We start from the raw sequence: 72,089 nt of genomic DNA, 5'->3' as shown, positions 1-72,089 counted from the left end.
TGAAATTATGTTTTATTATGATAAGTAGTCTTTTATGCTATGTTATTTGATAGAAATTGCAGTTTTTAGAGATTATTTGATGCCGAAAAGATGTATATTTTTATGTACATCAACATGCAAATTGCAATCCACATCCATATATATGGCCTATTATACACAAGACATGTAGGGCTGACAATTATTGCAATCCACACCTCACAGTTATTAATCAGGCTCATTTTAAATTTACGTGTAGGGCTGACAATTTATACACAAGACATGAATATATGATACGTATCTACACAACTTTAACAGGTAATAGGTAAGGCTTAAACAGATTTCGTGTACTAAACAGGTAGACACGGATTTACCTATTAATTTTCATGTCTAAACAGGTAAAATACATGTTTACCTGTTAAGTACATGGTAAAATTTTATAAGTATATATATATATATATATATATAAGTTATCCTAAACCCTAAATTCCTAAAACATTCACACTCATGTTTATCAGCCGTCACCACTCACCACTCAAGAACATTCCCTCTCCGGATTTTGTTTCACTAAACAGGTTGTCAAATATGTGTTTCTAAACAGCTTTTATCGTGTGTTATAGTGTATAACAGGAAGTAACAGGTTCATGTCCGTGTTTGGGATACATGTACACGATAAGTTTTCGTTCCGTGTACAGGTATACACATTTCATGTATGTGTCTTATCGTGTTCATGTCTTATCGTGTACGGGTATACACGATATGCTAGCCCTATTTGTGTGTTTCCAGATATGCAAATCATAGCTGCTTAACCCATCCGAAACCGGTTATTAACTAGTATAGTAGAACGGTTTGTAAGCGGTATTCCTCATTAGATTAATTTCAATATGTTAATTAAGACATAGTTACGAAGTTAGTACCTGTTGTTTCCTTAAACTAACAAGATTAGGTACAGAGGTTTAGAAGTTACATATATGGGTACTAAGGTTTTAATCTTTGTAACAATGTTAGGTATTAACTTTAACTTTAGTTATAAGTTAACGGAATTTGCGTCAACTCGTTGTCGTAATGCTAGGGTTTACCAATGCCCAGGCTTCAACGCTCAGATTTTTACTAACACCCAATTTATACCTATCGAATAAACGTTGTTTAAATATTTTAATTTTTTTTGTACGTAATCTTTTTTTATGTTAATTGGACACATTTATAATTTTGGTTTTAATAAGGTACCTTTACTAGGGTAACCAATATCCACTTAATACACTTCAACTCATTGCTGTAACACAGTGCCCGGTTTTACCGGTTTCAAATGGTAAAATCCTGTTTTTGTGGGTTTAAGACGACTCTAGTATAAGGTGATACTCGTTACTTAAACCATTTACTTGTGTCGAGCTAAATATATTAATCTTAAATCTTATATATATATATATATAAAAACGAAACCTTTAAAATGTTTCTGGTTGCTTCCTACATTTTCTCAAGCCACTAGATTGTGTTATTTGTAAATGGAGGCTTCTCATGTATTTGAACCGAATTCACGGGTACGAGTCTCACCAAACTCATATATTCCTTAAACGAGTTATAACATCTCATTAATTAAAAATTAATATTATCAAATATTTGATATGAAAATATTATAAAATAGGGATATACTAAAAATTGATATCATATTTTTTTAAAAAAATATATTATTTATACTTTTTAGCTCAAAATTTTCAAATCTACATATTTCTTTAGCGTTTTTCTCCTTCAATTTTAAGACCATTTTAATGAAAAAAAATCACATCTCACTTTAATCAAAAGTAATATGTTATTTCTAATATTACTTACATTAGTATTTAAAATTACTATGTATTTTGATTATTGATTATTTATTAATTACTAAATTTTTATTTAATTTCCCCAGGTCTTCTTATGTCGTCGGATTACTTTATTTGTAAATGAAGTCTTCTCATGCATTTTACTCGAATTCACGGGTATTTGTCTCAACAAACCCAGATAGCCCTTAAATGGGTTATAATATCTCATTATATTAAAAATTAATCTCATCAAATATGTGATATGAAAATCCTATAAAATAGGGATATACTAAAAACTAATATCCGTTTTTTTTAAAGATTTTATTTATAATTAAGAAACAATTTTATAGTAAAAAAATAAGTGGGTCACGGGTCTCCCCAAACCAGTTAGTTTTTAAACCGGGTTCTAAATCTCATTTACTTGTGAATCTCTTTCGTTATCAAATTCTAAGTATATTAGTAGCTTACTTACGATAAATAAAATTAAAATCCATAAAAAGATAAATATTATAAACGAATAATGTAAAACAACCTCGTAATACGGGGTGATAGAAGCTAGTATACTATATAAGTTTAAAAATATAATAAACTATCAATTATAAAAATAAAAAGAATCATAATTAAACCATTATGCTTAAACAGCTAATCTTTTATTCTCCATATTTGCATCTTAAAAGGCTCGAATCTCCATCTCCGTCTTCGCTAGGTAACATTAATACAACACCTCTATCACCACACCGGTGGGACATCATAATTAAACGATGCTTTCTTGGTAGGTTTGCTCATTTATTTTAGTCTTTCAATTATTGAATAGGTCATTGGTGGGACATCATAATTAAACGATGCTTTCTTGGTAGGTTTGCTCATTTATTTTAGTCTTTCAATTATTGAATAGGTCATTTGGTTTTTCTGTTTTATGAACACGTGAATAAATTGGTCCAAACCTTTATCTTTTAACATTAAAATTCTTTTAATACATTGTTGTGCAGGACTTACTTTTCAAATTCTTCCAATCTAAGATGTTTAATAGTTTTGTCTAAGCCAATGACCCATCAAACATCATTTCTTTTTAAACGGCCAACAAACATAAAATGGTCAGATACTCGTACGTGGTGACACAATGGCAAAAGGTCATCGCCAGCTGATCCAACCCAGCCGTGCGGAATCCTTAAGCGCATCCAAGTTATCTCTAGCTCCAGAGAAAACTCACCCGCCCGAAGATCAACCGATAATAACAGTGGCGAATCTAGAAATTTTTCCGAGTAGGTTCACTGATTTTAGAAGCTCTAATTTTATTTATTCAGAGACAAAAATTTTCGGGTCGGGTTGATGGTTCGGTTCGGATAAGGTTCATTAGATAAAAAAAATACGATATAATAACAAAGAACAAACGTTTTAATACATTGTTGTGCAGGACTTGAATTCAAAACTTTTCAAATTCTTCCAATCTAAGATGTTTAATGGTTTTGTCTAAGCCAATGACCCATCAAACATCATTTCTTTTTGAACGGTCAACAAACATAAAATGGTCAGATACTCATACGTGGTGACACAATGGCAAAAGGTCATCGCCATCTAACCCAACCCAGCCGTGCGGAATCCTTAAGCGCATCCAAGTTATCTCTAGCTCCAGAGAAAACTCATCCGCCCGAAGATCAACCGATAATAACAGTGGCGGATCTAGAAATTTTTCCGAGTGGGTTCATTGATTTTAGAAGCTCTAATTTTATTCATTCAGAGACAAAAATTTTCGGGTCGGTTTGATGGTTCGGGTCGGATAAGGTTCATTAGATAAAAAAATACGATATAATAACAAAGAACTAACGTTGTCATCAACTAATTGTATAATTCAGTTCAGTAAATTTTAACATGATTAATCATACATTCTATTTACGTTGGGCTTAACCGTTTTGGAGGACTATAGCAAAATGCAAAATTTGGGGCTTTTATCGAAACTTCATTAGTTTAATTCTTCTGTTATTCGACTTGTTTATAAGACCTTAAATTTCTGACTAAAGCATTCAGTTTAGTTCCATAGAGATTAAGACAGGATCTCTAAAATCCTTTTATTAGAAAAGAACAAGTTAAGAAACATCACTAAAGAAAGTTTATGTTTAGTGTTAATGGTTCTTACATGCACATCACATCCAGCATGTCAAGTTAGTGGTTATCTGCCTAAACTTAGAAAAAAAAATCAAGCATTAGAGGGGACTCGAACTCGGGTTACCACTGTATGAAGGAGGATTCCTCACCACCAGACCAAGATTCAATATGTTTATGGGTTCACTCAATATTTTATGTATGGGTTCACTCTTATATTTTATTTAGACGTTATATTAAAAGTTCGAAACTCAATGAGTTCCCGTGAACCCGTATCTAACATGCTAGGTCCGCCCTGGATAATAATACCCATTATCTGAAAGTACACTTTATGGACCGTTAGATGAAAATTGTACTCGGAAGCTGACAGAACTGCAAGAGGCGATCTCGGGTCTGCAATCACGGAATAGGATCGAGGATCAATGGACCTGGACCAACGGAGAAGTTGAGTGTTTCAACGTCAAAGCTGTGAGACGACTTCTACAGAAAAAAAAAAGATTGGTTCAGTATTTGTGCCGAGACGGGTGAACTGGATTCCTTTGAATTGCGTGATTTTAGCTTGGAGGGCGGCCATGGGTCGGCTTCCGGTTAAACCCGAGTTGATCAAAAGACACATTCATGGTTCTACGCAATGTTCTTTATGCGAATGGGGCGAAGAGACGGTGAATCATCTTTTTTCGAGTTGTATCGTTGCACATGAGGTTTGGAATGCCATTGGTTTCTGGTGCGGGTTAAATCCTATTTTTGCCTTTGATGTTTGAGATCTTCTGGAAGCGAATAAAATGGTGATAGGTAACAAGTGGAGAAAAACATGGTTCATGGAATTATCCATATTGCTTGTTGGTGTATCTGGCGTGTGAGGAACGAAAAGATCTTCAGGGATACGAGGACACTGAGTAGAATTGTTATCTATAATATTATAAATATTCCTTTTTTTGTCAAAATAGAACAAAGTTTAAGGTATTATCCTAGAATGCATGATGTAAATCTCCTATGTACATATAATTTTCCGACAGTCCTCGCTTTGAGGCCTTAGTCAAGTTGGGGTGAATGAAGCTTAATTTTCGGAAAAAGAAAACAACATTTCAACAATTATTTTCCAATGAACACTATTTTTTTAGATTTTTTTTTCACCGACACTTATTTGCGAAACAAAAGTCAATTAAACAAATAGATTCCCGGTAGATTTGCACATTTTGTCTTTCAATCCATTGAGTTGATTATTTGTATTTCCAGCTCCTCTATTGGTGACTTCAGCATTGATTAGAAAACTTTTTTCCACTCCTACTTATATATAGCAAGTATCAACACAACACCCTCATAAATCACACACTTGAAATATTCAAATATTAAGCATACCTATGGCCTCCAAAACCACCACACCCAATCTCAGCCCCTCCAACTCCACGACCGCGTTGCAATCGTCACGGGCGGGGCGGGCGGTATCGGCAAAGGCATCGCCCTCCACCTCGCCTCCCTCGGCTCCAAGCTCGTCGTCAGCGACATCTCCAGCTCCAAAAAAACGGACCTAATCGTCTCCGAAATCAATTCCAAATTCGCACATGCATGCGCTATTTACGTGAAAGCGGATGTGTCCGATCCAATGCAAGTCAAATCCTTATTTGACGAAGCTGATTCCGCCTTCAATTCTTCGATACACATAGTTGTCAATGCCGCGGGAATCAAGGACTCATCCGACTCCTCAATCCCTAACTCATCAGTAGACTTATTCGATCGGACGATTGCGGTGAACACGAGAGGCTCGTATTTAGTATGTAAGGAGGCGGCGAATAGATTAAAACAAGGAGGTGGTGGGAGGATTGTTTGTGTGACTTCATCGTTGGTTGTGGCTTTGAGGCCTGGGTACGGGGCGTACGCAGCGTCGAAAGCTGCGGTTGAAGCGATGGTGAAGATTCTGGCGAAGGAGCTCAAGGGGACCAGGATTACTGCCAATTGTGTGGCGCCTGGGCCGATTGCGACGGAGTTGTTTTATGAAGGGAAGAGTGAGGAGATGGTGAAGATGGCGGCGGAGCGGAGTCCAATGGGGGGAGGTTGGGGCAGCCGGAGGATGTGGCTCAGGTGGTAGGGTTTTTGGTTAGTGACGCGGGTGAATGGATTAACGGTCAGGTCGTTCGGGTTAACGGTGGTTATATATGAACGTACTGTGATTAAATTATGCATGGGTTTAAACAAAAGCTGTTAGAATTTAATTAACTTTGAAAGGTGACGGTGGCCAATATTAGCTGGTGTGCGTTTGTATTAAATAAAAATGAAATTAACGTGTTAATTGTGAGAATTAAGTAGAGTAATTACATATACATGTATAGTAATTATTTAATTACATAATTAATATACTTGTATATATGTAATTACACTACTTGAATTTCACAATTAGCTCGTTAATGTAATTTGTACTTAAACTTTCTTCTAGTTGCTGTAATCTCAGTAATATATTCCATGCATGATTGATAACTTGTTTGTGCGTATGCCGTTTAACATTTTCTTGGTTTCTTGTTCACCAGTCACAATGTGCAATGGCATGCCATTCCAAAATAATAATAATAATAAATCAACCAGTGGCATAGTGGGGCAAACTTGTATATCGAGTTTGTCATGGCTAAGCTAAGCTAATCTAATTCAGGCTAAATTAAATAGTGAACTTCGGGCCTAGAGTCAATATGACTAGTGCGATTTAATTTGAACTAGCTTGGGTGGTGTTTATCATGACCTTCTTTGAGAATTTAAATACATCGGCCGAGCCAAAATAAAAAGGTTTGTAGGCATAATTTTTTATTCGCTAATATACATGGATAAAACTTTTACCTATCGATTTATTATAAGCAGAAACCATTCAAAGCATGTAATTATCTCATAAATCATTGCAAATAACCTTACTTTTAACACCAAAAAACATATATATGTAATATGTATAAAAAGTTTGTGCCCTTGAAACTTATGTGCCCCGGCCGATGGTGCGACTCACACACCCTCCAAGCCTCCCCTGGTGTTTATATATCTTAAGATCTTCATAGCCTCGTACCATCATACCATACCACTCGTTTGGTGGTGTTTCTGTATCCAAACTAGACGTGCACGTATCGGCCTGTCCTAATTTCGACTGTTTAATTTAAATCAAATTAATGTTGTCCAGCCTTGCGTGCAGCGAAGTGCTAACGTGATTCTTGCAATGTTCTACTTGAAAACTGGTTATGTACGTATTAGTATATGTATATGTTTCTAGTTTATTAAGATATATAAGTTGTTGCATGTTGATACAATTAAACTCGTTATTAGGATATATACCTTTGCTTTGAAACTAGTTGTTGCATGATATATAAGTTGTAGCATGGGGAGTGAGGATACAATTATAGGAGTAGTGTCAATTCATATAAACATGGCACATGCAGTAGTACCACATTAAATTTGGGTATGTAATATTTTAATACATAATGTACACGCCATTATAGCCCGATTGTGCTTACTGGTGCTACAAACAAGATTGGCCACACAATAATATGATATTTGGTTTCCAGAAATTGAATTATAATTAAGTGAATTTAATTGGCTTCATCTTGTCTCCATCACCAACTATTATTGTTGTAACAGATCAGGAAGGTGTCCTAGTGCCTTTATTTTTTAGGTACAATAACTTATTATATGGTCTCCTCTTGCTTAGCGTTTAGGCTTGTACATCTTGATTTTTTATTACTTGTTTGCCCTAGGTACATTATGAAAGGTAAAACACTTTTACATCATAAAGTTGAAACTACAACTTTTAATGCATGAGGGAAAACCTTAAAATACATGAATGTCATTGTATTACGTGAATGATCATGGGATCATTATTTTTCCATGTAGTAAATAATAAGCTCATATTACAGTTTTTATAGGTTTAACGAAATCGATTATGGTTATCTGATTATTTAAGAGTCAAAATAGTCGGATAATCACTTATTCGGTTTAATGGTATTGTTGTTAGGTTAAATTTTTTTTGGTGGGACTCAACAACTTATTATGACATTTAATATTCAAAAAGGATGCTGCTAAATGTATTTTTTTCCCATCCATTTTTACTAAACATACCTCATCCTTAAAGTTTTACATTAATACGATTTAGATCTTTTTGTAGTTTATTTTGTCATTTTGTTATCTTTTATTATCATTATTATTTTTATAAAAGCATCTTTTTTCTATTTTTATTTAACATTTTTTTTTCTATTTATCTTTTTATGTATATTTAAAGGCCTTTAATAAAAACATATTTTCTTACTTAGAAAAACGTTTATTTCTTATCAAAATAACGTTGTTTTTCTTGTTTTAAAAAATGTTTTATAATATAATTAAAACATTATATTTCATAAACTAACTAGCCAATATTTTATATGAAATAATTAAAACATGATTAATTTACAATTAATTAACACACGTACAATAATTTAAAATATTTATTGAAATATATATTTCATAAATAAATTAAGAAATGAATCATGAAAACACATAATCGGGTATACGGGGCCGATGAAACCATCAAACAAAACGTACACTAACTAACCAAATATTTAATACGAATTTAGATCATATTTACAGTCACGCGATAATAATATATATACATATACATATTTCATAAATAATTTAAGAAATAGCTAGGGCGGTGAAAACCATTTAAATTCATGCAAACATGTTATTCATGCATGCATACGTATGGCAGGCGAAACCACCACCATAACCCAATCTCGGCCCCTCCAACTCCTGACGGCGTTGGATCAGGTCAAGTCAGGTCGGGTCGAGTCGGGTTCAGTGATAATCATTGACGTTATAACTTAATTGGTTCCTCATCCGAAAGAATGTGATGTTTTCTGAATAATGTTGTACTACTTGACCTTGCTAATTAATCATGCATGGATCATGTATGTCAACTCATTTAAAACTTGCTAACTCTTGCTTTTAGTTTGGTAAGTCACAATGATATTTTGTGACAATTGATGCAATTACTCAAATCATTGACAACTATTAAAAGCGAATTTGCAATTCGCGGTTTTATTGTTTTAGGGTTAATTTGAGATCAACTTCCGATTTTCATAATGAATGCACAAAATTTCCAAGTATCTATTTTTTTTCGATTTTGAGTAGGGGTGGCAATCTTGACCAAAACCCTTTCAAATGGGTCAATTTGAGTTGTTATAAAAATTAAATGAGTTGATTTGGGTAAAAGGTTTAACTAAACGGGTCAATATGAGTCATTTTAAATTTCATCCTTTTATTTTTGGGTCAAAATGGGTTTACAAATTCAAAGAATTTGATCGATTTGGATTAGCGTCCTAAGGAAATTTGACACGTCTCGGATCGGAACGGGTTTTCATACAAGACAGGTTTCGACACGAAACGGGTTTCAGATTGGAACGTGTTCGGTTCATTTTCAAGCCAACACGAGTTTTCACCCGTGACTGGTTGGGTTTTGGTTTCTTTTTGGTCGATTGGGGACTCGTTTTTGTCCGTTTTTTCGGTTTCGGTTCAATTCTCGGGGTTTTTTTTTTTTTTGTGGAACGAGGTCAACGTATGAATCATTTTAGTTTTTTACCTTTTTTTTGTTTATGCTTCATATTTTGAGTTATAATTTTTTTATTATTACTTTTGAATGTTTTTTTAAGAGTTTTTGATCTTTATAGAAAACCCCTCAAAAAAAATTCAAAAAAATAATAAAAAAAATCATAACTTAAAATATAAATAAAAAACAAAAATTTTAAAAAAACTAAAATGTTTCCACCATTATTCCCGTTTATAAAATAAAAATAAATTAAAGAAAACTCGAAACCCGGTTCGACCCTAACCTATTCCAACCCAAACCAAAACAACCCTTTTTTTAATTGACCCGTTCTGACCCAAACTCGTTTTGACCCAAACTCGTTTTGACCCATGACTCATTTCAACCCATGACTCGTTCGACCCAACCCATATGCCACCTCTAATTTTGAGTTAAGGAGATTGTTTTTACTTCAAAACACGCCCTTAAATTGCACGATCAAAAGTTGCGGTCCCAGTGTTGAGAAAATGTGTTTGATAAATTGTGTGCAGCTTTTTGAATTAGCACAAGTGCACAACGAGCAAAGATCATATATTTGTCATTTTTGCCTTCTTATAGCTCTCTAAACACAAAAATTATAAAAGTGATAACGATTCTATTGTGATTAAGGGTGGCAAACCCAATTCAAATGGATTATTTTAGGTCAATATGGATAAACTTTAAAAGTAAAATGGGTTAAGATGGATCATAAAAATTCTTCAAGTGAGTCAGGATGGGTTGAAAATATAAAAGTGAGTTTCATTTATAGGTTAGAATGGGTCAAAACAAAATATCCAAGTTATCCAAAATTTATCTAATTCAGAATACCCAAACTATCACGTGCGAAACAAAACTCATCCTAAACCCAAATAACGATCAAAACGAAACAAAAACCCCGAGCCGACTAAAACGAAACAAAAAAACTGAACCGAAATAGAAAAACGACCAAAACGAAACACAAAAAACCGGAATGAAACCGAAAAACTGACCAAAACGAAACAAAAAAGCGAAATGCAACCGAAAAGCTAACCAAAACTAAACAAAAACACCGAATCGACCGAACCGAAACAAAACTGAATCGAAATAGAAAAACGAACAAAACGAAACAAAAAAACCAATATGTAACCGAAAAGTTGACCAAAACGAAAAAAAAGCGAAATGCAAATGAAAAGTTGGCCAAAACAAAAACACCGAACCGACCAAAACGAAACAAAAAAAACCGAAACGAAACTAAACTGATATAGAAAAACGACCAAAACGAAACAGAAAAAACAAAACGAAACTGAACCGGAATAGAAAAACGACCAAAACGAAACCAAAAAAAAACGAAATGCAACTGAAAAGCTGACCAAAACAAAACAAAAACACTGAACCGACCAAAACGAAACAAAAAAACGAAACGAAACTGAACTGAAATAGAAAAACAACCGAAACGAAACTGAACTAAAATAGAAAAACGACTGAAACGAAACAAAAAACTGAATTGAAACTGAAAAACTGACCAAAAGGAAACATAAAAAAACTAAATGCAATTTAAAAACCGGATCAAAACGAATCAAAAACACCGAACTGACCAAAACGAATCAAAAAAACTGAAACGAAACTCAACCGAAATAGAAAAACGACCAAAACGATACAAAAAACCGATATGACACCGAAAAACTGACCAAAACGAAACAAATAAATGCGAAATGCAATCAAAAAGCTTACCAAAACGAAACAAAAAAACTGAAACGTAACCGACTAAAATAAAACAAAATGAATCGAAACGAAACAAAAAAAAACTAAATGAAAGCGAAAAAACTGACTAAAACAAAACAACACTGAAAGCGAAAAAACTGAAAAATCGAAGCTGAAATCGTTGAAACCGAGCAAATACCGAAACCGACCGAAATGGAAAAACAAAACCGAACCGGAAAAAAAAAACCGAAAGACTCGAACCTGAACCGGTACAAAACGGTTTTTTTTTAATTGAACGAGGATGACGGGAGAAACATTTTAGTTATTTTACATTTTGCATTTTTTATTTATATTTTGAGTTATTATTTTTTTAATAGTTTTTTGAATATTTTTTTGAGGGGTTTTAAAACCTTTTGTATGTCAACCTTAACTTGGGTCAAGATGGGTTAGCTTTATCTATCTTGACCCATATCCATCTTAACCCTCTATTTTAAAAATCCATCCTGACCTCATACCCATCATGACCCATCACTCAAATCCAACCCAACCCAACCCAACCCAACCCATTCACATTGCCACATCTAATTGTGATAGATTAGGCCGAGTCATGGGCGAATTTACTACATCAAAGCTTAGGAATTAAAGGCACTAGAGAGAGATTGGGCTGTGTTACAATTGCAAAGCCCTCTAGCAAACTTGATCCTTATTATCAGCCCAACAATACCAACAGAGCCTATACATATTTTTTGTAGCCCCAACTCCCAAGACACCATGTCACACCCACTGGCCACTACACATGCAAATTGTAATCCACCTATAAACGGCCTATTCACAGTTATTAGTCAGGCCCATCTCGAATTCGTGTGTTTCCATGGGTGTAAATCCTAACCGCTTAACCCAACCGACACCAGTTTTAACTGGTATGGTAGAAACCGGTTTGTAACCGATATTAAGCATAGATTGGCAGCCGGTGAGGGATTTTCACATTGAAACCAGTTAAGAGGTTAATTACAATATTTAAATAAGGTTAACCGATGACAATTGATATTTTGGGACAATTGATATTTCACATTAGAATTTTATACTTTTTATTAAAGTTTTAGCTACTTTGTCAAGCATCTAAATATATCTAAAAAAAACTACAGCTTCAAACCACCAGCCACCAACCTCCAGCTACAGCTAGCAACTAGTTTTGCCAAACATACCCTTAATGTTTTTATCTCATATATGTGAATTAAAAGTTGTTCCAATGCTGATTCAATTCGGGCAAAATTAAATAGTGAACTTCAAAACCAGTGGTAAATATAGCTTGGTCGTGTCTCGTGTGTATATCTCGACTTATTCATAGCCTCTATCAAGCCTTACCGTTCATTTTATGGTGTTTCTGTATCCAAACTAACCGTAGGCTTATCATAATTTCGACTGTTTGATATGAATGATACTCTACTTATAACTTGTTTTGTAGTAGACGCGCGTGTATTCATATATAAGTTAAGGCTTCTTCTTAAGATAGCTTTGCCTTGAAATTTGCATAGCAATATATGAGTTGTTGCATGTTGCCTATTGGTACAATTATACGAGTCAAGTCAATTCATATCAGCAAGCCATATACGGTACCACATCACATTTGGGTATGTTTCATACTTTTTAAAACATAACGTACACGCCATTATAGCACCATTGTGCTTTCCGGTGCTACAAACAAGATTGGCCACACAATATATGATACTTGATATCCAGAAAAAGAATTTAAATGTGAAATTAATGTGAATGTGGTTTCTTCTTATCTCCATCAACTGCTATTATTGCTGTAACAGTTGAAGGTGTCCCAGTGCCTTTATTTTTGAGGTACACTCACTTATTATGGTCTCCTCTTGCTTAGCATTTATACTTGTACATCTTGCTTATTTAGTTGTTTGCTCTAGGTACATTATAAAAAGGCAAAAACATTTTTTTTCAACATCATAAAGGTGGAACTACAACTTTAAATGCGTGATGGAAAACCTTGGGATGTATGGCATTGTGTTTTGTAAATGATCATGGGAATTATTATCTTTCCATGTTGTAAATAATAAGCTTGTAAGGGTAAATAATCGGTAACGTATAATTAGTTATTAAGTTTAAATACAAGAATGTCGTCGTTCAGAAGAGATAACTTGGTAGAGTTGCTAGAAACACTAAAGGAAATTGCAAAGGATTCGAGGCTACGAAGATGGGGTAAATGAAGACTCGTCAAAAGAAATGGTTATTTGGTAATTTTGTACTATTTCAATACAATGATAACTTCTTCAAAGATTATGAATGAAGGAATTAGATTAAACACTTTACAACTCCGTATGTTACTCATATGTAAGTACATAGACAAATATACGTAATTTTATTAATGACATATTCAGAGTTTAAGAAATCGTCATACTTTAAAAGTAAAATCTTGACATCGCTGACACATCCTCAAGCTAACTGCCAAGTCTAATGTGTCAGCCGAAGCATCGCTAAAGGAATCGAGGCATGTTTGGGAAGGGATAAGCACTCATGGGTTAATGAGCTCCCCGCTCCCACCTATGATTTGGGTGAACTAGACCATGCTCGAAACCTATGATGGTTTTATCTTGTCATATGGTACGAAAGCAATGATCTCTGGCAAAGTTGGCTAGCCCATAAGAAGAAAACACTAACCAACAATCAAAATGATGAGAATCTCAAGCGTGAAGGCATCAGCTGTCACAAAATATTAATATTATAGTGACTTTACGGACTAAAGAGCGAGTTCCTACTACTTACTAAGGTTTTTAATAAGGCGACATAACATGAATTACAACATTGATAATATAAATTACAACATTCTTCCAACCCGATCCATTTTTCATAAAAGAAAAAAACAAACCCGACCCAACTATCAGTCACACATAACCACCATTAACCCGAACAACCTGACCATTAACCCATTCTCCCGCGTCACTAACCAAAAACCCGACTAGGGGAGCCACATCATCTGGCTCCCCAGCCTCCCGAACGGGTTCAAGTCCTCCAACATCTTCACCTCCGCCTCACTCGTCCCATCAAAAAACAAATTTGTGGTAACCGGACCCGGAGCCACACAATTCACCGTAATCCTGGTCCCCTTGAGCTCCTTCGCTAGAATCTTCACCATCGCTTCAACCGCAGCTTTGGACGCTTCGTACGGCCCAAACCCCGGTCTCAAAGTTACCACCAACGATGACGACACGCAAACAATCCTCCCACCACCTCCTTGTTTCAACCGGTTAGCCGCCTCCTTACAAACTAAATACGAGCCTCTCGTGTTCACCGCAAACGTCCGGTCGAATTCGTCTATAGAGGAGTTAAGGATTGAGGAGTGTGACGAGTCCATGATTCCAGCCGCGTTGACTACGATGTGTATATAATTGAAGGCGGATTCAGCTGCGTCGAATAAGGTTTTGACTTGAACCGGATCGGTAATATCGGCTTTGACGTAAATAGCGCATGCATGTGCGAATTTGGAATTGATTTTGGAGACGATTGAGTTCAAGTGGTTAGATGTGGAGATGTCGTTGATGACGAGCTTTGCGCCGAGGGAGGCGAGGTGGAGGGCGATGGCTTTGCCGATACCGCCAGCTCCGCCCGTGACGATTGCAACGCGGTCATGCAGTTGGAGTGGCTGAGAATGGACGGTGGTGGCTTTGGTGGCCATAGATATATATAATATATGTGCTAGATTAACATATGTTCATAAATTTAAATGGTTTATATATGGAATATTAAGTTATCATGTGATTGTAAGTGCGGTTTTCTTTTTTGTATTACAAAGTGAGTTGGTTAGTGCGTATTATATATGGTCGTAGGGCCACCACTTCGGTACCGGATCCGTCTTACAAACATGAAAAATAAAGAAGATTAATTCATCTTATATTACATGTTGGTGTAGACGTACAGATTAAACTTAAATCTTGTCGACATGAACAGGGTAAAAATAAATTTTATTGGTGTTGACGAGTTAAAAATAAATCTTCTCGATGTGGACGAGATTTCAACTTATAAGAACACAACCATAATATCGTCTTCTTGGTACAAATTCGTCTCAGATGTCTTTTGGAAGACGGAATTTAAAAGAACAATTTTCAAGGTTTTTAGAATTTGGACAAATAAGTTAGGAAAAATAAAAAAATCATCCGCGAAGACTGTTTTTGACATAAATATTTAGTGAGAAAATATGGACGGGTCCCTCAAGATTTTTAAAATTTTGGCCGGATTTTCAAAAATTATTACACGTGTCACAATATAATTGGTTAAAAATCTCGTCGGATCTTATCCCGATATATCGTCTCAGTCCATATTATGTAAGCTATTTTTGAAATATAGAGAATTTTAGAATAAAAAACATTTTCTTTTTTTTTAAAGGGCTAGTTTGAGAATTTTGTTATCCTTTTCACTACCTTTCAATCTTCCCTGCTTTTAAATAGTCAAAATTATTTAACATTGTGCTGAAACCAAGGCGTATTATGCCTGACATTTTTGTATTTTGCAGATCGTACAATTTGATGTTTTTGAAGTAACTTTTTTCAAAAAGTGTCTTTATTAAAGCTGTTTCACAAATGCAATGCTTTTGAGAGGTATTTTAAAAATGGTGTAACCGTGGTTTGAAACTACGGTTTGGGTATATATTTTGTGTGTCAAATGTGAATTACATAAAACAATATTTTGATTAAAATAAGGCAAGGTGCATAAAATAATAACCTAATACCATCCAGGAAGAAGTGATGGTTTTGCTTATTAGTCAAAATGTATTGTTTTATGAAATTCTGTCTTTTTTAAATAAAAGAAGACAAGCCGTGGTTTGAAATCACGGTTACACTATTTGTGAAAAAGTTCATAAACCAATACCATTTTTGAAACAACTTTTGTAAAAACCACAATTTATAATTTTCTTTTTGAAGTGTTTTTTTATTTTATTTTTCTTTTTTTTCCTTTCTATAAAAAGTGCGTGTCAATAATAATAAACAACAATAACAATATTTTTTCACCCTGTTCTCACCGAGAGTAACGACTCTAAATAAATAATTTGATAGAAAAAACACGTTTAATGAAGATTGATGTACAAAAGTTAGATTATTGTTTTAAAGAAATACAGTAGTTTCAAATGTCACACTTCGAAAATCTTAATTAAGACAGCGGAAGACTTTGACCAAGTCATTCGGGTGGTGACAGACGTCGTTTCAGCCAATCATGACTAAGTACACATTTATAATGAAAGTTGAACTTTATTTGACCATCAGAGTTATTACACGTGTCATATTACACGATTATTATTCAAACTACAAGTTCAATATAAAGTAAACATTTTCCATTCAAACACACGTCACTATTTTCCTGCACTATTCGCGAAGCTTCCATACTTCTTTTAAATTACCTGAAAGTCATATTAAAATATCGGTCAACACAATGTGTTGGTGAGTTTCCCTTTATATTAAAAATAGTCCATATATATATATATATGAGTCAAAAACAACAACCATATAATGAACTTCGTCATTATATCTGATATCAATTCGTGTGTAATCGTCACTACACCCCGAATTATATCCAAAATATTCCGTGTATAATGGTCTACCGCCATTATATCACAAATCCGTGTGTAATGATCTACCGTCATTACATCACAAAATAATAGGCATTTTATTTCTTAAACAAATTGAGTTGTTGTAGACGAGCAAATAATACAACATTACGTATGACTATCATAGTTGATAACCCGATACATACAATACTCAAAATATTCTCACTTTTAACTCAACGCGAATGGAAGTGGGGGAGCGTCACCCCAATTGGTCTACCAATATTTCTGTGCCCCTTTATAGGGTTAACTGTTACTTATCCCAACTAGACTCATCCCGCATTGTACATCAATTTGTAAAATAAAATGTCTTTTAAAGAAAAATATTAACGAAAATAATATGTAATAAAGAATATGCTTTTCCCCCAAAACACAATTAAATATCGTTTTAAAAACATTTCCAGTTAAAAATCGAGAGGGTTCGATAAAGAAACTCACTGTCTTGTAGCTTTTCCAAAATTCCTGTGTCCTATATTAGAACACGTTTTGTTAATAAACAACTTGATTTTAGTTTTTATACAAAAATTCTTTTAAATTTATTAGTCCTATTCTAATGTACACATAAGCATGCAGCACATAAGCGAATACACATAGTTCGGTTTTCCGTTATTTATTATTTAATTAATTAATTTAATTAATTAATTAAATAATATAATAAAATACTTTTAAGTTTCAGTTGCTGGATTTTTTAAGAAAATATTAATATTTTATTTTTCACAAAACTTGACGGTTTCGTCGGTTTTGTGATTAAAATGCGTTAATTCGGTTTTGAGTTTAAAATGTAACTTATAAATTATGAAAAATACTTGTTACATAAATATTAATCAAGTTTTACAAATTTACTTGTGAAAATATATTATTTTCATTTTTGTTAATATTTTCTTAAAATAACAACTTTTTAACGTTTTTGTGTCGGTTTTCGCGACACAAACCGTTTAGGACTAAGTTTTATCATCTTGTCATTTTCTCGTGTATTAACTTATGTTATACATGGGTATATTAACACTTTAGGGGCTGTTCTAAAACAATTCCTAATAGTTGTGTCGGTTTTGCTTAAAAAGCCGATTTTTCGACCGTTTAAGTTACCGACAAGTCAAATAAATTACACAAGTCTATACTAATCATCCTATGAACTAAACACATATATAATAACATATAATTCACCATAAATAGCAGTTTTGACCATGTATGTTCATAAGACACGCTAATCGAGTTTTTCGGTTCCTAGTTCGTCTTTTAGTTTACCTTAACAATGTTACTAGTTTAACTTGTTATTTATTTATGTACAATTATGTTTAAATATCCTAAAAATCCAGATTTTAATTTATTTTATAAGTTTCTAATAATCCAAAATTTCACTTTTAATTTGAAGGTTCTTATTCTTTTTTCAAAAGAATCTAATCTTCATATTTTTTAACATTGTCTTTTTCAACAAAATCAAGTATGATTCATTTAAATGTTTCCATACGTTTATAACTACTTACTTTTATGATATTCTTACCTTAATCAATTTTTAATCATTCATTTAAGTTGTTAGGGTTTCATACATCCTAAGTGTCCTATATATATCCAATTTTGTTCTATTAATTTATCATTCAACAAAATTTTCTTATTTAGTAAGTTGTTTGCTAATTCAATTATTGTATTAGCTAATCAATCCTTTAATCATGCAACCTATCTTAGTTTCAAGTTGCCATAAATCACATATTGATCACATTCATCACAAGTATTCACATCAAAATCCAAATTTCAACTTTTCTTAAATTAAAGTTTCCTTATTTAGTAATTTTAAAAATCTTTGTTATTTTTCAAGTTCCGACTATTAATTCTAGCATATAATCTCTCTTACTTTCAATTAATTTATTCCATATCACTTTTGATTTATCAATCCATCCAAAATCCATAATTAATCCAAAACCTAAAAATCCTCAAATTTCAATTATGAACAAACTCTTGTTTTGTTTATCTCTAACAACAATTTATCAATAATTCAAGTTCATATTAACCAAGCTAATTATCAACAACCAATCCAAATTCATTCTAACATCAACTCCTAACATCAAGTTCATTCACACAATCAAAAGGTAATATCAAATCCATTAATCAATATAGATTCTTTAGGATGTATGTATGTATGTATTGTTGAGTTTTGATCCTCTCATACATATATGCATACACTCACGGCACACATACATATACATATACCACACATATTAACAATCTTTCAAATCAAACTCAAGAACAATAATCCTTGTATATCTATAATCAATACTCAATTAACCATAATATAATACTTGATTTCTTGAGATTGTTAAAAGATATGTATGTATGTATGTATTGTTGAGTTTTGATCCTCTCATACATATATACATACACTCACGGCACACATACATATACATATACCATACATATTAACAATCTTTCAAATCAAAATCAAGAACAATAATCCTTGTATATCTATAATCAATACTCAATTAACCATAATATAATACTTACTTGATTTCTTGAGATTGTTAAAAGATGAAAATGGTGAGTGATAGTAGTGTGTGTTTCCTAGCTTTAATCCTTCCTAATGGCTCCTTAATAGCTTATTCATTTCCTTGATCTTAACTTAAATCTCCATGTTCTTGATTATGTGTATGCGTGTGTTTATATATTGATTTGAATTTGATTTGGGAGTGTTTAAAAGTGTGTGTGTGCCATGGGTTTTATCGAGAGAAAAAAAGAGTATGTTTGAAAAATGAGTGGTGGTGGGGATGCCAACACATAAGGGTAATGATTAGGGTAATCATTATGGGTGAAAGGTGTGTGGATGGGAATGCTACAACAAACATGTTTCTAGAAGATGTAATTATTGGTAATGACTGGAAATGACAAGTGTTATGTACAACTCATCTAGGTAATGATGAGCACATGGTTTTAACTAAATCAATGGGTGGTGTGGGAGTGAGGTGTCTAGTTTTGATTGGGAAAGGAATGAGTGTTTAAACAATAATCTTAAGTTTCTGTTTTAACGTCTAACGGATTTTAGCTAATCAAACGAATCCCGTTTTTAATATTTTTTGTCAGACTTTGAACGAAACTGGATTCTTGATAATACAAGCCTAAGAAATTAATTTTTTGGAAATTGTTGAACGAAACTGGATTCTTGATAATACATGCCGACACAAAAAAAGAAAAACTTTTGCTTTACTCCATTATATAATAATATTCTTGCTCCAATTTTCTTCCATTATACAACTCCTCTTTTCTTATATGGATTTCTGCCAGAATCTCTCTCTTTCCGGCAGCCTTCCGGCCAACTATCAGCCGGAGCAACACCTTCTTTGCAGCCTTGATGACCTCCTTTCCGGTCATTCCATGGTACCCTTTATTTATTTACTTCTTGTGCTTTGCTCGCTTGTACCTTCACTACAACCATGCACTAACACTTGTAAAGCAAAGTTGTGTATTTGTTTTCAAATAGCAATCATGTTATTTTTGACGTTAGGACTGTTTAAAAAGCTCATGACCACTGGCTCAAATAGATTTGTTTGTTAAAAACTTACTAATTTGGCTTGAGGTGAGCCGAGTTTGAGCTACCGGTACCCCTAACTTTTTTTTAACAATTATAATTATATTTACTCACTTTTTAAATTACACGAAATTTACTTCTTGTATGAGACTTAACCAAAAACCTCCCACCTAGAGGCTTGTAGCTCTATCACGTGGGTTAGTCCTCCAATGACTTGAGCTAAACATATCTCGTTTCTATAAAACCTCGTATAATTTATTTTATTTTATTTTATGTTTTTTATAACAACAAATATATAACATAAATTATAAATATAGTTGACAAAAAACAAGTTATCTCTTAACAATTTTTTTCATTTTGTCTTATATTTTTAATAAAAGCACATATGTCAAATAAATAAAGTTGACTGAAAAACAAGTTAATTAACTCTGGTATAAATTAGTTCACTTTCTTTAATCTTTAATATATTTTATAGAAGCAAACACATCGAATAATTAAAGTGGAGGAAAATGAGTAAACTCTAGCACAAATTATTAAAATTAAGAAAACGGATTAACACGTCGAACCACTTGAGTTGAAAATGTCAAGAGTCGTACTATTACCGGCTCGGTTTGAACCACTCGTTTTACGCCTATGCATTAAATGTTGTACCATTTTTAATACAGGAAGAAGGTCATGATGTTAACATGGAATGGCTCTCAATTTTTGTGGAGGATTGTTTATCTAGTAGCGGAAATTGTATGCCACCAGAAGTAAAACCCCAGAGTACAACTTCCAATGCACAAGGTACAAACACAACAACACAACTTAAAGTAGAAAAAGGTTCAAAAACCCACTCCACGCTTAAACTAGTTGTACCTTGCAAAGCAAGAAGCAAAAGAAAAAGAAGCCAAACATGCTGGCTAGCCGAGAGTGAGCTACTTTTACAAAACAAATGTACAACTCCCAACAGCAGCGGTATCGGGCAGGCGGAAGCGAGCAACGGGCAGGGGCAAGGAAGGAAATGCACACATTGTCTCTCACAAAGAACCCCACAATGGCGGGCAGGACCACAAGGACCAAAAACATTGTGTAATGCATGTGGTGTGAGGTACAAGTCCGGCAGGTTGCTGCCCGAATATAGGCCAGCCAAAAGCCCTACTTTTGTGACCCATAAACATTCTAATTCCCACAAGAAAGTGTTGGAGATGAGAATGTCTAGTTTACCCTCGTCTTCTACTAATTCAACTTCGTCCTCTTAGTTAGAGTGAGGGCTTATTAGTAATTTCCCATCTTAGCCCATTATGTAAAAAATTTAATGGAGATGGATATTTTTTTTCTGAAGTTTAGAATTTATTAACTAAGCTAGTTGTAATGTGATATGTAACGATAAGAGTCGTTCTCCATCTATTTTATTAAATTATATCTTTATTAATATTGTAGATAATGTATATGTTTGTACGAGTAAAAAAGTATATTACAAAAGCTCCATCTTGTAAAATATAAAATTTTTGTTTCATTTAGAAGTATCTAAAAAGCTATAACAGCAATGTTGTTAAAACAGGACTCAAAACTAGACCTAACCGGCTTGGCGGTGTTGGTTAAAGTGGTACTGGTTGGACCAAGCGGGGCTTGATGGTTGAAATGGTGAACCATTTTTAAGTTGAAAAAAAAGTCAAGAATAATTTTCTTGCACATTGGTGGCAATCTGGAGGGGCGTTAAGCGGCAGCAATAGGCACACAAAGGACGTAGAGGGGCAGGTGTTAGCGCTTTAGCACCTGGAGGGTCGGAGGGGGTTGCGCAATGGGGACATGGTGGGTACTGGGTAGCAGTGGGGAAGCTTGGACTACAATACCGGGGGCGGACTTAAAATGTATTAAAACAACTCACAAACAAGGGGGTTGGGCTAAATATTTCGATCGCAAACGGCTAAATTTACACTCCGTGTAAAAAAATTCGGGCGAAAAATGGTAAATTTACAATACTATGCAAAAAAAACTGTGGGGGGGGGGACCCCGGACCCTAACTATACTTCGCCTCTGGTGGGTAGTGGTGACACAGCTCCAACATGGATGGTGGTGACGCCCCTGTCATTAATCCACAACGAACGAACGGTCTAAAGTGAGAAATGTTTATTTAAATATGTGATGTTTTATTATACGTGATATTTTCCTCCGATAAAACAAAAGTCAAAAACACATAAAATCCGGTCCCAAATATGCTGATGAAATGCGAAATGCATAATTAATTTGGTTGAATACAAAAAAGTAAGTATTATGATAATCCAAGGCCGGCCATTAGGTAGGGCAGGGTGGTCAACGGACTCGGACTCGATCACCCGATAGGCCCGAAAATTAATATATATATATATATATATATATATATATATATATATATATATATATATATAAGGTGTATTTAAACTTTAACATAACCAGTGACCAGCAAGAAATAATTGAGAAAAGAAAAGTTGAAGAAAGCATTATGAATTTTTTTTGCGATGATCGGAGATGTTTCGAACTGGTTATTTGGTCATCTGGTTTTCTCTATTTCGTTAGGAGGAAGAAGCAATAAATGTCTTTCACTTTATTTAATATGAAGTGGGCTTTTAGCCACTCAAGCTATTATGCACACTATTTCATATCATAAATTATTAGATTGTTTTGATAAGTTAAAGTTCTTGTTTTACTTTTCTTTTTATAAATTGAGTAAGATACCATTTGGTTTTTACTAGGAAGTTTTTTGATTTATTTACTAGTTATTTTTTCATGTTTGATCGTATTACTTTATTGGTCTTTTTCTATGTTTTTTACCTTGTTAACAATATATATAATTAATAAATAATTTTTACTATTTACGTTAGATTTATTAAATATATTTGACTTTTTCTATTCTTTTTTCTATCTTTTTAACAAAATATACGACTAAGATTTATTAAATATATTTGACTTTTTCTATTCTTTTTTCTATCTTTTTAACAAAATATACGACTAAGGAATTTTTTTTGGTTAATTAGGGACATATTGATAGGGATATTACAGTAAAAACAATTCAAGCTAAGCTTTTGTTGAAAATATTAAGTTTATTGGATAACGATACATGGATTTAGATGTTGAGTTACGGTATTAAAAAATGTTTATGTTGTGACCTTTGGATTGAAATGTTTTGGTTCCACGACTAACATTAATTACTTTGATTGTTTAATGTTTATTGGTTTGTTAAGTTTTTATAATTACTTTATCAGTAAATAACTAATATAGATTATTAAGAATTGATCGAGAGTTTTGCTTCAAAAAATGTTAGGTGAGTGTCACGTCTCATTTAAGTATTTAAATTAGATTATTTTGCGACAATATGTATGTTTTGTTTATCGAAATCACAATTATCATCGTATCATTTAATTTTTATATACGAGTTATCAAATTTATATTCTACTTAACAGCCCGAATTTATACTCGCCTTCGACCCAAAAATTTTAAACAATTCTCAGAGACAGGCCTTTGATCATCACCAACAAAGTGTTACAATAATTTAATATACCCCACAGATATCACAATAACTATGAACATGATGTAACATTAACTCTCAACGTGACATTTGACCTAACTCCCAAATCATGAGTTTGGTAAAGAAAGCATTAGAGTTTTCAACTTTTCATCATCTCTAGCAGGAGACCAAACCCTTGATTAGTTTTAATCTTTACCCTCTACCATTAGAACATGTGTACTCATAAATCCCCACCCCTGGACGTTATGCGTCACGTGGCGCTCAGTCAGAGTTATGGTTTTTTACAAAAAACAGGTTATGCGTCACGTGGCGCTCAGTCAGAGTTATGGTTTTTTACAAAAACAGGGTGTAGTCATAAAGACTCAATAACTTTGTTTATTTGTTTTTTTTATAATTCTCGTGCCTTCCACCAGCGTTATCTACAAAACGCTAAAAAAATACCCCAAAACCCCCGGGGGGTGTGCCCCCGACGTTATAGGGCAAAACGCCGTGGATAAAGCTCCACTACGGCCGTTCTTAGACCAATTTTAATCTCCATTATTACTTCTATATTTGGTCTGATGTTAATTAGCACACATCATTTACACTCAAACATATTTCCACCATCACCACCGTTGCTACACCTTAGCCTAAAGAACAACCTGCCGTCACACATCAGTAACCAGCATCATCTCCTCGTCATATCCTCGTCATCTCCTCACCACCACCCCTACTGCTATTTCAATTTTGCCTTTAATCCTCAGTTTTGGGTCTGCCCGCCAGGTGTTCAATAAAATGTCTCAATGAGTTAATCGGTTTTTTTGGGTTTACGGAGGGGAGAGCAACTGGCGGTTGCTCTCCTTTCTCCTCTTAGTTCGGGTTTTTACTCCCAAAACTCAGCTCGAGTTTGTTTGTTGGCCTTTTTGTCGTGAGGGGTTATGACAAGGGCTCGGATTGTCAAAGGAGCCCCATCGGGGGAGGTGGGCACGGGAGGTGGACATGGTTTTCGGTTCGACATCATTTATCGTGGTGGATTAATTGATGAGGGTGCTATGTCTAAGACCCTAGAAAATAGTGTGGGTTCGGTGGGTGTTTGGCCATGTCCTTTTAGGGGGTTCAATTGTTGCCCGGATGGACGAGCGGGGTCAAGGGGGATCTCTCGGTTAATGACGCATATCAAATGACTTTATTTGTCGTCAGATGAGCGGAAAGGGAACCTACGGGACGCCATTTCCACGGATTGTGATTTATTTATTTCGGTTGGGGAGGCTTTTAAGGCCTCGGACCAGTGGCTATGTGGGGTGTGTATGCGTCCAAATGCTCTTAAACGGACGTGTCATCATGCTGATGGAGTCACCAAGTACAACGAGGGTGTGGGAGCTGTGGAGGAGTTTATTGTGGGGATTGATAAACCACATGTTATGAGGGATGTTGCTCTCTTGGGAGGGATAGTGGTGGATGAGGTTCTCCTTGACCGCGTATTCTCTCTTCCTATCACAACTGTTAAGAACATCCCTCATAGTTGTCGTATGGCATTTGCTCAAGCGTTAACTGCTCAAGCGTTATGCCAGACTCTGTTGAGGCATGGGTGAAACTTTTCTTGTTACCGCGGTGCACGCTGCGTGTTTTCAGACCTTCTAAACGTCAGGAGCGCAGGTCCGGTAATAGAAAGTCTTTGCAATGTCAGAGTATTCAACAAGCACTAGCAAGTTGGGGTTCTAAGTATGGTTTTGATGCGCTTATTTTATCTCTTTTTGCCACACCTATAGGGGTGAACTCGAGTCATGGGGAGCCTCTCGCTAAGCACGATGATGTTGCGGTATGCGCCAATGTGAAACAATGTTTACGAAAAGTGGCGGACGGGCATTTTACTGCCGCCATTAAAGTATTATGCTCTTCAGGGGTTGCACATTTCGGCAATGACACTTTGAAAACGTTAGTGGCTAAGCATCCCAATTTGCCCCCGTCGGTTATGCCTGCTTCATTGCTTTCTGAGCCTCCTCTTGTTGTTGATGAGGATTGTGTGCTTGGATGCATTAAATCCTTCCCTAATGGGACGTCATGCGGACGAGATGGACTGAGGGCACAACATATTTTGGATGCATTTTGTGGAGAGGGGTCGCCGATCGCTGTTGGGTTACTAAAGGCTACTACTGCGATGGTTAATTTATGTTTGGGGGGGAGATGCCCAAGGGTTTTGGCAGAGTTCATTGCGTCGGCTCCTCTCACACCGTTGCTCAAACCGGACAATGGGATTAGACCCACTGCCGTAGGTGCCATTTGGAGAAGATTGATCTCTAAGGTGGCTATGAGGGGTGTTGGGAAAGACATTACTAAATACCTGTGCGAATTTCAGTTTGGGGTGGGAGTCCCTAGTGGTGCAGAGGCCGTTCTTCATAGCGCGAACTGGTTTTTAAGTAAGTTCCATTCTGATGGGTCATTGGCTATGCTTACTATTGATTTTTGTAATGCCTTCAACTTGGTGGATAGGACTGCCCTTCTGAATGAGGTTCGGGCCCGATGTCCATCTATTTCCTTATGGGTGAACTTTTTATATGGGAAACCGGCCATGCTATATGTGGGGGATGGCCACATTTGGTCCACCACTGGGGTTCAGCAGGGGGACCCTTTCGGACCTCTTCTTTTCGCCTTAGTTCTGCACCCACTTATTCATCTAGTCCAGAGTTACTGTAAGCTTCTCTTTCATGCTTGGTACCTAGATGATGGTACAATTATTGGGGACTCTAAAGAGGTTGCCAAAGCTTTAGATATTATCAGGTCGGAAGGTCCCCGCCTGGGCCTTGAACTTAATATTAAGAAAACCGAAGTATTTTGGCCGTCGTGCAATGGGGTTAAGGTGCAGGAGGGGGTGTTTCCCTGTGAGATTGGAAGACCGGTGCTAGGTGTGAAACTCCTCGGGGGAGCCGTTAGCCGGGATGTCGGGTTCATCAGTGAACTTGCTATGAAAAGGGCTTCGCGAGCTGTGGAGTTGATGAGCTATCTCTCGCATTTGTGGGACCCTCAATGCGAGCTCCTTTTGCTCCGCTCATGTATGGGAGTTGGAAAGTTGTTGTTTGGTCTCAGAACATGCCAACCTGTGTATGTAGGGGAGGCAGTTTCTGTGTTTAACAATGGCCTTCGGGGGCGATTGAGGACATCGTGGTTTGTGGTGGTCCCTTCTTTGGAGATTTTCAATGGAGGTTGGCATCACTTCCGACTCGTTTTGGAGGTTTGGGTTTATGTTCAGCTTCAGACGTTTCTACTTATGCGTTTGTGGCCTCGAGGGCGCAATCTTGGGAATTACAAGACCACATTCTTCGAGGTTGTGGTATTGATGGGTTCGACTCCGATTATGGGAGTGCGATAGATCGGTTGCACATTTCACTTCCCGATTTTGACATTAGCGGTTTCTCTAATAAAGACACCCCCCCTAAAGCCCAACATGCTTTGGCGAGTGCCCTTTATAGTGGAATCATCAAGAGTTTAGAAATGAAGTTTGATTTATCCCCTCGTCAGAAAGCGGTGTTTGAGTGTCTTCGGGCTCCTCGGGCTCAAGATTTCTTAAGTGTTCTCCCTATTGAAGGATTGGGCCAACATATATCGGCTTTGGAGTACCGGGCCATCCTGAAGTATCGGTTAATGATCCCTTTGTTTCCGGTAGATGAGTCGTGCCCGGTTTGCCGTAAGGTTTGTTTGGATTCTTTTGGCGAGCATGCAGTTCACTGCAAAGAGTTGCCTGGGTTTAAGTACATGCATGATTTGGTGAGGGATGTTCTATGCGATGTTCTTAAACGAGCCGGAATTTCGGCTAAAAAGGAAGCCCCCGTAAACTTTCTTACGGATCCTCGAGAAGGAAGATCTACATTACGACCGGCCGATATACTTGTTTTTGGGTGGGTAGGGGGAAACACGCTTGTGTCGACCTCACAGGAGTGTCCCCTCTTGTTGGGATTAGGGACACTGGATTTGTAGCAGGCCAGACAACATTGAAGGCGGCATCGAGCAAGGTTGCTAAACACGAGAGAGCTTGTTTGGAGAATCAACACGTGTTTATCCCCTTCGCCTTTGACACTTTTGGTTTCTTAGCTCCGGATGCCGTGGACCTTTTGAATAGGGTTCAGAAAGTTGTGTATAGTAACGTATCAGCCCATAAGAATCAAAACTTTGTTTTTAGTCGGATTGGGTTTGCTATCCAAAAGGGGGTTGCGGCGCAGCTTGTTGCCCGCTTACCTGCCACTTTATTATAAATCGTTTGGATGTTTTTATGAAATATAAAAGGAGCCAATTCTTTTTTTAAAAAAAAAATTACACTCAAATTTCAAATCTCCATGTGAGACACTATTTTCTTAAAGGTATTTCAAGTCAAAAAAGTAAATTTTGTGTATTGAAAATATGAAACACAAGTGGGTTGGTTCCCACCCTTTTTTTTAACAGCAACTCCGGCAAAGTGACCGCAAGTCACGGTTAGGACTTAGGGCCAAGATGACCTATAACCCAATGGACTCCAGCCATATATTGGGGACCAAGGATGTCATCTCAGAAACCCAATACCTGATGGAACATGGGCCTCTCCTGAAGCCTATTAATTATACTGGTGCAAATTCTAACCGGTTAACATAATCGTAACCTAAAATGACCCGAAACTGGTTAAGTGGTTATTAACAAACTTATATCAAGTGTATGTTAGGGACGGCTTATGCATTTTTCGAACACAAATAGATTAGTAATCGGTTATTTTTAAGACTATGTGCAATGGTTGTTTAGTTATGGGTATTTGGGATTGCTTATTTTTATCAACTTATAACTTATTAATGTTTTGAAAAAAAATAAGATGTTTTGGATTGCTTTTGAAGTGAGAGGGAAAAGTTAATAAGTTAAATTTGTAACTTATTAACTTATAAAAAAATTATAAGGAGATAAAATTAGGAATCCCAAACACCCTCTTAATATGCCACCTAGACTTCATGTAGATAAAAATAAATTCATTATAACTTCCATTTAAATCAAGTGGCTTTAACTATTTGCAATTATTACTCAGCCATTTTTTATTTACTTAATATTTTATTATTCCATAAACGTGATAATATAAATGGTCTTTACATACTATTAAAGCAATACAATTTATACACGTGTCATTCAATTAGCCTCTCCATATCAATTGTTCACATGTTTTTCAACTAGCCTATCCACATCAATGCCAAGTCATCAAACTTTTTTTTAATAAATAAAAAATTAGTTGCGTGGACTAGGATTCGAACCTAGGCTTTGAGCGAGATGAAAGTTTTAATACATAGCACACAAACCATCCAACTAAGCTATCTTGATGTCTTTAAGAATGAAAAATATATCCTATATATTAAAAATCACATTGTATTGGAAATAAACTCAAAAATGGAAATAAATCATATGTATATTTGAGTTAATAATTCATAATTTTTCACCATAAACATATTTTTCTCTCTTTCTCTATTAGCCATATCTCTTTTCACCCTCACATATATTCCGGCTACTCTAGATCTAGATTTGTATTAATCGTTTTCCGGTAAGTTTTTATTTTATAATAAACTTCCGGTTGTTGATATATGTATTTCTGGCAAAATTATATTTTTTTCCGGTTATTGTTTCCTCTAACCTTTTTATCTTTATTTTTCATTGTCAACTGATTTTATTAAAATCAGTTTAGGTTGTAAATCAAAAACGACGATGAAGCTAATATGTGGACGTATTTACGTTTTTCCGGTAAGTTTTTCCATTAAGTTTTTCCGGTTATGTGTTATACCTATAACAATGGTTGTTTTATATTTATTTGAAGTTTTATATTTTTCTTTCCTCTCGAATATTCCGACTAGATCTAGATTTGTATTAATCGTTTTTCGGTAAGTTTATATTTTATAAAAAATTTCCGATTGTTGATATATATATTTCCGGCAACATTATATTTTCTTCCGGTTATTGTTTCCTCTAACATATTTATCTTTATTTTCATTGTTAACCGATTTATTAAAATCAGTTTAGGTTGTAAATCAAAAACGGCGATGAAACTAATATGTGGACGTACTTACGTTTTTCCGGTAAGTTTTTCCGTTAAACTTTTCCGGTAAGTTTTTCCGTTAAGTTTTTCCGGTTATATGTTATACCTATAACAATGGTTGTTTTATATTTATTTGAAGTTTTATATATTTCTTTCCTGTTTTTTTGTTTTACATATTGTTCTTCTAGGTTCTAAATAAAAAATCACCTTCATCCATGGAAATTATCATTATTTCGTTTTTCCGGTAAGACACATTTAAATTATCCGGTTATAAATTATAATTATAATCTTCCATAATATCAATGTTATAACAAAACTTTATTATTTCATATTATTTACCCGATTGATTTACGGAATATTTCAGTTTACCTTCTAAATCTAAATTTGAGATACCATGGTTATTATCATTATATTGTTTTTTCCGGTAAGACATTCAATTTTTCCGGTTATAAATTAAATATCAAATTTTACATAATATCAATATTAATATTCTACTTTATAATTTCATGTTAATGTTCTGACTGATACAAGCTAATTTTCATGGATTGAGCATTATTTTATAAGAGGTATTTTTTTATATTGATGTATATTTCTTTTTTGAATGTTCAATTATATTCATTATTTGTATATAAAATAATATATTGATGTATATCGGAGATACCTTGATATATATATTTTTTCCGCGTGTCTTAACATACATAAATTACACATTTAAGTATTCAATTAATACAATTTATTGATTTTGACTATCCTTATTTGTTAAAATAACTAACAATGATAATCAAACTCAATAAATTGTATTAATGGTTTTAATACGATTTAATTAACATATTTAAACTCATTTTAAATTCGGAATTTGACCAATCTTTCAACAAAATTTTAAAGGTTTTAATACACTCCATAATTTTAAACTCATTTCAAAATCTTTCCATAATTTTTTTAAAGTTTTCAAATTAACTGATTTGATTTTCATTTTTGTAATTATTTCTAAGTTAATTAGTCATATTAGTAAAATTATGAACATATTTGATTTTAATTTTTGTGATTTGGCATTAACTAAAATAAGTTATCATTTTAATATTCAAAAAACTTATTGTCAAACTAAAAATACTTGCCATAATTGTAATGTAATCTAACTTTAATTTACGTGAATATTAATTATTAATTAATACTAAAATAATAACCGCGTTATTTTAGAACACAATATTCAAATAGACATAATTTCTAATCATCAATACTTAATATATCATAAATTAAATAACCGTTTTATCATCATTTATAAATATTATTCGGCACATATGATTTAATAAATATTATTAAACATGACAACTTTTCATAATTTATTAATATTATTATTCCCATGAATCAATACATTTCAATTTTTTTATATCTTTACATGGAAGATCAAATTTAAACTTAAAACTACAAAATTTAATTAACAAATTTAAACTCCTTTTAAATTCGGAAATTGACCAATCTTTCAACAAAGTTTTAAAGGTTTTAAACTTTTCATAATTTATTAATATTATTATTTCCACGGATCAAGATATTTCAAATTATTTCTATCTTTACATGGAAGACCAAATTTAAAATTAAAACTACAAAATTTAATTAACATATTTAAACTACTTTTAAATTTGGAAATTGACCAATCTTTCAACAAAGTTTTAAAGGTTTTAATACTCTCCATAATTTTAAACTCATTTCAAAATATTTCCATAATTTTTTGAAGTTTTCAAATTAACCGATTTGAATTTCATTTTTGTAATTTTTTCTAAATTAATTAGTCATATTAGTAAAATTAGAACCGATTTGATTTTAATTTTTGTGATTTGGCATTAACTAGAATAAGTTATCATTTTAATATTCAAAAAAACGATTGTCAAACTAAAAATACTTGCCATAATTGTAATGTAATCTTACTTTAATTTACGTGAATATTAATTAATAATTAATACTAAAATAATAACCGCGTTTTTTAGAACACAATATTCAAATTGACATAATTTATAATCATCAATACTTAATATATCATAAATTAAATAACCTTTTTATCATCATTTATAAATATTATTCGACACATATGATTTATTAATATGTCACGGGTGAATATATATATATATATATATATATATATATATATATATGCGTGTGTGTTATATACGTTTTAATGAATTATAAACGTCAAATAATATAATATTATTTATATAAGGTATCACATTGTTTTACTTAAAAGAATCTAACATACAAAGACAAATAAAGAAAAATGATAATTTAAAACATATACCATGAAACAGAAATGTATGATTTGGGATTCCACACCGATGTTTAAGTTGAAGCATGTAATTTTTTCAACGAATTATTAATATACATTTCACTTTGTTTTTTAAAAATTAAATTAATCACAAATTAATTTCTTATTGTTATTATTTATAGTAGATTCAATTGATTATGGGATTCCACACCCAAAACATAATTTTCTTTTTATATTCATCGTTTTAAATTTGGTTATATATATTCAAATTTTTTTTTTTTGAATTTGTGTTCCTAATATTTTTACAATTAAATTGTTCTTACGTTTGCAGTCAAGCAGGTCCAAAAGATTCACAATACAAAGTTGATTATTCATTTCAAAGTTTATATTCTTAGGATAAATGAGCCAAAGGTTGTGGGAGATACAATGGAGATTTCTTTTAGGTTGTATATCAAATAATAAAAAATATTTATTTAAACCATTTTGAAATTCGAATTCTTGACCACTTATACACATATACAGTTGGATTTTGACCATATATTTAAAACCCGAATTTTAATAGGTTAATCATTTACTGAATTTGACTATTTTATTGATATGATTTTACTCTAATTTGGTAAATGTGTACATTATTATAATTTTAATAATAATGATTTATTCACATTTCTATTTATACATTTGCTCTCATTGTTCTTATCACTTTACATATTGATTTACACAGTTGGACTTTGACTATATTTTAAAAAACTGAATTTGAATAAATTAATCATTTAAATTCAAAACATATATGTATATTTTTATGTTTTCTAAATTTCCCGCCCATGTGTTACACGGGTCACTAATTAGGTTATTCAAAAGTGGATTTTTTTTCAAGATGGTAATTTACTAACTATATATATTTTTTTTTTCAATTTAACCTTTTTAGAAAGAATTCGAATTTTGCAGCTAAGCAAGTTTAAAAAACTCTCGATACAAAGTTGTAACACCCCAGCTAAAGCGGAAACGCCTGAGTGTGACGTACAGATTGCTCAAAACACATGTGACACTATTAAGTGACAATATTATCATTAATTCATTCCAAAGCATCAAGTACACAAGTTATTTCAAACGAACAAACACAAAGAAGAAGGAACAAAACAAATGCCTTATTGTTTATTATTTAAATAACCTAACTTCTAGTATCTTCGCCAATTCATCCTATAACGAAAGTATCTATAGCATATATATAAAATAAAGTCATCTAACTGAATAGTTGGTGAGTTCACACAGTTGAAAATAATATATAAAAACCATATAATTCCATGAAAACTTGTGAATATCACATAAGGGTTCTTTACACTAGAAACAATGGTCCATGAGTGTAAAGAATAAATGAAGGTCTTTTCCAGTTGGGATTGTGCACCAACGTACTCAGATCGGAGTCCCTTTTCCACCAGAAACAAATGGTCCATGGGTGCAAAGGGGGGCGTATGATCATACTTATCGAAGAAATCCATGCACGTAATAATTGAGCAAGTAACAAGTAAACACACAAGTCCATGATGTGAATTGTAGTTTGTAGATAATAAATAAATAAATTGAATTTTTGATAGGATATATATGCTACCCCCAAAATAGTTATAAAGGGGGTGTGAGAAACTCACATTGATGTTGAAGACAAACTTGAAATAAAACCGGAAGTACGTAAATGAAATCGAAGCAATTGAACGTCATGAATTAAAAAGGAAATACAAAATTTAAAGACTAACTATTGGGATTATAAAAGTTAAATAATATTAGTTTTAGGAATGAGGCATTAATTTTAATACATATATATATATATATATATTTCATTAACCTATGACAAATGGGGACTTGGGGATTTGTAATGAGTTTAACAAAATTGAATAAAGTTTGTATAAATCATTTGGTGCTTATTAGTTGAAGAATGATTTGTAAATAAATAATTATAACTTATTAATATAAGATTAAATAACAATATTAATAACAATTTATTATTAAACAATTTATGTTTCTTCTAGTAACATAATTAATTAATTTACTAATTAATTAACTTAATTGTTTTGCATGAAATTCTTATAAAGAAATTATAAATATTAGTATATGTTGAAATAAAATAAACAATAATTAATTTACTAAATTATTAATTTAAATATATGAAGTATGCTATATCTATTGTAAAATATTTTAAATAAAAGAAATTTTATTAAATCATTATATTTAAAAGAAAGTATATAAGTTTATGATGATCAACATATCAAAAGATTTATATAAATATATATTCATGCTTGTTCTTGCACAATAACTAGGTTTGATCCAAGATTTAGAAAAATCAAAGTGTTTATTTTGGATATCTATGATCATAATGATTCTTAAGACCAAAATATAAAATTTTTATGATAAAAGCAACATGATCATAAAGAACAAATTATGAACATTCAACATTAAATAAAAAAAAAACTATAAAATGCATGGAATCATAAAACTTACTTGTTAGTGCTTTCAATCTTAAGAAAATAGTGGATTGAGGTGTGAAAATAATGGAGGATTTGTCCTTATTTTATAGTGAAGATATGAATTAGTTATGTCTTATGGGATTTATGAAAATTAATCATATATAATATAATTAAAAACAAAAATTAAAATGGTTTAAAAGGTTTTCATAGTGTTTTAACTCTTTTAGTAAATTTTATTTAATTAAAACATTAATTGCTTTATTTTTATTAGTTAATAAAAAAAATAACATATGAAAAAAATGGTAATAATAATAATCCAATATTTATTCTAATGATTTGCATGGGAAAAGTTCATGAATAAATAATCTTTAAATGAGTATGCAATACTACAAGGATGGTAAAAAGTATATTTACATAGAAATGATCACATAAAATACATATAACGAAAATTGAGATTAATTAATAATGTTATTAAAGTATATGAATTTAAATATAAACAAAACCGAAAATTTAAAATGGGTCGGGTTTTCGGATTTGAAAAGTAACGAATGTTACAAAAGTTGATCATTCATTTCAAATTTCATATTGCATCAAGGAGATGTAGGTTGTGAGTTATAGTTTACTTTTAATTCGTAGTTTGTTACCATATTGTTCTTTTGTATTATTAGATTATAGGTATATTTTGGTATACTGTTAGTTCAAATACTAGCTGGATTATTATGAATTTGGAACTATGACCCGGGTTTGAAAAAAATAAGTATATTTTTTTACAAGTTCTTATGTTATTGTTTTTATATTTTCAACCGTGTGTAACACGGGCTCAAGTTATAAAATGGATTTGAAACCATAGACCCGTGCTGCAAGTTATATAATATTTTAACTTTTCATTTATCTTTGTTAGTCTTTGTATGTTTTTGTATTTGATTCAAATAAGTTATGATATCTTATAATTCATGTAAAATAATCATTTATTTATAAGTACAACATTTGCATTTCATTAAATTTATATGATGTTACATATATATTACGTTTTTAAATATGTTCCACCATGTGTAACACGGGTACTATCATAACTTATGTTTAATATGTGTGTTTGTTAATATGATGGTGAAAACATATTATGATTTTGATGACCGGTTTGTTACATTTTTTTTAAAAGCATCTGAATTTTAAGATTGTGGTTATATAGTTATGTTAAAATTTATGAATTTCTAAAATGTTTTTTGTTAAATTTTATGATTGTCTATATTTATATGGTAATTGTTACATTTACACATTTTGTTTTTAGTTTTATATAATCCTCTAGATATTAATGTTAATATAAACTCATTATGACATACGTTAACATTTTAGTTTATACTTAATTTTAGTTTAATAGTTAATCAGGTTGCATGGTTTGTTTTGTTTTTCAGGTTCTAAAGCAAAATGTTTTTGTTTTTGGACGAAAATTTTGAAGTTCATGCTAGGATAATACTATTTAAACATTTTCATGACTTTGCTAATATAGACAAGTTTGTGTAACTATTAACGTTTTATGTAGACAATCTTACTCTTTAATATTTTTGTTAGGCCATCTTAATGTTAAATATTTGTTTTCTCTAATATGTTATTTATGAAATTTTATGGTTGTCAATATTGATTTTGTTATTTATATGTTAGTAATTATTAAACATGTTGTTATGTTAGGTTTATATTTTATTTAATCTGCTATTGTTTTGTATAAATTTTCAAGTGTCTTAGGAAAATGGATTTTCTTTTGGTATAGTTTTTTTGATGATGTTCATGATGGTTTAATATCAATGAACATTATTAGTTATTTTGTTAATGTGTTTTGGTTGTTCGGTTTAAATTAACTTCTTGTAATTTTGAAGTTTTAATATAAAGACAATGTAAATCTATAATGTTTTGGTACGAATCGTTGAAGAAGTATTATGTTTATTTAAATTGATGTTTAACTTGATTATGTTTAGTGACATGTTGTTCCACCCGCGTGTTACGCGGGTCTATCCCCTAGTAAAACAACATAACAAAATACTACTTCTTCCGTCCCATTTTAATTGTCATGGGACCCAAAACACACAAATTAAGAAATGTTTGATAATTTTATTTTATGAGCTTTAAAATGACAATAATGTCCTTTAAGTTATTATGGCTAAAAACCAGTTTTCTTCCTTTGCTAAAAAATGACATTTAATGGTAAGGACAAAATTGGAAATTGAATTTATATGTATAGAAATGACATTTAAATTGGGACAACCATAAATGAAAAACTGGACATTTAAAATGAGACGGAGAGAGTATAACATTTTAATAAAATAAAAATTACAAACACGTAGGAAAAACATTGAGGAAATGGTCTAATCACATCCCCTTGATTATAAGCACATCATATGTGAATTATTGCCCTTCCGTTTTCACTTCTTTAATTCACAACAGCTCAAAACATATTGATCTTGTGTTGAAATTGGCGGCTGAGACTAAACTGTTAGACTTGCAAGATAAAAACTAGCAATGTGCCTTAGACCTATCAAAGCATAAATTAAAAGGCGAATATCCATATAATGAAAAGGAGTATATTCCTTACAAAAGATAAAACAATTGAAAAGTAGTGTAGAATCTCGTTTCATGTCTAAAGAGGAAAATCAAACCAGTTCGAATGAAGGAAATTCTACTTGAAATTGAGATGTGAAAATTAAATGGGTTGTTGATGTTAAAATTGAGATGTGAAAATTAAATGGGTTGTTGATGAAGATGTAAGTTTCAGTTTCCTCCAAAACTCGATCAATGGAAACGAGTCAAAAAAGTATAATAATGGTTAGTTGATAGGCCGAAGTTGTTTAATAACCCCCCCCCCCCCCCCCCCCATCTCAATAATCCAATACCAAAAGGCTCTCGCTTGCTGTAACATGTGAGTTTGAGTCCACTAGTTAGTTAATAAATCATCAATTACAAACTCTAATATGTCTAGATCTATAAAAAAACCTTTCGTATGATACAATAGTAGTCATCACAACAGTGAAACAAATGTTAAAAGATTAAGAGTTGTTTGGGAGCCTTTTAATGATTCTATTAAGAGACTATATCTGAGTCAGTCAGGTAGAGTGTGTTTGATGAATGATTCATGAACTCTCTTATTTATAAGATCAGAAATTGTTAAATAATTCAGAATCTAGATATTAATGTTTAAGCTCAAAATTGCAAATCAGAAAACAAAAATATATCGAATATCACCTATGTAGTTATTAGTCATGTACATAAACATTGAATTGGGTTTTAATGACATGTAATATTGTTTTTTCAATGATTAATAAATATGTAAATGATTCGTCTCTCCTAACCATGTAAAGTAAATGATTGGAAGATGTAGCTCAATTTTCACACACCAACAAGTTAAAAATAATAGAAGGAGAATCTAAATAATATTTGTGCCTAAATCATTGGTAAAAATAATATCTAAACCACCGATATTTTCTCTTCAGTGTCCTCTCTCTCTCAAATTTCATATCTGAAATATAGCTCCTGCCCCAAATATTTAGGGTTTCTGATTTCTTCCCCTAAATTCCGCCATTGATGCAATAATAATAATAATAATCATTTATCTTCTCTTCTCGGCAACTCCAGCACGTCAGGTGTATTCATATCTAACACCTTCTTCTCTTTTCAAATCTCTATTATTTCGTTATGCATTTCACGAATCTGTATGTTTATATTGCGTTCTCGTTGATCGGATTACGAGACGCCAATCATGTGAATTGTTTGTTATATATATGTATATCTATCTATACGTTTTGGTTTGTGGATAACTCGATTCGTATCGATGAGATTGTGTATCTCGTTTGATTCATTGCGTTGGATGTTGCAGGAGCGTTATTTGAACGATGATGCGTTGATTGTTTTAAAAGGATTTTTGAAGGTTTATGCGTGTTTGTTTGATATAAGTAGCTTAATGAAATGATATGGTTTCGGATTAATGATTGATTAGAACTCAGGATTGAATGATTAATGGTTGAGCTCGATTAGCTACCTGAGAATTATAAAGATGAAAGAATATAGTAATGTTGCTAGGGTTGTAATGAGAGTATCAAACTAGAAGGAAATTATGTTATTATTTTGTTAACGAACATTATAACTCATTAACTGTCTATTTATACAACGATTAACTCCTTCCTAACAGCTGTTAACCAAGTTCTCAGTTAGCTCTGACTGGCATTCCGTTAATTCTGACGTTGACTTTTTATCTGGTTTGTTGACTCCTATTTAGGGATGAACAATTGGTACTGGTACCAGTATTTACCGATTTATTGCCTACAGTACCGGTACTGAACCGAGCATTTTCAGTACCAGTACCAAGTTTATTAAGAAAATCAGGATCGTGAAGTTCGAGATCGGTACCGGTACCGGTGTGGTACAGAGCTCATCTTTACTCCAATTAGGCTATGAGCGCATATCACTAAACTAGTAATCGTATATGTGATAATTGATATCAACTAGGTCATGAGCTTTATAGGAATATACATTCTTACGTTTTGGATTTTTGAATTTTTTTATACAGGGATTGATCTGTGTTTTAGAGGTTAGATTCTATTGATCCACTTGGTGCCAAGAGCTAATAATCATGAGAACTTCGTGGGCAGATGATGTTGAGAATGCAACTTTGGGCTCTGAAAACAATGGAGTCGGCGGGGCCACAGGGGGTTCCAGCAAGCCTGCTTATGTGCCTCCACACCTTCGCAACAGACAACCTGCATCTAGTCAAGTGGCAGGTTCAGCTGCATCACATGGTGGTGCGCCACCTGCTACCGATAGGTCAGGACACGTTGGTCAAACAAGTGGGTCACGATGGGCGGCAGCTCCTAGGTATGAAAATGGTAGGTCAGGATAAGTTACTGGTGCTCGTGGTGGTGCTGGAGGTGGTGGTTGGGGAAATAGAGGCAGTAGTTGGGGTGGTGGTGGTGGTGGTGGTAGAGACGTGGAGGTTAATCCTTTTGGTAATGATGATATAGACACTTCTGAGGAGATTAAAACCGAGCAGGAAAATAGTGGTATCAATTTTGATGCTTATGAGGATATTCCTGTTGAAACTAGTGGGGAGAATGTACCACCTCCGGTTAATACATTTGCAGAGATAGATTCAGGGGAAGCTTTGAATAATAATATTAGAAGGTGCAAGTATGTCAAACAAACTCCTGTTCAACGTTACACAATTCCAATTTCGCTTGCGGGTCGGGATTTAATGGCGTGTGCTCAAACTGGATCCGGGAAGACAGCGGCGTTTTGCTTTCCTATAATTAGTGGAATTATGAAGGGTCAATTTGCACAGAGACCACGTGGGACACGGGCCGTGTTTCCCCTTGCTCTAATTATATCCCCTACAAGGGAGCTCTCTTGTCAGGTTTTATTCATGAATAAATCTTTAAACTTTATTTATGTACCTCAGATAATTTGCTAAGCTGATGTATCTGTATATTGTGCTGCATGCAGATACACGAGGAGGCACGGAAGTTTTCATATCAGACAGGTGTCAAGGTAGTGGTTGTTTATGGAGGAACACCGATTAATCAACAGGTAACTAAGACTGAAGCTTTATTTTTTAAGTAATAAACGAATGTGTGTTGATTGATTCACGTATTCTTTTTCCAAATATATTTATATAATTATATTGGTTTTTATGGCATTTTATCGATGCGCAGTTAAGAGAGCTGGAGAGAGGAGTTGATATTCTTGTGGCAACTCCAGGAAGGTTAGTTGATTTACTTGAGAGGGCAAAAGTGTCATTGCAAATGATAAGGTATCTAGCTCTTGATGAGGCGGGTTGGAATATTGGATATGGGATTTGAGCCTCAGATTAGAAAAATAGTTGAGCAAACAGACATGCCTCCACCTGGTCAGAGACAAACAATGTTGTTCAGTGCCACATTTCCTAGAGAAATCCAGGTTTGCTGGTTGTTATTTAATAGTTTGTTAATACAAAATACGAAGGAACTTTTATATTTTCCTGACTATAATAAACTACCTTAATTAAGATGCAAGTTAGAAATCCACTCGTATTACTGGTTTTAGGAACCAAGTTACATTTTATTACTTATTGTAGCAATGAATGATCTGTTTGACCGGTGGCATTTCATTTATTTGCTGATTTTTAGAAAATGGCTGATGTGGCATATTGTTTGTTTGTCATTTTAGTGTGTATATGTATATGCCACATTGGTAAAACATCTGTGCTAAGAGCAACTTTTTAAAAACTTACACCTTGTCCTTTTTTGAAATATTTACAAATATACCCTTTCGTTTAGGTATTGCTGCATGTAAGATTCGTGCAGTTATGAGTTAACTGCACAGATAAATTTCCGTCGCTTTTAATTTTGGATGTTAAAAAGGGCATTTTTTTCTAACCTGTAATGTTCTTTTTAGTTTTTTTATATAACAAACTTTAGGCATCTAGCAGGGCATTGACCAGTGCCACATCAACATTTTTTAGGTAAAATCAGCTAAAATAAGGCTGGTTGCTAAATTCGTTAATAAATTGAAGTTAGACAGAATGGTCCATTTGATGTATATTAACTTCTGGAAATGTACCCCTCTATCAGAAGTTACACAAATGATCTCTGAACATTAAAGCCGTCACTTGGGCCAAATTTTTAAAAAGGACCATGATAAGTATCCAACGGGAGCCAAAGTCAAGGGCAATAATGGGGAAGTTTCCAGCACTTATTTAGAATAAATAGGCCTTGGGTCGTATCTTTTTCTTGGTCTTTGTCTTAAGTTATTTCTATTATCATTGTAATTGGAGAGTAGCCCCTCTTGAATAGGGCCTTATTTTCGTATTGTTTTTGTTGAATTGAAGTCACCTGATCTTCGGTTTTTAACAGATCATTATACCCTTTGATAGTTTACACATATGGTTCCTAAAGCTTAAAATTAATTATACCCTTTCGATTAATACATACATTATTTTTATACAATAAATTGCAATACTTATATGTTTTATTTCTGAATTGTTGTACCAATGGTATATTGTTTGTTCTCGAGTCTCGTCTATTTCATATTATGTGACAAACTCAAGATTTTATTTGTTGTACAGAGGCTGGCATCTGATTTTCTTTCAAATTACATATTTCTAACGGTGGGTCGTGTTGGTTCAAGTACCGATTTGATCGTCCAACGAGTGGAATTTGTTCAAGAAGTCGACAAAAGAAGCCATCTTATGGACCTCCTTCATGCTCAGAAGGAAAATGATACTCATGGGAAGGTATCTTCACGCATGTGCATAATCACCATATGTGGCCATATGGGCCCATCGATATCTATACTTCTATACCACATAATAAAAGAGTAACTTTTTGCCACATATTCTCACCCTCCTATATATTATACATATTTCTTTAATTCTTTTTATAATTTTTTGGTTCTCGTCTCTCTCTCTCTCTCTCTCTCTCTCTCTCTCTTTAAATAATAATGATTTCTATAATAAAACATTTTTTTATTTAAAAAAAGAAGTTAAGTTTTTCGTAAAACCTTCTATAAATTGAACTTTTTTTCATTATTTAGTCTGTGTAATATGAATTATATCGTTTTTATAAGAAGTATTTACAGATTTATGAATCGTATTGCTTTTTATATTATCCAACCGTGTAATACACGGGTATGTAACCTAGTTTACTTACGAATGAGCTTATTCGGTTATGTTATATCTCTTAACGGGTGTAATATAAAATCTTGTTAATGATTGATTCCTTATTTGCAGCAAGCCCTTACATTGGTTTTTGTGGAGACAAAGAAGGGAGCTGATTCACTTGAACATTGGCTGTATGGTAATGGATTCCCTGCTACAACAATTCATGGTGATAGGACACAGCCGGTAAGTTAATTTGTTTTTAAAGAACATCACGATGGTCTTTAAATTTGTGTTTTAGGACTGATCCCCTCCCTCTGACACACACACACACACATATAGGGGTGTGAACGAGCCAAGCCCGAGCTCAGCGCCTTTTAGTTAAGAGAGCTCGAGCTCTTCTTTTAAAGCTCGGCTCTTCAAACTTGAGTTTGGTTTGGGCTGGACTCGTTTATTTGCTTGTGTGTATATATACATTTATCATTATTTTTGTGTGTATATATATTTGTAATTGTAATAAATTACGGCTTTCGTCCCTGTGGTTTGACTGTGATTGTCACTTTTTATCTTTTTATTCACCTGAGCGACATTGTGGTTTCCTGAATTGCCAGTTTTTTGCATGTCATCTTTTTGAAACCACAATGCCCCTCAGACCAAATAATAAAAAAGTGACAGTTATGACCAAACCACATGGACGAAAACCGTAATTTATTATTATTATTATTATTGTTGTTGTTGTTGTTATTATATTAGTTATTTTTTATGAAAATTTAATACATTATAACTATAATATGTATATATGTATTAAACAAAATTAGGTAAATAGTAGATATATAGATGAGAACTGATATAGGCTCGAGCTCATTTAAGCCCTAACCAATTCAAGCCTGTAGCGAGCCAGATCAGCGAAGTTGTTTATATATTTATGTGTGTCTTGTTTAGGTTTGGGGATCCAGAAATAAGAGTATTGTGTGTTCAGTTTATTTGTCTAGAGAGAAACCGAGAGGGAGAGTCGTGTGGGACGGCCCGAGGTAGAGTTCACCTCGGGTCGGCCGTCATTTGTTTTCATGTTTGGTATGTAAGTGTTTCGGTTATTATATAAAAGATCTGCAGATGTGTTTATCCCATTCGTGTGTTTGTTCGTGTGTTTGTATGTGTATAATCGTGTTCTTCGTCTTCTACACCATAAACGAGTCTAGGAGGATTCCGCACTCCTAGACCTCGTGCGGATCTCGTATCGATCGGCGACGCCCCGGGGGGACTTACATGCGTGTATTTAGAAGATGAAACAAAAGGAGTTAAAGAGTCCGGAGTAATGGATTTGGGTAGTAAAAATGGGTTGTGTTCGGATTGGTTTGTTATTTAATTCATGCAATGTATAATTGTATACACTTATATAAAATACTAACCTTATGAGAATACATAGACTGAAGCAGCGATTTAGGTAAAAACTTTTTACGACCTTCCTCTGGGTTGAAAAATTGTCCAACCGCCATTGAAGCTGCGGGTGGAGGTCTCCCTGAAACAGTCTTTATACATACATTAACTGTCAGTTGCTTGCTTTATATATTTTCCAAAATGGCATTGGCATGGTGAGATCTTTTTGAACAAGTAAAACAACAGTATTTTAATTTTAATCCCAGACTAATTGGGGATGCTAAAATGAAACTCGTAATTCAACAAGAGAGATGAAACAATCAAGACTCATTCTAAAGAAATATAATAAAATACTCTAAGTAAATATAGAATGCGAAGTAAGTTAATTCCCAATAGATCATTACTTGCCCGATGAAATCCAAACGCATGTTACATTAGTGAAAAACAATATATGTCAGTCATTTTAGAGTAGCAATGATGACATGAGTAAAAACAGAGGACTAGTCATATGAATTTGAAAATATCATGTGAATTGCATTTTTCCATTTTGATACACAAATCAAATCAAGCACGTTGACTCTAACTGTGAATCCAGTCATTCACAATAGGTCAGCATTTATACCTCCGTCTCCAACAAAAAGTTGAAAGAATACTAAAAAGAATAAATTTAAAGTAGTCTTCTTTGGTGTGTTTTGAAAAACAATTGATTGCCTATAAAAATGGCATGGTTTATGTGACACGGTTCAGTTAAAAAACATATATCAACTCAGGCTTCAAAATACATAATAAAACTTGGATAATGAAGGAAACACTACCGGGCTTGGTGCAACTGAGATTGTAAGGAATCTGAAACCATGCATATCCTTTGGGTCCAACCAAAATACAGCACCAGGCTGTTCTGTCTGACTTCCAGGTTCAATCTACAGACATGACATTATATTTAGTACCGTACACTAAAATATATAATAGAATTAAATTAAATTAAATAGCTCATCAGAATGATACTTATAGTCTTACATCATGTACAGCATAAAACTAAAGATTTTCCATCAAAATCACATAATTGCCAGAATCAGATGAATATAATATGTAGAGGTGGCGAGATTGGCAGGTTGGGTTGTTGGGTAACAGGTCAAAACGGGTTATTTTTAGTACGGTCAAACATGTCGGGTGGTTTGGTTGACCCGTAAACATTTTTTTCTACTTTTAAGATTCTTTATTGTAATCATTATGTTTATTATTATTACAATAATGATCTAAATCTTTAACAAAAATTAATAATGAGATTGTATGCATTAAGATTCTATTTGGGTGACTTTCAACATATTTGATTCCGTTAACCCGTTCCCTTTTTCAACTAAAATCTTTGTATCACCCATTTGAGATCAAACGCCACCCAAATTAACCGGTTCAGAAGTAAAAAACTGATACAGCCACTTTTAATATTAATATGCTTTGTAACTGAAAGTGAAAAATTATAATAAAGCAGAAAAAAGGATAAAAAGATTTATAATTAAGAAGATATTAGGTGAGGATTTCAGTACCTGCCTTGGCGCTGCACCTGAAGGAATCTGAACCATTCTTGAAGTCACTTCTACAACCCTTTTGTTAAGAGGCAAATCTGAATCAGAAGTTCCTTTTTCAGGCCAAAGATGAAGTCTAATTCCATAACACGGAAGAAGATTTGTCACAAGAGCAAAGTTGGTTCTTCCATTTGACCCCTGATAATAAACGACAAAATGTCACTAAGTTAAATATTTAATGTAACTTAAGATTTTTAGCCGGATATTAATAAATAAATGTTATTTTCCAATAAGTAAATATGGATCTATATTGCCACCTCTAGTATTATATATTTTTAAGAATACGAGTCATAATTCTATGATGAGAAACTAACACCAATAGTATGTCAAAAGTAGGTTCATTTTAAAGGTTGCAAATAGAACTTTCAAAAGATACAATATGTTTACAGAAATAATTCTTTTTTTGTCAATGTATTCATAATGCATTTACATACGCGTGCATGCACACACATGAAACACTAAGGCCCTGGGTATACCTTAGCGCCCAGGGCGTTAAAGCTGATTTGGCAAAGGTTAACGAGTGGGACACCACTCCTTTCATGGGTTAAGGGGAGTTAAAGACAATATGGGTTAATTGTTAACGGGCTTTAAAATCCTAATCTAAGAATTTTTTTCAAATTAAATTGAGGGGGATTAAGTGCGGTTAAACCATTTCCTTTAGGTGAGATGGGGTATAAAGAGGTAAAGTGAGTGATGTTGCGCCTACGTGGAGTTAAGGGGCATGAATGTATACCCCATGGCCTAACAATACAAAAGTGATAGACTGGTAAGCTTTTGGTAAGTAATTCATAATAGGAGAGATATATTTATAGAAGTAATTACTTAATACAGAAGGGTGTTTATGTCATTCATTTATTAGATGACGTAATCAACTTTAATTGACTTCCAAGTGAAGGCCAATTCATGTTTAACTGATTGGCAAGTATCCAACTTGGCCAAATAATGGCATCATCATTATTCTGTTCTGTTATATATAAACAGTGTGAATAATTATTGAAATATGCAAAGTAATGACCAACCAGTTCTTTTATGTCCAACCAACGTCTTCTGCCATCCATTGCTAAAATAGTTACTGTCGGTGTCTTGATGTAAAGATCCCTTTCAAGTCCCTCGGCACTCCAATGAATTTTACTGGGACATGCACTAATTTTCTTTTTCTCAGATCCTGTATGACCAAACAAGTGATCTTTTATACTTCTCTATAATGTCAAAGTGCAAGTACCACATCAGTTGGACACGCAAACCGGCCCACGCCAGACCGTCCCAGGCCCATCACGTGACACGTGATGGGCCTGGGACGGTTTGCGTGTCCGGAACAACACGTTTTGGTACAATAAAAGGTACTCAATCTTTCCAGATTAAATGAGGCTTTTAAGTTTTGGTTTTGTCTGTACTAAACTAGCATCTAGCCTTTTATAGCATGTAAGCAATATTATATATATTTTAAATGTTTAAAAAATTTAAGGACAACTCCTGCTGACAATCATTAATGTTAGGCTATTAGCTAGAACAGATGAGTGTCATTCCAAGTTATCCACCAAATTTCACATACATTAGCTTAACTTCCGCAATAAATATATTGTTTGAAAATCTTCTTAAATGTTAATGCAAACTGCGTTTTAAACGTAAGTAATATAAATAGTAGATAGTGGCAATTTGCCTTCATAGGGGGGGGGGGGAGTTTGTTTTATCTTTATACTTTCAGGAAAAAAAAAGATTCATTTGTTTGAGGTTGAGATGTTAAAATCAACTCCAACAGTATATAGAATGTAAATTCTCTTACAGTAACCAATACAAAACATTAACATTCACCTAAACACCACTAAAATTTCTGGCTTTTCAACAATAAGTACTACTTTTCTGTTTCAAAAAGAAAAGATTTATAGAAGTATTGTAGTAATGTACCAGGAAAATTTCTCTCTTTCTGCAAAGGATGATGTGGCAACTGCTGATGATAATCATATTGCTTCGACAAACTTCCTGGCATTCCACTTTGAAGCATTTTTGTAAATATTGTTAGTCTTTTCCTTGTGCCAGAAATTGGATGACCCGTTTCAGGGTCTACCAAACTAAGAAGAGTATGTGAAACCTAAAACTCATTCATCAGATCAGACCCGTTTATGATATAATGATTTGAAAAATTATAAACAAAATGCAAGACTCACTTGCACAACAAGTTGATTACACCATAAGATAACCTGGTGCTCCATTGATAGCCATACATTCTTTACTCCCATGCTACTAATCATAAAACCATTAGTAGATGGCACAATACCATCAACAGATTCCAGCTTTGTTCTTATCTACATTGAGAAAACCTAAAAAAAATAAATCATGCTGCAAGCCTAATTGTCAATACACTACACGTATGTAAATTCGCAGATAATGCACAAGTAAATTTGTTAATTTTTTCTCGTATTTTTAAGGGTGTAAAAATATTTCAAGTTTGTAAGAATGAGAAACAAGTAAAGATTTCAAACTCATAAGCGTAAAGAAATAATATAAAAAAGATACTCCACGCTTGCAACTTCTAGATAACTGAGGAATTTCCATATTATTTACATCATAAAACCAAAACTTTAAGCAATTTCTACACACTTTTGTGTGTAGTTTTAACAGGGTTATCCATATTATTGTTTATGTTCACTGATTGATTGGATTGCAACCTTTGTATGCTTATAATGAAGTTTGGAACTAATATAACCTAAATCAAAATAGACAAACGAATTTACAAAAACAAATAATCACCTGGTAATCATTACTACCACCAGAAATGGAAATAACAATCACTCTAGATAACTGAGGAACTGTTCTTGAGGTTTCGACCTCATAACCCCTTCTCCATTTCTGATTTATGGATTCATAATAGTGACCCAATGATGGTTGCAGTGCTAGAGGAGGCGATCTGGAACAAAATTATACAAAAATTACAGATTTACAGTACAATTATGACACTATCAGATGAATAAAAACTAAAAAAAGGCCAATAGAAGTAATAGAACTCACTGATGTGGAGCTGCTAGTGTAAGAATAGTTTCAACTGCTGATTTTCTCAAATTAGGGTGCACAAGTGCAGCTCTTGCAACAAAACCACCCATCGAGTGACCAACCAATATGACACTGTTAGGCAGACTACTAGATTCAACAGCACCATCTTTTATTCGAGCATCTTGAGATTCTTTATATTGATCCAGAATCTACAGGCAGAAGTAGTTATTTGAAACTTATTCTCAAAAGAACATTACATATAATATGTTTCTCAGCCTGTTTTAAAATTCAAATAACTAATCATAGGTGTTTTATGCAAGGATAAAAAAACGGATACCCTATGAATGGCATATACTACATATTCTGTGTGTTCTTCGAGTATTTGACCATCCATTACAGAATGTTCACCTTCAAGGTCAACTGCAAACCAGTCAAGCCTGCGTTTATATTGGTTGAAAGGTGGAATATTTGTTTCATCCATCTTTACTCCCTCCTCAAACGTTAAGGAAGCTTCTTGGTACAACATAGGTTCAGGTGGGCCACCTTGAAAAGCCCTGTCAGACTCTGCTGCCAATGACCTGACCTGTGAGAATTAGTTCAGAATAATAATGCATGTTAGATATCTTAAAAATAGGTGGTTAAATGAGTAATGTATATCATAATTCATAAACAATATACATGAATCTTATATTGTTTTTGCTGTTGAAACTTGAAAAAGGCCCAATTCACAGAGTTGTTTATATCAATTGCATTTCAGAATAAACATAAATTCACCTGCTTGTAGCTACCTCCATTGCCAGGGATGAATAGAACAGGAACTCCACTAAGTTGTTTTAGATGCTCATTAAAATCAATTTGTTTCCATCCTTCATGATACAAATACAGTCCATACTTCGAAGAAGACAAACTTTTTGTAGCTGATATTGGAATGTAGGTTGGGTACATGTATGTCATGGTACAGCCATTCGAAATCGGTTTCAACAAATCATATATAGCAACGAGTACAATCCCAATGGACAGAACAACAATTGTTACTAATCCAAATTTAGCCTTGAATCCTTCCATCTTTTGACTTTACGGCAAGAAAACCCTCCCTTAATCTTGCATCCTTCAACAACCACCAAACAAATTAATAAAATACCAAATCATCAACAGATCATGTTTGCTATAAACAATATCAATCTACTTCTGATTCTGAACTTATTGTATCTAATCTTACTATCACCTCTGTAATATTTTTAAGCCTATATTTAGTACCAGTGTTGTAGGAAAGGGTAAAGATAGGGAGTATATATTGCGTTTGGCTTCTTGGAATGTAGGAACACTAAATAGTAAGTTGCTAGAATTGGTAGATGTGCTTAAAAGACGTAGGGTTCAGATAGCATGTCTCCAGGAGACTAAGTAGAAAGGGCATAGAGGGGCTGAGTGTAATGGGTATAAGTTGTGGTACTCGGGGTCTGATGGAGCTAGGAATGGAGTGGGGTTTCTAATGGCTAAGGAACTACACACTAGTGTGGTGGAGGTGATAAGACATAATGACAGAATTATGGTGCTGAGATAGGTACTAGGAGAGGAAGTAGTGGCAGTAGTCTGCGCCTAGCCGCCTACGCACCTCATGTAGGCTTAGGAGACCAGGAAAAGAGAGAATTTTGGGATTGCCTAGACGCAGTGGTAGGGGACATACCTAGGGGGAGAGGATTTGTATAGGAGGTGATTTTAATGGACACATTGGTAAGGCTAACGATGGTTTTCAAACCGTACATGGGGGTTTCGGTTTTGGTGATAGGAATGAGTCCAGAACATATCTCCTAGAGTTTGTGGTGGCCCATGGCCTAGGTATCATAAATTCTTATTTTAGGAAAAAAGATTCTCTTTTGATCACTTTTAGCAGTGGCGGACGCGACACGCAAATTGACTACCTTTTGATGAGGCAAGGAGACCGGCGTTGGTGGAAGGACTGCAAAGTCATACCTGGGGAGACGGTTGTGGCTCAACATTGACTACTAGTGACACATATAGGCTTCAGAAATAAGCTGACTATTTGAGAGAAGAGAGGTACACCTAAAATTCGATGGGGAAATTTGAAGGAGGAAAATCTCCTACTGTTTAAGGATAAACTCATACTGCAGACGCGGGCTAGACTAAATGGGGACCCAACTCATATATGGGAAGATATGGCGACAAAGATCATTCAAGTAGCAAAGGAGACTCTCGGGGTCACAACATGAAAGGCAGGTGGCCATAAGGAGTCTTGGTGGTGGAATGAGGCCGTACAAGATAAGATAAGAGACAAACAAGGATGTTTTAGGGAGCTTATGAGGTGCACGGGATGAGGAGGAGCGAGTGGAATTGAGGGAGATCTACAAAACGGCCAAGAGAGAGGCGAAGAAGGCAGTGGCGGAAGCAAAGAACGCGGCTTATAAACGGATGTATGAACGTTTAGAAACAAAAGAGGGTGAACATGTTATGTTTAAGATTGCCAAAGCGAGGGAGCGTAGAAGGCAAGATCTAGGAGCTGTGAAGTTCATAAAGGATACTAAGGGGCATGTATTGGTCAGGGAGCAGGACATCAAGCTAAGATGGCAAACCTACTTCCACAATCTTTTTATCAATGGAAGAGCTTACCAAGAAGAACATGACAACACAACCGTCCAACGACAACAACCGAATAACTGTTACTGCCGACGGATCACACGAGAAGAGGTGCAGACTGCACTTAGAAGGATGGGAAGGGCTAAGGCGGTTGGCTAGACAACATACCCATCGAGGTGTGGAAGTGTCTGGGTGAGGAAGGAGTCATGTGGTTAACTACTCTGTTCAATATTATCCTCAAATCTTGTAAGATGCCAGACCAGTGGAGGAGCAGCGTTGTAGTTCGTATCTATAAGAACAAAGGAGACGCCCAATGTTGTTGTAACTACCGAGGAATCAAAATACTAAGCCATACTATGAAGTTATGGGAAAGAGTGATTGAGGTTAGACTTAGACGGGAAACTCAGGTTACGGTGAACCAATTTGGCTTCATGCCGGGGCGTTCAACCACAGAGGCAATACACCTTATAAGAAGATTGATGGAAAAGTATAGAGACAAGAAGCGTGACCTTCATATGGTGTTTATTGACCTAGAAAAAGCCTACGATAGTGTGCCACGACAGGTGCTTTGGGAGTGCTTGGAGGGTAGAGGAGTACCCAGGAAATACATAGAGATAATTATGGATATGTATACCATGAGTGCAACAAGTGTTCGTGCGCCAGTGGGGGATACTGATTTATTCCCGGTAGAGGTAGGTCTTCACCAGGGGTCAGCGCTGAGTCCGTTTCTTTTTGCAGTAGTCTTAGATGAGTTGTCAAAGTCGATTCAGGGGACGCTTCCGTGGTGCATGATGTTCGCAGACGATATTGTGCTACTTGCTGAGAGAAAACAAGATCTAAACATGAAGCTTGAGGAGTGGCGAACAACCTTAGAGACAAAAGGTTTAAGGATTAGTCGCTCTAAGACGGAGTACCTCCACTGTGATTTTGGTGGGGGAAATGACAATGAGGACGTACAGATCACCATTGAAGGGCAGGTGGTTCAGGTAACGAAGTTCAAGTATCTAGGATCATTTGTTCAGAGCGATGGGGAATTAGACAGTGATGTGACCCATTGAGTTCAGGTAGGATGGTGTAGATGGAAAGCAGCCACAGGTATATTGTGCGACAAGAGTTTCCCAACTAAACTAAAGGGAAAATTTTATAGGGTTGCAGTTAGACCCGCAATGCTATATGGAACGGATTGCTGGGCCATCAAGAAGGCACAAGTGCGAAAGATGGAGGTAGCAAAAATGAGAATGCTACGTTGGATGTGTGGGCACACAAGGTTAGACCGAATAAGAAACGTTGTGCTTTGGGAGAGATTAGGGGTAGCGAACATAGCAGACAAGATAAGAGAGTGGAGATTGAGATGGCTTGGACATGTGAAGAGAAGACAGACAACGAATCCTGTTATATCAGTAGAAAACAATACTATAAAAGGGAGGATGGGTAGAGGACGACCTAAATTGACGTGGGATGAGAGGATTAAGCATGATTTGATAGACCTAAACCTCTCCGAGGACATGGTTGACGATAGGAATTCGTAGAGAAGTAGAATTAAAGTTAAGGATTTTTAGAGAGAAAAAAATACCTTAGGGCTTCTATTTACCTTATTTAGGTCACACACCATAATAGTACTAGCTGGGTGCCCGCACGATGCAGCGGGGGAGCGCGCAACACCACAGTGAACGCATAGTCCGTGTCGGTACATACGTCACCTGGTGACAGCGCACACGTAGCCTAAAACTGGACCACGTAACTCATGCAAAGCCAATTGCGTGTTATCAAAAATTGAACACGCGTAACCCGGCGGGAATGCACGTTACCGACATTGGAACATGCTTAACCAACACCACGCGTGTAATTCATGGCAATTAACAGCGTAGGGTGCTACATGGGACTGGACACGTATTTATCGGCCCGATATATTTAAACAACGGTATCTACATAACTTGTAACGAAAATCAAAAGGCAAACATTAAATATACATTAATTTAAAATCATTTTTTAAACCAATCCGCTTTGGCCCCAAACCTGTTCTGACTCGACATCGTTCTGACCTGGCCCCTTTCTACTCGAACCCGAACCAAATTAACCATTTTTTTTGTATTGACTCATTCTGACCCTATTGTACTTTTACAAATGACCTGAGTTCGCCCGACTCGACCTGTTACTCGGTTCTAAATCGTAAGCGCGTAACATGTTAACGTTTTAAAACTAAAAAAACTATAGCAATATCATACTCAAATCAAAGAGAATAAAATGCTCGTTTTTATGATGTATTTTTTTTTTAAAAACATTAACGGTTGAAAAAGTTATGGCCGTTAAAAAGTCGTGGGGTAGTTGGTTTTGATTTAGGGGGCATGTGTGTAACTATTATTAAACTTTACAAAAAAGGTAATGAAGTTGAGGGACTAAAGTTGTAAGTATATGTTAAAAGAAAGAAAGTTGTAAAGACTTAATTACCCTTAATTTCTATATTTTTTATGCATTATATGTTGTATATAAAGCATTGAGTTTGGTACCTCTTAAAATTTAAGAGGTCCCTAACTCGTGCTTTATATATAGTATAGATATTCTTTCAATATATATTATTATTATTATTATATTACTGTTTAACTTTGATTTCCTGTGTATTGCTTCATACATATGTATTTTAGAGCTGAGGGTTTCTCTGGAAGCCACCTCTTTATCCCTTTGGATAGAGGTACGGTGTGCCTACATCCCACCCTCCCCAGACCCTACCTATAGCTTTGCTGTTGGTGGGACTTCACTGGGTATGATTGATTGATTGATTTTACTACCAGTGGATCAGGCAAACAAAATTGATAGAATTGAATTATCAATACATCATGTTTGTTCTAAACAATATAAATCTGTTTCTGAACTTCATGTATTACTATCACCTCTGTATAATATTTTTAAAACCTATATTGAGTGCCACTAGATCAGGACAGGCAAACAAAATTGGTATAATATTGAATCATCAATTGATCATGTTTGTTATAAACAATATAAATCTGGTTCTGAACTTATTGTATCGAATCTTAATATCGCCTCTGTATGATATTTTAAAACCTAAATCGAGTATCAGTAGATCAAGAACAACCAAAGAAAATTAACAAAATATCAATCATCAATAGATAATGTTTGTTATAAAAAATATAAATCTGGTTCTAAGCTTCATGTATTTGATCTTACTATCACCTCTGTATCATATTTATCAACCTAAATTAAGTATCGGTAGATCAAGAACAACCAGAGAAAATTAATAGAATATCAAATAAATTATCAACAGAATAACAGATAATGTTTGTTATAAACAATATAAACCTGCTTTTGAACTCCTCGTATCGAACGCGTTTAGAAACTACGATGACAGGTTAAAAGATCCAAAGAATCATCAACTTGTAGTGTATATGGATATTATTGACTTTTTGAAACCCAAATTTGTTCTGATGGAGAATGTTGTTGATATTGTCAAATTTGCGGATGGTATTTTGGGATATCATGCAGTTGGCCGTTTAGTTTCGATGAGTTATCAAACGCGTTTGGGGATAATGGCGGCTGGGTCATACGGAGTTCCTCAGTGTCGGTTGAGGGTGTTTCTTTGGGGCGCTAATACAATGATGGTAAGTCTTTTTTAACTATTGGTGGTGGTAACATGGCAAATTGGGTTTAAACAGGTCAGGTAGTTTGTTAGAAACACGTTTTGTTCTTGTTTTAGAAATACATTAATAGGTTGAGTAAATTACATGCATGTTTGTTCTTGTTTGTGGCATAATATGAATATGGCCTTTAGGCGTTATGTTATACAGATTTGGCCTTTATGAACACAGTTTGTTTTCAAGATAGCCTTTTTATGTCAGGTGACTATGTGTGTTTACTATTTTGCCCTTTTTAAAAATTACATATCTAACTCCTTGATTATTTTACTTGTTTAAAAGTTACATTTAAGCTACCTTACTCTTTTAGAAGTTATGTTTTACCCCCTCTTTATTATGATTGTTAATGTTATAGTAAAAGGGCAAAGGGTAATCTCACTAGAGATATGGTAACCATCTTTGAATGCAGACAGTGTATGTAGGGAGTGAATCTGTAAAAATTAAAGCTTAGGACCTAATTCATAGTTTGTTTCAAATTATAGAGATCATCTGGTGTAAATAACTCCTAAAGTAATTTTACTATGGTAATATCTAAAGCTTTAGGTAATATGATTTAGAAGGTTTTATGAATTGTTATTCTCTTTTGATATGTTCCCCTTTTTGCTAGGATGTCAAGGCTATTGAATATATATATATTGTTATTCCATGTTAATTATTTAATATTTTTTTAATCAAACAGAATCTACCTCAGTTTCCTCTACCAACACATGAGGTTGTGGGGAGAGGAGTTGTTCCTGTTGAGTTTAAGGTGGGTTACATCAATTAAAATTATATAGTATTTTTAAAATTCAAATATGTTTTATGGTATTTTATTAAGCTTTTCATTTAATTGTAGGATTGTATTGTTGGATCTGATAATGATAAGTCATACAAGTTAGAGAAGAGTATATTTCTTGGTGATGCAATTTCAGACTTACCTGAGGTAAATGTTAATTTCAGACTTGGTGTTGCACTTTTGTTGATGTTGTTATTGATTTTTATTATTATTATTATTATTATTATTATTATTATTATTATTATCATTAACATTGATTTTTATTATTATTATTATTATTATTATTATTATTATTATCATTAACATTTATATAATATTCATTTAGGTTACAAACCACAATAGGGTTAATTTACAATCAACTCCATATTCCCTAATGATATTGTGCAAAATGAAATGAAATTAAACCAGGTAATTGTTGTAAATGATTCGGGTTGATTTCTGGTAGTTTAGCGCAAAATGAAGTTCTCGATCGTAACCTGACCATCGAGTTTTATTTATCAGTAGTATTATGAACCCTAAATTTCCTATTTCGATCTCATGTTAAGATTATGAACCATGAATATTTGATTTCAGTTTCATTTTAACTATAATCACTGAATGACTTACATATCATCTTAATTATAATCACTAAAACGAATCGTGTTTGGTAAATAATGGATTCTATTTAACTAATGGTAGATTATAATCAACAGTGTGCTCTAGATGTTAAATTCGTGTATACTGGTGACTAATTGAATGCAAAATAAATTAAACACACAGTATGTGGTGACCTGGTAAGTGTTATGACCCACGGTTTGGTGTCTCAACTGATAGGGTTATATTTCGTCAAATATCTCAGATGTCTCAATTGATAGGGTTTTCTTCTCTTTTCGATGTGTTCCCGATTACGAACCTATAAAACTTGATCATTTTTGGGATTTGGAGGTTATTTCATGATTGGTAATTGTGTCCGACTGAAGAAACACTAAGTGACCCGGTACAGATTATAGATAATCTGGGGGTTAAGTAATGTTTCCCACGAATGAGATCTTAGCTGAGAAGGTTGTTCTTCAGAAGACCTGCAAAACAAACACCGTAAGCTCGTCACTGAGAAGGGGGGGGTTCCTCCTTGTGACCACCCTCCGGCGTGAGAATCAGACTAGGTTGCTCTGAATATAAGTGTATATTAAGAGATTGCTAGATAACTGGATAGCAGATGATCTTACCATTCCAAGATATTGGAGTATTTATAGCCGAAGGTAGGTTTTCTAGAAGGTACAGCCGGCTGAATAGTATTCCTGTTCAACCAACAGTGGATTACGCACAGGCCATACTGGTTGGTGGGTAGGTTACGGCCAACAGTAACAAAGTCGGCTGCACTATTCCACCAACTGTAGACTATGCACGTCCCACTTACTGTGGATTGTACGCAGGCCATGCTGGTTGGTGAATAGGTTACGGCCAACAGTAACACTATTCCACCAACTGTAGGCTGCGCATGCTCCACAGTAAGGGTTGGTGAGTAGGCAGCGGCTAATAGTGACAAACAGTACTAGAGGGTGCTCCTCCTCGCACTGTTGTCGGTGAGCTGTCACCCTGTGATTGGCTCATGGGCTGTTCTGGTCAGATCGTCTGTCCTATCCATACCTTGGTAGGTATAGTACAAAAGATCTTTCAGAATCAGACTGGCTCATTTAGGCGGGATTGTTCCCGCCTTGCTCATTCCTTCATGTGACTACTGAAGTAGCTTGTGTCTTGTGCGTGTAACCCTGCTGTCTGCGGGTAGCCTTCCCTGATGGCTTGTATCAGCAACTGCGGGAACAGGCGGGGTACTTCACCATTGGGAGGCTTTCCCCTGCGTGTACAGCTTGCGTACTGCGCGTAAGATTCTATGAGCATGGTGGGTCCTGCGGGAGTAGATGGCCTTTGCGCAGACGTCCCTGTTCAAGGTGAGTCTTGCGGGACCAACTGGTCTCTGCTGGGACCTACCTCTTCAAGTCCCCCCAGTCCAATGTTCTTCTCATGAATGTCTAATAAAGTGAGGTGAACTTTTGGACTTTAAGCAAGGGGTTTTGAAAAGGGTTTTTAGTTTTAAGGTTCTCCGTGGGGATTCTTCCCGCGGGTTTCCTAATGTCACTTGCAAAAATTCCCGATTTTTTTGCTTGATCTTTGGGTATGATGCGGGTAGGTATGTAACCTTCTCGCAAGTCAGGAGCGTTGAGTCTCACTTGTGTGGATTCTCCTTGAGGTATTAGTGGTTTTGAACATAGTGATCAATCATGTTTAAACCACCAATTCCATCCTGGAGCCTCAAACAATGTAGTTCTCGACGTTCCCACTATGCGGGGATGTTATTTCCGTTTCCGCAAGCATTGCCCAGAAGATCCTTCTTGGTTTCAATTCCCTGCGGAGCGCTAGGTACGTGAAGGGTTTTGCCTGAACACTGTACCCGCGCTCGTCTTACGGTTACTTTACTTTCAAGGTGCCCCTGGCATCAATTCCCTGCGGGTGCTAGGTATGTGAAGGGTTTTGCCTTAACACTGTACCCGCACCCGTCTTATAGTTACTTTGTTGCCGGGGTATTCTTGGCTTCAATTCCCTGCGGGTGCTAGGTATGTGAAGGGTTTGCCTTAACACTGTACCCGCGTCCGTCTTATGGTTACTTGGTTGCCAAGGGGTATTTTCCCGCTTACTTTTGAATCTTTTTAAATTTTGAATTTTGAAATTCAAAAGGTTGGTAAGGATAAGAACAATCCAAACATCTGAAACGTCGTGCGACAGTTTCTTCTGACTGTGTCAGGACGTGCAGGAAGTTATGGTGACGTGACAGAACATGGTCATTCCAGTCGCTTTTTCAGGCGCGTGGGCGTGTTTTTTCGGGCGCGTGGCCGCGAAGTTACTGGCACACGTCCTTTCAACAGCTGTTGCCAGCTTGCTTTTTGCCACGTGTCATAGTTTCATTGCACCGTCGATTTCTCTCTCCTCCGCATTAAATTCACCGCATTAATTGCGATTACTATATAAAGGGGAAAAGGGTTATTTGCAATTCACACTTTCACCTCTCTTCTTCTTCTTCTTAGTGATTTCCGGCAAATACTCCCCTTTTTCAGGCAAGCATTTTCCCGAAATCACTCTTCTTTCTGCAAAAATGTCTTCTCATGATGCTGAAGCTGTAGCCGACGATAGGAGTACTGCTGGCGAGTGCCAGTGTGCTCTACCTGTCGATCAGTACCAGTACATCGTCAGGAAGTTCATGCTCGAGTCTCTCGAGCCTGAGTTTCCTGAATCCCACCAGACTGTGTACGATGCCCCCAGTGGCAAGATCGGGGTATATGCTGCATTCTTTGTTTATGGGAACCTTAGGTTCCCATTGACAAAGTTTATGTACCGTGTCCTGGAGAGGCACGGGGTGCACCTGACCGAGGTGCATCCGATGGCGATTGCCAAGGTCCGGCACTTCGAGTGGGTGTGCCGGATTCTGGGTATTGAGCCCTACGTGGACCGCCTGATGACCTTCTATACTTGGAGGTGCGTCCAGGGGTGGTACACCCTGACAACCCGTATTAAGGGTTTGAAGATCTGCGTGACCGAGCGCAGTCTCCGATCGTGGAAGCGGGAGTTCTTCTACATCTCTGCCCGCGCCATCCCCATTGCTATGAAGTTCAAGAAGGGTCAAGCGCTTCCGAGCCTTCACGCTTCCAGCTACCAGGAGGCGAAATGGTTCGCGAAGATATCCCGGGTCCAATCTCCGGTTTACCGGTTTGCGGAGTCCGGGATGGTGCTGCTGGGGATGAGCCGGGTATGGAAGGATGCGTCTCGGTTTCCTATCCTTCTCGAATACGGTTTGAACTCTATTCCTTATGGTATGTCTTGTCTTTCTTGCTGATATTAGTTTATTTTCTAACTGTTTCTTTTCTTTCAGAGGGGAATAATTTGGAGTCGCTCCTGTTCCCGCGGGAAGCTGACAGTCCCGTGCGGGTGGGCACTCGTGCTCTGGATGACAATGAGTTGCCCATCCTGGAGCAAACGGCGGATAGGTTTGTGGAGGTCTATCCGCCGGGCCAAGAGATCCTGAGCCACCGGCGGCCAGGTAAGGAGATATTCTATCCTGAACCCCTCAATGCTGTACCCGCTGTTGGAAATCCTTACATCCTGTCTTCTGAGGAATCCGCAGATGGTCCTCCCCTTGTGCGGAAGAAGAAGGCTGCTGCCGGCGTGAAGGGGAAGGAGAAGGCCTCCACAGCTGATCCAGTCGTTCTATCTGACTCGGAGTCAGATAGTGAAGAGGTGGCGGGGAAGCCCGGTGGTGAGAAGACCACTGCTCCGGAGGCTACGACCGTTACCTCCGAACCATCGAAGTCGACGGTGACCGGTACCAAGAGGCCGGCTCCATCGGGTTCCTCCCCGCCCGTCCGTACATTCAGAGTCAAGAAAACCCGTAAGTACAATAATAGTTTGTAGATTTATTACTTCATGAATTTAACACTTTCTTCTTTGTGCAGGCGTGGATGTTGACGCATTCCGGGGTGAAACGCAGGGGAGTATCTCCCCGCCAATGACGGTAGGCTCGGTCAGCCTTCCTGAGGCGTCGACCCAGGCGCCTGCGCCTGCATCCGCTGGTCCAGTTGCTCGTTCCTTCGAGCCAACTGTTCCGGCCGAGATGACGTCACCGCCGGCCGTGAGTGCAATTTTTACAGCATCCTTCACGGAGCCGGCGGTTACTGCTGCTGCTGAGGAGGCGGTGACCGCGGCGGCGACCACAACGGCGACCACGGCGGCTGCCACCATGCCCGCGCCACCGGCACCGACAGCCGGACCATCAGGTACGCGCAGGGCTTCCCGCCGATCTTTGCCACCTTCCCATCTGCCTGACCTGTTGGATGGATTTCCTTTAGGTTCAGGTGATGGGTTTGGCGGATATCGGCCTGTCATTGACCCTACAGGTGCGTAGGGTTCCTTTCTTTTCCCTTGTTTTTTATCATCTTTTCCTTACTGTCTTTGTTTCTTTTGCAGTGTCGGATTCCAATGAAGTGTATGTTCCACGATGGAACATACGCCGAGGAACAACCCTTCGTACCCCTGTGGAGTGCGTGGACTGGGCTCGCCACGCTGCTCCTCATGGTGCGTTGGGGGAAGCCATGGCTAGCTACCAGGAGGGTAGGCTAACCAATGAGCTTCGGGTTCTCCAGGCCCGGATGCAGCCGCGCGTCGAGCTGCTTTGTCGTGAAAACGACAAGTTGAAAGCAGCTCGCGCCAAAGACGTATCTGAAGCGCGTGCTCTCCGGGAGGAGAACCAACAGCTGGCGGCAGCTGCCGCTGCCAAGGAGAAGGCCTTCAAGGCCCTCGAGGTTGAAGTTCAGGCGCGACTCGAGGCCCGTTCCAAGGCTGCCCAAGCTGTGAATGAACAGCTTCGGCTGGCCAGGGAAACTGCGCGAAACGCAACCGAGAGGGCTGCCCAGGCTGAAGCCGTTGCTGAGCCTCTGCGTTTGGAGAATGAGGAGCTGAAAGGCAAATTAGAGGCTCTCCAACGCGCTCATGATGCCTTGGCAATGGAAGATGCCAAGAAACTCCAGGAAATCCTGGACCAGAGGGGGGTGCTTGACCAGACCGAGCGGAAGCTTAAGGGCGTCGAAGAGGCTGCCGCTAAGGAAGTTTTACTTGCCAACCTTAACAAGAGCGAAGCCGAACGCGCCCATACCGAAGCTCAAGCTGCCCTCCAATGGCTTCTTCGAGAAGCGTTGCGTCAGGTATGTTTAGATTTATCTTCACGCATTTCTTTTGTAAGAAAAGGTTCTAATACTTGTATTTTTTCTTTGTAGGTTGTGCGTCGGGTCTTTTCAGAGACCTCTTACGATGATGCTATGACCGCAGCCCTCAACGCTTCTCATGAGGATGGGGAAAAGGCCGGCTTCATGCTTGGTCTAGGGTTTGTTGAGAAAGGCGTCCCGCCTTCCAACTTCCCTTTGTTCGATGTGGATACCGAAGCCATTTACGACCAAGCATTGAACCAATACGCCGCCTTCCCGCATCCAGTGGTGGAAAAGGTGGATGAAGTAGCTGTTGCTGATGATGGGTTAGCTGTCCTCAAAGCTTTCCTCGAACCACCCCGTTCTTCTGACGGAGCGGGTCCTAGTGGAAGCGGCCCTGAAGCTTGACCCCGAAGATCCCTTTCCATTGCTTAGACTTGTATAGATTTACTCTTTTAGGCGGGTAGTAACCCGGCCATTCTTGTAATATATTATTGAAATATAAATCTTTTTGCGTATAAGATTGTTATTTCCTTCTTTGGATTCCTTGCTTTATAAACTCATGACTTGCATACTTAGTTTAAGTTAGCAATTTTCCAAGTGTTTTAGAATAAGTTAACCTCTTGAACGTGGTTGATGGGTTAAAGTTTCGCTTCCTCTTTCGTGATTGTGCGGGTAGAACCGTCACTTGCACTTGGTAGGATGGCTAAACTTTAACCTTCATCTGACCTGCGTGTAGGTTTTCCTCATTTTCCCTCTAAATTTCTAAGTATTTAGGATAAGTTAACCTTTGAACGTGGTTGATAGTGGGTTAAAGTTTTGCTTCCTCCTTCGTGATTGTGCGGATAGAACCGTCACTTGCACTTGGTAGGATGGCTAAACTTTACCCATACCTGACCTGCGTGTAGGTTTCCCTTATTTTTAACGTTGTGTTTATGCGGGTTTTGCCGCCTTCCACACGTAACGACTTACTTCTCCCCCTTTATGTGGTAAACACCGGCACCAGTGGGGAGTTCATAAGAATAAAGGTAAACACATTATGAAAGGAGAATCATTTCCATTAGAAGTGGCTCTTGGCCTTTACAAGTTTTGGAATTGATCTACATATAACATTTGCGTAATTGAGCTCCATTCCATGTTCTTGGGATGGGAGTGCCATCGAGCCTTTCGAGCCGGTATGCGCCCTTTCCCAGAACTTGTTTGATAACATATGGCCCTTCCCAGACTGGGGCCAACTTTCCTGGGCGTTCTTGGTTCGAAGCCTCGTTGTTACGCAGTATGTAGTCTCTTTCCTTGAAGTTGCAGAGTTTTACCCGCGTGTTGTAGTACTTTTGCATTTGTCGTTTGTAATTCTCTTCACGCACTGCGGCTAAGTCTCTGCGTTCCTCGGTTAGCATAAGATCCAACCGTCTTTCCGCATCATTGTCTTCTGGCTGACTCAAGACCCTTGGTGAGGGTAGACCAATTTCGACCGGGATCATGGCTTCCGTGCCATAAGTGAGGCTGAACGGGGTTTCCCCCGTACTGGCCTTCTTCAGCGTTCTGTTTGCCCAAAGGACGTGCGGGAGCTCGTCCACCCAGCCGGATCTGTGTTTCAAAAGTCTTTTCTTGATGCCTTCGACGATGCTCTTGTTTGCTCTTTCCACCTCACCATTACCTTGCGGGTGTGCCACTGAGGTAAAGGTGTGGGTGATTTGAAGTTCTTTCAGCCACTGTTGTAGCTTCTTGTCAGCAAAGTTGGTGCCGTTATCGCTCACCAAATTCTGTGGAAGTCCAAAACGACAAATTATAAATTCCCAAATAAATTTTTTGATATGCTTTGCGGTTGTTTGGGCTAAAGGTTTTGCTTCTATCCACTTGGTGAAGTAGTCGATGGCTACCACTAGGAACTGAACATTTCCTGCTGCTGTAGGAAATGGGCCTGTCACATCGATGGCCCACTTCTGAAATGGCCACGAAAAAGTGACTGGAACCAGTTCGTTTTTCGGGCGATGCGTGTTAGGTGCGTAAAGCTGGCAAGACCTGCATTTTCTGATGTATGCCAGTGCATCCGTATGCATCCCCGGCCAAAAGTATCCCACGTTGTTTAGCTTGGCTACAACAGCGCGGGGGCCTGCGTGTACCCCACAGATGCCTTCGTGTACTTCCCTTAGGAGGTAGTCGGCATCTTGGTTGTCCACGCATCTCAAGAGTGGGCCAAGAAAGTTACGTCTGTAAAGGATGTCATTGACGAGTTGATAATTCAGTGCTTTACAGCGTAGTTTTCTTGCAGTTGTTTTTGACTCTGGTAGTATTCCTGCTGCAAGGTAATTTATTATTGGTGTCATCCACGTTTCTGTACTGGTCTGGATGACACAAATTTCCTTGTGCGGGACTGATGGTGCTTCGAGGAGTTCAATGCGGATGTCCTTTCCCAAGTGGGTGAAGGCTAGTGATGCAAGCTTGCTTAACGCATCCGCAGATTTGTTTTCGCTGCGCTTGACGTGTATGACTTTACAATCACTAAAATCACGCATAAGGGTTTTTGCCTGGGCGAGGTACAGGGCCATGGTGTCATTCACAGCCGTGTATGTTCCATTTATTTGGTTGGCCACCAGCATGGAATCCACGTGGGCTTCTAAGTTTTTCACTCCCATCTTACGCGCAATTCTCAAACCGGCCAAGAATGCTTCATATTCGGCTTCGTTATTCGTACTTGGAAAGTCCAGCCGAATAGCGTAAGTATATTCTTGGCCCGCTGGGTTGGTTAATTTTAACCCTGCGCCTGAACCCTCGTTACTGGCTGCTCCATCAGTGTAGAGTCGCCAGACATCATTGACGTCCTGTGCTGGGGAGGGTTGAGCCTCCTCCTGGCACTCTTTTTCCTGCGAAACGGGGACTTCTGCAATAAAATCGGCCAAGACTTGGCCTTTTATCGCTGGTCTTGGCTTGTAGTTAATTGCATATTCTCCCAATTCAATTGCCCATTTGGCTAGACGTCCCGATAATTCGGGTTTGCCTAGAACATTTGAGAGTTTGAAGTTGGTGAGAATGGTGATTGGGTGGCCCTGGAAATATCGTCTTAACCTGCGTGAAGCGTGTATAAGTGCTAAGACCAATTTTTCGAGGGTAGAGTACCGGGTTTCTACGTCTGTTAGTACACGGCTAACATAATAGATTGGCATCTGGATGCCCTTTCGTTCTACTAGCAAGACTGCCCCGGTTGCTCTATCTGTTGCGGAAAGGTATAGGATTAACTCCTCTCCCGCTTGTGGTGCTGTAAGTGTTGGGAGTTCGATCAGGCGTGACCGAATCTCCTGAAAAGCTGCTTCCGCTTCTGGTGTCCAGCGGAAGTGCGTTTTCTTCAAGCAGTTTCTCAGTGTTGACACGAAAGGAAACGACTTATCCGCATGGTTTGCCAAGAAGCGATTAAGTGCGACTAGTCGCCCATTCAGTGTCTGAGCCTGTTTGATGGTGGTAGGTGATTCCATTTTAACAATGGCTTCGACCTTTTCAGGGTTCGCTCTAAAGCCATCTTTAGTAACAATGACTCCCAAGAACTTCCCTTCTTCCATCCCAAATGAACACTTGCTCGGGTTGAGCTTCATGTTTATCTTTCGGAGCGTGTTGAAAGTTTCTTCAATGTCTTTCAACATCGCCTCAGGCTCGAGGCTTTTGATGACCAAATCATCCATATAGACTTCCAAGTTTCTCCCGATTTGGGCATGAAACTCTTTGTCCATTAGTCGTTGGTACGTGGACCCTGCATTCTTAAGTCCGAATGGCATCATTTTATAACAAAATGTACCATCGGGCGTCCGAAATGCGGTTTTGTCCTGGTCATCAATGGCCATGTGGATTTGGTGGTACCCCTTATACGCATCCAAGAAGCATTTAAGGCGAAATGGTGCCAACGAATCCACTTTGAGATCAATTTCTGGTAACGGATAACAATCTTTGGGGCATGCTTTGTTCAAATCTTTGAAATCTATGCACATGCGCCATTGTTTGTCATTCTTCGGTACCATTACGGGATTTGCAACCCATGTTTGATATCTACTAACGCGTACGATGCCTGCGTCAAGGAGTTCCTTGACTTGGGTTCTACACGCGTTAGTTTGTTCAGGCCCCATTACCCTGCGCTTTTGTACGATTGGCGTAACAGCCGGATCGCATTTGAGCTTATGCTCCGCCTTACTTCGGGGTACACCAGTCATGTCAGCTGGTGTCCACGCAAAGATGTCAGCGTTTTTCTGCAGTAAGCGCTTGAGTAAGGTGCGGGTGGGATCAACAATTGTTGGTCCAATGGTAACGGCCTGGTCGGGGTATTTGCCATTGAAGGCCCATTTTTCCGGTTCAGTGATGGTTGGTTTAGCCTTCTTCGGTTTGGGTTTAGATGAGACAGATGCGATGCATACCTGGGGAATGCCAGAGATCATTGCTACACCCTCAGCTGTTGGCCATCCCATCATGCCGTGGACTGAAGATACCACGGCGTTGAATCTTGCCATCCCGTCTCTTCCGAATAGGATGTCGTATGTGTGGTGTGGCTTTTTCATCACGACAAAATCCACGTCTTCTGTGCGTGAATGATTCCCATCAGTAAGAGTAACGGGGAAAGATAGGATACCCAGGGGTGTTTCTGTACTGCCATCAAACCCTTCCATTGAAGCGTAGACCGTTTCCAAGCGTTCCTTGTCTTCATCATCCAGCTTATCAAAGAACTGCCTGTACATCACTGTCGACGAAGCGCCGTTGTCAGCAAGAGTGCGGGAGGTGATGTAGTGCCCCAGCTGGCTTCTGATGACGATGGGGCCTTCTTTGCTGGGGCCTCCTGGCACTCGCGGGAAGCGCACCTCAGCTTCCTTCCACGCGCATGGTTCTGTCACCCGTCTTTTTCTTCCTCTGACCTTGCCATGAACCATGTTGATGCTGATGTCGACGGGCTTTCGTCCGTTACCTCTGTACCGGTTGTCATTCCTTCCTCCCTTCCTGATCGATGCCACGAGATGTGCAAGCCTTCCATCCTTGACAAATGTTTCAATAATATCCTTCAAGGATGTGCACTCTTCAGTACCATGACCCTTTGTCCCGTGGAAATCACAGGATTTGCTTTGATCCGCATTAGGTTTCTGCCGGATCGATGGGGCTTTGGGCCATGGCAATTTTTCCGTGGCAAATATCTCCGTGACGCTCTTTGTGAGTGGCGTCCACCGGTGTTTTCGATTTGAAGGGTGTGTGTTGTCCCTTCCGCCAACAAGAGGGCGGGAGCTGGATGAGGTGTCAAAGTTTACCCTTGACTGCCAAATACCTAGCCTCCTCTTTTTGTTCTGCCGGGCGATCCGGACATTGTTCTCTCTTGTCCTCTGCGTGTAGAGGTGTGTACTCTGGGGAAGATCCCTTCCCAGTTGCTTTTCCGTCTCGGCAAAGCGCTTTGCCGCCGTCATGATGGCATCCCAAGTTGATGGCATGCCATCCTTACCCGTCAACGTGCGGATAAGTTCTGGGTATTCGGCGCCTTGGATGAAGGCGGCGCGAACCAGATCCTCACTTATGTTGCCGAGACTAAGCTTTTTGGAGTTGAAGCGAGTGATGAAGTCTAGTAAAGATTCATCCTCCTCTCTCACGCAGTTGAGGATCGTCCACTGCTCTTCAGTGTACTTCCTCTGTTGGCTGAAGTGCTGGCTGAACTTGTTCTGAAAGTCCGCCCAGTCATAAATGTGGTGGATCGGTAAACGATCGAACCATGCCCTGGCCGCTCCGACCAGAGTCATCTGGAACATGTAGCACCACGTGGGTTCCGTCCAGTTGCTGACGGTAGCCCCCGCAATGAACCTGTTCAGATGGTCGTCTGGGTCGGATAGACCATCATAAGTGCCAATGTTGGACATTTGTTTGGCACTTCTCGGGGCAATTGCTTCCGCAATGTCTCTTGCGAATTTTGACCTTCCTGCATTTGTAGCAGTTGGTCTAAAGGTTTTGGAGAAGTCACGCGGGTTTCTCTCCGCGATTGGTTTAAAGGCTTCCCCAAAATTCCTTTTTGGTTGGACGTCCGTGTCCTTACGCTTCCCTTTCGCCTTATGGCGAGGGTTCGCGTCGGTATCGGACTCTAACTCGTCTTCTGAGTACTCGCAGTCACTGCTCATATTGAGGTGTTGGCGAGTACTGGTGAATTCGTCAGCCTGTTGAACTGAACGCAAGCGTTCATCCAATTCGGCTTGGAATTCTCTTTGCCGTGCTTCGGCCCACGCCTTCACTTGATCTAGTGTTTGGCGAGGGACCTTCGTTCGTTTTTCCGGTTGGGTATCGGTGAACCCCAATGGAATATTTACTCCACTTGCCCCGGCTTGGGTAGTCGGGGTAGTGTTCGTAAGGATTGTATAACCGCCGGTGTTCCCCCCAGTTGCTGGGGTGGTTACCGGGGTTTCTTGGTCGGTTACAGGCCTTTGGACCGGAGTAACGTTAACCATTTCTTCAGAAATTGTGAAAACTAAAATAGTTCTAGCTTTTATGCACGGATGGCGCCAATGAAGAAACACTAAGTGACCCGGTACAGATTATAGATAATCTGGGGGTTAAGTAATGTTTCCCACGAATGAGATCTTAGCTGAGAAGGTTGTTCTTCAGAAGACCTGCAAAACAAACACCGTAAGCTCGTCACTGAGAAGGGGGGGGGGTTCCTCCTTGTGACCACCCTCCGGCGTGAGAATCAGACTAGGTTGCTCTGAATATAAGTGTATATTAAGAGATTGCTAGATAACTGGATAGCAGATGATCTTACCATTCCAAGATATTGGAGTATTTATAGCCGAAGGTAGGTTTTCTAGAAGGTACAGCCGGCTGAATAGTATTCCTGTTCAACCAACAGTGGATTACGCACAGGCCATACTGGTTGGTGGGTAGGTTACGGCCAACAGTAACAAAGTCGGCTGCACTATTCCACCAACTGTAGACTATGCACGTCCCACTTACTGTGGATTGTACGCAGGCCATGCTGGTTGGTGAATAGGTTACGGCCAACAGTAACACTATTCCACCAACTGTAGGCTGCGCATGCTCCACAGTAAGGGTTGGTGAGTAGGCAGCGGCTAATAGTGACAAACAGTACTAGAGGGTGCTCCTCCTCGCACTGTTGTCGGTGAGCTGTCACCCTGTGATTGGCTCATGGGCTGTTCTGGTCAGATCGTCTGTCCTATCCATACCTTGGTAGGTATAGTACAAAAGATCTTTCAGAATCAGACTGGCTCATTTAGGCGGGATTGTTCCCGCCTTGCTCATTCCTTCATGTGACTACTGAAGTAGCTTGTGTCTTGTGCGTGTAACCCTGCTGTCTGCGGGTAGCCTTCCCTGATGGCTTGTATCCGCAACTGCGGGAACATGCGGGGTACTTCACCATTGGGAGGCTTTCCCCTGCGTGTACAGCTTGCGTACTGCGCGTAAGATTCTATGAGCATGGTGGGTCCTGCGGGAGCAGATGGCCTTTGCGCAGACGTCCCTGTTCAAGGTGAGTCTTGCGGGACCAACTGGTCTCTGCTGGGACCTACCTCTTCACCGACATTATATTTGGTTAGGTGTTTCATGGATTGTCAACTGATGGGATTTTATTTAGTCAAATATGCGATTTTCTTGTATGGACACTTATCATTTTAGGTATTGCTGTTTTGGTGGTTAATCTTCAACTGTTCATGTTTACATGATAACTATTACATCAATATTTAGTAACAAATCTTGATTTTGAAACCGGTTCGGAGTCAATGTTTAGGTAACAAATATTTATTTGATGTGCACATCTGAATCGATTCAATATTCATTAACAAATATTCAATTGGCGTGCACATTTGAACCGGTTCGGCAGTCAAAACCGGTTCCCCATCTGGTCCAAAATCGATCTGGTCCACCGGTTTGAAATCGGTTTGAGAATACACGGGTTGAAACCGAATGGATCTAGATTTTCCACTTATAGCCGATTTCTAGACCGATCCAGTTTAGGCTGGACCGATTTTTACTTCGCTTGACTAGATTTTAAAACCAATCCGGTTTGGCGTAAATTCTGGTTTTGTGTATCTCTATTTTATCAGACTTTTTGTCCAATAATTTTTATTGTTTTGATAAATTGATTTTGATCGTGATTATGTAATAAACAGAGGTTCGCTAATGTTGCGTTTGTTGTGCCAGATGGCGGACAAGTTTTAGTTACTTCCTCAAGAAATCATACAACACATTTTGTGCTTTATGTTGATTCAGGAGGCGGCAAGGACCATCGTCCTGTCCTCGCAGTGGGTGCATCATTGGACCAAAATACCAATTCTAGTATTTGATGAAGGCACGTTTCAGATAGCAGGGGATAACGAGCTGACTGATTTGGAGGAGACCTATGGCGATATCGAAAGTGATCGCAGACTCATGACCCATCGAAGCAGATTCTTTTCAGCCATTTATCAAACACTCCTAAAGCATGACGCGGTGATGCTAGAGTTCATGTGATAAGATGCTCCCCAAACTTGAAGAAATTAAGGCTACTAATGGTAAATAACACTTTTATCCTCCACACAATTAATATGAACACCATGAGCATCGTTCGGATCTCATTAACATTGATGGTCTAGTGCAATATTGCACGTTCCTATGTATGCGCATGTCTCTGATATACATTTTCCGGGCTTGCATTCATTGAAGATGGAATTCGTGCCGAATGTAGAGACAAAAATCGATTTTGTGAAGCTTGTCATAGCTAGCTCGCCTATGCTGAAGCATGCGAGAATATCTGTGTATGTAGAGGACGACTTGTTTGGATATTCAGCGAACATGCCGCTGATCTAACTGTTGGGTAAGGAGTACATTAAACGCGTGAATGTGTTTGACGCTCACAAAAAAAGGTAATACACAATTGCATTACAATGGTGTACCTAATTTTATCCGAATTATATGTTTTTGTTGAGAAAATAAATGAGAAGATTGTTGATCTTGATATGGTTGTAGCAGTAACTCACGAGTCAAGAACTCCAATATTTTTGTGAGTTTAGTTCTAAACAGGGGCGGATCTACGTAGATGGTTGCGGGTTCACGGGAACCCACAGAGTTTCAAAATTTTAATAGAATGTGATATGAGAATGAAACCCACATATAAATTGTTGAGTGAACCCATACATAAAGTGAACCATGGTCTAATTGTAAATACATTTCCCTCGAAACCGAAATTTGATTCCTTTTTAACCATTTTTTATTTGGGAAAATCACTACTAAGTAATCGCCACCTATTACAAAACTTGGCGACAACGACACAATTTTGTAGAAAATAGGTGGCGATGACAGATTTGAGCGTTGTTGTTAACGTTGGCAATGACGGACTGCCACTTTTGTTCAAGTTGTCGCGGTGAAATTATTAAATGGTTGGAGAAGCTCAAATCCTTCATCGCTGTGATGATTCCGACGACGACGATGATTTGGTGGAGACGGTGCCAAACTACAACTTTTGTTCAGGCGCCAACGACAAAGTTCTTAATTGGTGCGTGTTAACGGCGGTAACGACACCGGTTGTCCCCGTCCGCAACAAAATTAGTAAAGGTTGACGGATTTCTTATTCAATGAAAATATCTGGTGGATTCTTATTGCAAAGAGAATAGAGAAAGTGAGGAGAGAAGATCGATGAAAAAGTGTGTTGAAGAAGATGATAGAAATGATAGAGAGATGAAAAGATTTGGTGGATTCTAAGTTGGAAAGAGGATAGAGAAAGTGGGAGAGAAGAGTAATTAAAAAAACGTGTTGAATGAAGATGATAGAAGTTTGAGAGAGAGAAGATGCCAAAAGAACATGAAGGAGAGAGAAAACGCTTTAGTGAGAATATTTTACACTTTTACGCTAAATGAGGATATTTTGGAAATTTCTCTCTTCTGAAACAACAATTTGGAAACTTTTGGTTATATTATTGTTTTTTTTATAAATGCTATCAATTAAATAGGGTTTTACATTTTTACCCACCCAACTGCTCTATGCCTTCCCATCACAGACCAAACAACACACAATCACCACGACTCAACTCCATCCAACCCCATCGCCTGCATGCTACCGGCTACTAGTGCCGCTTTTCTCCTAGCTCGTCAGCTGCCTCCCTTCACAGTAAGCTTTTTTTCTCGTGTATATTTGATGTTTTAAGTTTGGTACAATTGAAATTACCAAAATTATCAATGTTAATAAACTTTTGACTTCGAACAACATCCTTTCATTATTCAAACATATTCAACGAGGTCGTACAAGGATCCACAACAAAATATCCATTTGAGGTAAACGGAGTATGATACTAGCATGGGTATTATCTTGTTGGTGAAATATACCCTAGTTAGGTAACTTTTGCGAAGTCGTTTGCCTATCTATAAGACGATAAATGAATAAGGTTCAAGGCAGCACAACGACAAAAAAATGACTTGAAATGAGATTTTGGTGTCTTGAAAGTTCAACGAGCCATATATCAACTCCTTACATGAGCAATGCTGCCGATCAAAATTAAAAATACTATGTACACAACTACATATACATTATATTATACAATATAATCTTGAAAGATAAAGGTGTAATAATATGTCTTGAACAAGAAGTCAATCCTTTTTAATTAATGCATAATGAAGTAATGATTATGTAGTCAAGAAACCACCACACCTTTTGATCAAATTAATCTCGTATAACATGTTGCGAGACAGACCACACTTTAATTTAATCTTGAATTCTTTTAATAAAGAAAACGCCTATTTTTTTTTTTGTAAATAATTTTAGTTTTTTTTTCAAATTTTTTTCTATAACGATTCATTGATTATCGCTAACTATTAGACCCAAATTGCCAAGAACCCTGAATAAGTCAATAAACACATGAAACTGGAAACAATAATATGTAAACAAAGTTACAAAACCAACCTGATTTGTACAATAAATCAACAAAAAAAAAATAAAATCTAAACACCACCTACAAAAAAAAAAAATAAAAAAAATAAAAAAAAATCAAAACACCACCTACAAATGGAAAAGAAAAACACACTTTTACACACAACAAATACATTACAATTTACACACAATCCCAATTCCTAACCCGAAACACTACCATATACATTTATACTCTTTCACTTGCAAACTTAAACCAATTTCAATCAGCTATACCAAGTCATCCGTTTGACCAATCCCATTCCACATCCTGAGCCCATCACCCCCGATCCCAACCCCTCGGCTCGACTCTGTTTTGTCAGGTTTGACCACATTTGACTTCTTTAACTTCGCTACTGATCGATGTCGAAAGGTTAATCAAAAACATTTATAAAATACCTTTACTAGCAATGGCAAGTAAGGTGTCGAATACACAGAGAATCAGTGGAAAGTACTAA

At 36.7% G+C, this 72,089-nt stretch overlaps 3 protein-coding genes and 3 pseudogenes across 4 annotated transcripts; 4 read left to right on the top strand and 2 right to left on the bottom strand.

Moving 5' to 3' along the window:
* The first annotated feature begins 5,214 nt into the window (after positions 1 to 5,214).
* On the top strand, positions 5,215 to 6,102 carry LOC143627926 (NADPH-dependent aldehyde reductase-like protein, chloroplastic pseudogene; annotated as a pseudogene).
* A 7,474-nt stretch (positions 6,103 to 13,576) lies between these two features.
* Positions 13,577 to 14,807, bottom strand: LOC143627925 (NADPH-dependent aldehyde reductase-like protein, chloroplastic pseudogene; annotated as a pseudogene).
* A 5,119-nt stretch (positions 14,808 to 19,926) lies between these two features.
* On the top strand, positions 19,927 to 21,554 carry LOC143627924 (GATA transcription factor 9-like). Its single transcript, XM_077097640.1, has 2 exons — positions 19,927 to 20,086; positions 20,903 to 21,554. Exons 1-2 carry the CDS (start codon positions 19,979 to 19,981, stop codon positions 21,476 to 21,478), a joined length of 684 nt encoding a protein of 227 aa, XP_076953755.1. The 5' UTR covers positions 19,927 to 19,978; the 3' UTR covers positions 21,479 to 21,554.
* Positions 21,555 to 37,973: 16,419 nt separating this feature from the next.
* On the top strand, positions 37,974 to 42,587 carry LOC143627986 (DEAD-box ATP-dependent RNA helicase 37-like; annotated as a pseudogene). The gene is made up of 6 exons (XR_013152677.1): positions 37,974 to 38,073; positions 38,997 to 39,836; positions 39,926 to 40,009; positions 40,135 to 40,378; positions 41,526 to 41,693; positions 42,189 to 42,587. The product of XR_013152677.1 is annotated as a DEAD-box ATP-dependent RNA helicase 37-like (transcript).
* Positions 42,588 to 42,631: 44 nt separating this feature from the next.
* Positions 42,632 to 49,113, bottom strand: LOC143627955 (GPI inositol-deacylase-like). The gene is made up of 11 exons (XM_077097655.1): positions 48,779 to 49,113; positions 48,342 to 48,587; positions 48,023 to 48,213; positions 47,765 to 47,921; positions 47,182 to 47,319; positions 46,922 to 47,105; positions 46,036 to 46,181; positions 44,978 to 45,154; positions 44,249 to 44,353; positions 43,466 to 43,585; positions 42,632 to 42,703 (listed from the first exon to the last, which is right to left on the bottom strand). Exons 1-11 carry the CDS (start codon positions 49,067 to 49,069, stop codon positions 42,632 to 42,634), a joined length of 1,827 nt encoding a protein of 608 aa, XP_076953770.1. The 5' UTR covers positions 49,070 to 49,113.
* A 4,853-nt stretch (positions 49,114 to 53,966) lies between these two features.
* Positions 53,967 to 69,207, top strand: LOC143627954 (DNA (cytosine-5)-methyltransferase CMT3-like). Its single transcript, XM_077097654.1, has 5 exons — positions 53,967 to 54,210; positions 54,923 to 54,991; positions 55,079 to 55,165; positions 68,868 to 68,909; positions 68,968 to 69,207. The coding sequence occupies exons 1-5, from the start codon at positions 53,998 to 54,000 to the stop codon at positions 69,205 to 69,207; spliced, it is 651 nt and encodes a 216-aa protein (XP_076953769.1). The 5' UTR covers positions 53,967 to 53,997.
* The last annotated feature ends 2,882 nt before the right edge of the window (positions 69,208 to 72,089 follow it).

This window comes from Bidens hawaiensis, unplaced genomic scaffold, assembly GCF_021521415.1.
Source record: "Bidens hawaiensis isolate Kalapana, Puna unplaced genomic scaffold, B.hawaiensis_p1.1 tig00004748_1, whole genome shotgun sequence".
In the NCBI taxonomy this organism is placed as follows: Eukaryota; Viridiplantae; Streptophyta; class Magnoliopsida; order Asterales; family Asteraceae; genus Bidens; species Bidens hawaiensis.
The sequence above is the reverse complement of the archived record's forward strand: the minus strand, read 5'-3'. Positions and strand labels throughout refer to the sequence as shown.

Coding starts and splice junctions, on each gene's coding strand:
- LOC143627924 (XM_077097640.1), top strand. CDS start 19,979: ATGGATTTCTGCCAGAATCTCTCTCTTTCCGGCAGCCTTCCGGCCAAC. Junction 20,087..20,902: donor TCCTTTCCGGTCATTCCATG/GTACCCTTTATT, acceptor TTTTTAATACAG/GAAGAAGGTCATGATGTTAA.
- LOC143627955 (XM_077097655.1), bottom strand. CDS start 49,069: ATGGAAGGATTCAAGGCTAAATTTGGATTAGTAACAATTGTTGTTCTG. Junction 47,922..48,022: donor ACACTAGCAGCTCCACATCA/GTGAGTTCTATT, acceptor ATTTTGTTCCAG/ATCGCCTCCTCTAGCACTGC. Junction 47,320..47,764: donor GTGGTAGTAATGATTACCAG/GTGATTATTTGT, acceptor TTCTCAATGTAG/ATAAGAACAAAGCTGGAATC.
- LOC143627954 (XM_077097654.1), top strand. CDS start 53,998: ATGGATATTATTGACTTTTTGAAACCCAAATTTGTTCTGATGGAGAAT. Junction 54,992..55,078: donor TTGTTCCTGTTGAGTTTAAG/GTGGGTTACATC, acceptor ATTTAATTGTAG/GATTGTATTGTTGGATCTGA. Junction 55,166..68,867: donor CAATTTCAGACTTACCTGAG/GTAAATGTTAAT, acceptor TGTAATAAACAG/AGGTTCGCTAATGTTGCGTT.